Consider the following 72089-nt stretch of genomic DNA (forward strand, 5'->3'; position numbering starts at 1 on the left):
GCTTACACCTATGTGTTCAGCCCACTGGTTCTGGCAGTGGAGACAGGCACTGCAGCTGGGAAGCAGGAAACAGCTATTTACTCCCCCTAGGCACAAAACTGCTCCCCTGTAAGCCCCCAACATCACTCCAGGGGATGAGAAGATCCAGAGAGTAGAGATTCTGGGCACTAAAGGGCACCATACCCAAATATAAAACATCAAAGGAACCTAGTTCAAATCAAAATCATACAAACTCCAGAAAAATAGTCAAATGAGGCCTATCTCATTAATCTTCCTGAAAGAGATTTCAAAATAATAATCATAAACATGCTCATCGAAGTTCAGAAAAATATTCAAGCACTCAGGAACAAATTCTGGTCAGAGATCCAATCATTAAGGAACACAATGGAGGGTTTTAAAAGCAGATTAGATATGGTGAAGGAGATGATAAATGAAATAGAAATTAGAGAAGAGGAATGTAAAGAAGCTGAGGCACAGAGAGAAGAAAGGTTCTCTAAGAATGAAAGAACATTGAGATAACTATGTGACCAATCCAAATGGAACAATATTCATATTATAGGGGTACCAGAAGGAGAAGAGAGAGAAAAAGGGATAGATAGTGTCTTTGAGGAGGTAATTGATGAAAATTTCTCCGGTCTGTGAAAGAAGATAGTCTCTCAGGCCATGGAGGTGCACAGAACTCCCAAAACAAGGGGCCCAAGGAACACAACACCAAGACATATAATAATTAAAATGGCAGAGATCAAGGATAAGAACAGATGATTAAAAGCAGTCAGAGATAGAAATAAGATCACATGCAAAGGAAAACCCATCAGGCTATCATCAGACTTCTCAGGAGAAACCTTACAGGCCAGAAGAAAGTGGAATGATATATTTAATGCAATGAAAAAGAAGGGCCTTGAAACAAGAATACTCTACCCAGAAAGACTATCATTTAAATTTGAAGGAGGGATTAAACAATTTCCAGATAAGCAAAAGCTGAGAAAATTTACATCCCACAAACTGTCTCTACAGTGTATTTTGGAGGGATTTCTATAGACAGAAGTGATACTAAGGTTTAATAGCTGTCACCAGAGCTAACATATTTACAGTAAAGAAAGTAGAATGATTAATTACTAAGCAAATGCAGAATTACATCAACTGTCCCCAAAGTCATCCAAGGGATAGGCAAAGAGTACAGAATATGATATCAAATATATAAAGAATGGCAGAAAAAGGAGAAGAAAAAAAAAGAACCTTTAGATTATGTTTGTAATAGCATACCAAGTGAGTTAAGTTAACCTTGAACCTTTTGTAACCACGAATCTAAAGTTTGCAATGGCAATAAGTACATACATATCAGTAATCACCCTAAATATAAATGGTCTGAATACACCAATCAAAAGATATTGAGTCACTGAATGGATAAAAAAACAAGACCCATCTATATGCTGCCTACAAGAGACTCACTTTAAACCCAAAGACATACAAAGACTAAAGTGAAGGGATAGAAAAAGATATTTCATGCAACTAATAGGGAGAAAAAAACAGGAGTTGCAGTACTTGTATCAGACAAAATAGATTTCAAAACAAAGAAAGTCACAAGAGACAAAGAAGGACATTACATAATGATAAAGGGGTCAATCCAACAAGATACAACCATTATAAATATCTATGCACCCAACACAGGATGACCTACATATGTGAAATAAATACTGACAGAATTAAAAGGGAAAATAGAATGCAATGCATTTATTCTAGGAGACCTCAACACACAACTCACGCCAAAGAACAGATCAACAAGACAGAAAATATGTAAGGACACAGAGGCACTGAAAAGCACATACAACAGATGGACTTAACAGACATCTACAGAACTCTACACCCAAAAGCAGAAGAATACACATTCTTCTCAAGTGCACATGGAACATTTTCAAGAATAGATCCTATACTGGGCCACAAAAAGAGCCTCGGTAAATTCAAAAAGATTGAAATTGTACCACCCAGTTTCTCAGACCACAAAGGTATGAATCTAGAAATAAACTACACATAGAAAATGAATAATCCAACAAACACATGGAGGCTTCACAACATGCTCCTAAATAACCAACTGATCAATGACCAAATAAACAGAGTTCAAGCACTATATAGAGACAGATGACAACAAGAATTCAATACTGCAAAATCTGTGGGATGTAGTGAAGGCTGTGTTAAGAGGAAATTTTATTGAAATACAGGCCTACCTCAGGAAAGAAGAACAATCCCATATGAACAAACTCACAATTAATGAAACTAGAAAAAGAAAAACAAATGAGGCCCAATGTCAATAGAAAGATGGACATAATAAAGATTACAGAAGAGATAAATAAAATCGGGAAGAATAAAACAATAGAAACAATCAATGAAAGTAAGAGCTGGTTCTTTGAGAAAATAAACAAAACTGATAAGCATCTAGCCAGACTTATCAAGAAAAAAAGGAAGTCTATACACATAAACAGAATCAGAAATGAGAAAGGAAAAATCATTACAAACATGACAGAATTACAAAGAATTATGAGAGAATACTATGAAAAATTATATACTAACTGGATAACCTAGAAGAAATGGGCAACTTTCTAGAAAAATACAACTTTACAAGGCTGACCCAGAAAGAAAAAGAAAATGTGAACAGACCAATTACCAGTAAAGAAATTGAATTGGTATTCCAAAAACTACCTAAGAGCAGAAGCCTGGACCAGATGGCTTCACTGCTGAATTTTATCAAACATTTAGTGAAGACCTAATACCCGTCCTCCTTATAGTTTTCCAAAAAGTATAAGAATAGGGAATACTTCCAAGCTCATTCTATGAGGCCAGCATCACTCTAATACCAAAACCAAGCAACAACACCACAAAAAAAGAAAATTACAGACCAATATCCCTGATGAACATAGATGCAAAAATACTCAACAAAATATTAGCAAACCAAATTCAAAAATATATCAAAACAATCATCCACAGTGATCAAGTAGGATTTATTCCAGTGATTCAAGGATGGTACAATATTATAAAATCCATCAACATCATCCACCACATCAACAAAAAGATGGACAAAAACCACATAATCATCTCCATATATGCCAAAAAAAGCATTTGACAAAATTCAACATCCATTCATGAAAAAACTCTCAACAAAATGCATATGGAGGACAAGTACCTCAGCATAATAAAGGCCATATTTGACAAACCCACAGCCAACTTCATACTTAAAAGCATGACATTGAAAGCCTTTCCTTTAAGATTGGAAGGAGGACAAAAATACCAACTCTCTCCATTTTTATTCAACATAGTTCTGGAGGTGCTCACCATATCAATCAGACAATGCAAAGAAATAAAAGGCATCCACATAGGTAAAGAAGAAGATAAACTGTCACTGTTTGTAGATTACATGATATTGTACATAAAAAAACCCTAAAGAATCCACTCCAAAACTACTACATCCAATATCTGAATTCAGCAAAGTTGCTGGATACAAAATTAATACACAGAGATCTGTTGCATTACTATACACTAACAATGTACTAGCAGAAAGAGAAATCAGGAATACAATTCCATTCACAACAGCATCAAAAAGAATAAAAAACCTAGGAATACACCTGACCAAGGAGTGAAAGACCTATACTTGGAAAATGACAAGACACTCATGAAAGAATTAAAGAAGATACCAATAAATAGAAACACATCCCATGCTCATGGACAGGAAGAATTAATATTGTAAAAATGGTCATCCTGCCTAAACCAATCTACAGATTCAATACAATTCCTATCAAAATACCAACAGCATTCTTCAGTGAACTGGAGCAAACCCTTATAAAATTCATATAGAACTACAAAAGACCTCAAATAGCCAAAGCAATCATGAGAAGGAAGAATAAAGATGGGGAGATTATGCTCCCCAACTTCAAGCTCTACTACAAAGCCACAGTAATCAAGACAATTTGGTACTGGCACAAGAACCAATCCATAGACCAATGGAACAGACTAGAGAGCCCAGATATAAATCCAAGCATATATGGTCAATTAATATATGAGAAAGGAGCTGTGGACATACAATGGGGAAATGACAGCCTTTTCAACAACTGGTGTTGGCAAAACCAGACAGCTACATGCAAGAGAATGAAACTGGATTATTGTTTAACCCCATACACAAAAGTAAACTCGAAATGGGTCAAAGACCTGAATGTAAGTCATGAAACCATAAAACTCTTAGAAGGAAACATAGGCAAAAATCTCCTAAATATAAACATGAGCAACTTTTTCCCGAACACATCTCCTCAGGCAAGGGAAATACAAGCAAAAATGAACACATGAGACTACATAAAACTTAAAAGCTTCAGTACAGCAAAGGACACCATCAATAGAACAAAAAGACATCCTACAGCATGGGAGAATATATTTGTAAATGACATATCTGACAAGGGAGTAACATCCAAAATATGTAAAGAACTCACATGCTTCAACACCCAAAAAGCAAATAACCCAATTAAATGGGCAGAGGATATGAACAGACAATTCTCCAAAGAAGAAATTCAGATGGCCAATAGGCACAAGAAAAAGATGCTCCACATCACTAATTATCATGGCAATGCAAATTAAAAGCATAATGAAATATCACCTCACACCAGTTAGGATGGCCAACATTGAAAAGACTAAGAACAACAAATGCTGATGAAGATGCGGAGAAAGGGGAACCCTCCTACACTGCTGATGGGAATGTAAGCTTGTTCAATCATTGTGGAAAGCAATATGGAGCTTCCTCAAAAAACTGTAAATAGAAATACCATTTTACCTGTGAATTCCACTCATAGAAATTTCCCATAGGATACAAGTTCTTAGATTCAAAAAGACATATGTACTCCTTTGTTTACTGCAGCACTATTTACAATAGCCAAGACATGGAAGCAACCTAAGTGTCCATCAGTAGATGAACGGGTAAAGAAGCGGTGGTACATATACACAGTGGAATACTATTCAGCCATAAAAAGGAATCTCTACAATTTACAACAACATGGATGGAGCTGGACGATATTTTGCTCAGTGAAATAAGCCAGATGGAGAAAGACAAGTGCCAAATGATTTCCCTCATTTGTGGAGTATAACGACAAAGCAAAACTGAAGGTACAAAACAGCAGTAGACTCACAGACGCCAAGAAGGGTCTAGTGGTTACCGAAGGGGAGGAGTAGGGGAGGGCGAGTGGGAGGGAGCAAGAAGGGGACTTAGGTTTGTTATGTTAAGTACACATGGGGTGGGCATCATGGGGAAGACAGTGTAGCACAAAGAAGGCAAATAGTGGTTCTGTGGCTTCTTACTATACTGTTGGACAGTGACTACAGTGAGGTTTTGGGGGGTCTTGATACTATGGGTAAATGTAGTAACCACATTGTTTTTTCATTTGAAATCTTTATAAGAGTGTATATCAATAACAGCTTATAAAAAAATCACAGGGACCACACATATTGGCCACTAGGTCTACAGGAATATGATTTACTTTATAGCATGGAGTCCTGAAATCTCTGGTGAACCATGCAGGCATTAGAGAGAATTACATAATTTTTAAGCTATTATGAAAATATCTTAAAATACATTCACTTCATAAGCAAAGGGGAAAAAATTGGAGAGTATAGTTATGTTTGCATTTATATGTAGATATAATATGCATATATACAGATCCAAATACACATTTTTCTTCAAAAAGTAGAACAGAAAGGGAAAATTGAAAACTAGGGCTTACCCTTAAGAGAGAAAAAATAGGGGTCAATGTGCGAGGAGTCATAGTTTTTTAATTTAATTTAATTTTATAATCACTCTACTCCTTAAAACTTTTTACTGTGTGTACTACTTTACTTGTAGGAAAAAAAAAAAGACAATTTCTGTATAAAAATGGCATATATGAATTGCATATATGTTTGAGATCACATGTCATTAAGTAATAATAATGACATACATCCCCTTTTGCTCTAAGTTCATTTTCAAGGCAGCATTGCATAAAGTAACTGCAAATTTAAAAGAAATCAAAATGTTCTCTGCAAATAGGCCCACCTGACTAGTACCCTCACCTCTTTGAGTTTGGGTAGAGCTGCCTCACTGTACTTTCCTCAGCACACTTTGGTGCTGAGTGTGGGTAGATTAATTTCAAGGCAATGAACCATGACTGAGCCCAGGTGAGTCTCCTTGGACAGGGAAGCCTTCTCGGTGTTCATTTATACCCCCAGAACAGCTGTAGCTAAATCAAGATCACCCTAACTATCTTGGTTTAAAGCTTCATATTTCTAATTATGCTAGCAAAAAGCAAAGAAATGATAGGAGAATGTGGGTTTTTTAAGTAGGCAAAGACTTAAATATTTTTCTATAGTGCAAGGAAACTAAAGTACATAAATGAAACTATTTACCATGTTGGCTGATCCTCTCATTGAACTTTAGTTTCTTGCTTTATTATTTCACAAATAATGGCAGCTAATCCAGTACTCCAAAATAACTACAATAAGAAGCTTATGTTTTCCTATTTTACTAAAAAATAACAGTGACGAAAAGATTCATTAGAAATGTGAAAAGCTGTCTTACCTCACAGGTCATACAAAAAGCAAGCGGCTGGTTGGATTTGGTGGCAAAGACTACAGTTTGCCAATAACTGATGTACAGAACAGTCCTTTCTTGATAAAGGAAGGACCAAAGCCTAATTACTATTCTTCTGATACATAGGACAGAGATATGTGTGTGTCTTTTTTCAATAATAAAATGTTTATATGAAATTTTAAAAACAATAAACAAGATTATCTATAATCCTTATCCCTCTTAAGTGATTAGCTTTTTTTCCATCCACCATAGATATAATTTTATGTGGTTATTACCACATAATAGATATACATGTACATTTTGTTTGTTCTTTACTTACATAAAATATTTCCCTCATTGCTGCAGAGTATCATTAAATGCTAGTTAAAAGTTATGTAATGTTTTATTAAATTAATTAAAGCAATTTGCATGACCTAAGCAGAAATACAACCATAGTTAAATGTTAGTTCCAACTCTAAGATAGGTGAATCTCTATTTAACATCTTCAATTTTTGGAGATTTTTGCCTTAGGATCAGCTTTCCAAGAAAAGGTGCTAAGTCAAAGCATGTGAAAAAAATGTATATGTATATACATATATGTAGTTATTGATAAATTTTGTAAAATTGATTTCCAAATTATTATGTGCATATATACATCTCACCAGAAATAATTATTCTATGCACATAAACATTAACATTGATTATGTTTTTGGCAGTTTTTGAATGTACTGCTGATTCAATTTTGTTTTAATTTATGTGTATTTTACCACAAAAAGGTATATTCCATTTTCAGAAATCATGATTACATTTACCACATGCAATTTTTCATGTCCATTGCTGGTGTATCTATTCAATTATTGCTAGGTCTGCTTTCCTTTTTAATTATATTTTTGTTATAGAGAAATTACTGGTAATTTTATTTAGTCAGTTATAATTTCTTTAATTTTCCTTTCACTTTTCTGTCTAGTTATCTTATTTTTCCAAAAGCCTGATACATTTTCTATTTATGTTATAGAACCAACTTTTCTATACTTTAACTGTTTACTTTTACATAAAAGATACAATCATCTGAGATTTAATATTCTTTATGATAGGCAACATGCATAAGCACATTTTTAGGAATTCATTTGTCCAATGGAAAACTGTATATAATCCGATACCATGGCAATGTAGTGAAGGAGAAGTCTGCAATCCCCTCTTTAAAAAAATTAACTTGCAGCAGCTTTTGCTGACCCATTTACTCTCAGAGGGGATCGCATCTCATTGCTGTCACTGAAGCAGGCTATGGTGTATAGTATACCCAAGAGGCTGCCACATACATTTGGGTGTGCAGACAGTAGCAGTTTGAATGGAAGTGGCCTTTCCTTTCTGAAAGTAAAAATGGAGAGAGTGCATTGTGATATCACTAAACATTTGTGGTTTCCAAAATGTGGATCCAGGACCAGCAAGCAGCACCATTATCACATGGGAACTCATAGAAATAGAAATTCTTAGGCCTACCCTAAACATACTGAATTAGAAACTCTGGGAGATGATCCAGCAATCTGTTTTACAAAAGGATTTGAGGAGATTCTGATGAATGCTCAAATTTGAGAAGCTGAGAACCACTGGTACATAAATCAGGACTTGTATTTGGCCTAATAGGTATATAAATCTTTCCTTTGTCATTTTCAGTTTTTACATATTTAAAGATATTATTGCTTACTAATTATTAGTTATGTTTTTGATTTTTTGAGGAAACATCGTACTGTTTTCCATAGTGGCTGTACCAGTTTTTCATTCCCAGCAACATTTATGAGGGTTCCTTTTTCTCTTCATCCTCACCAACACTTTTGTCTTACTGATATTAGCCATTCAAACTGGTGTGAGGTGAGATCTCACTGTGGTTTTGATTTGCATTTCCCTGATGATTAGTGACACTGAGTACTTTTTCATGTACCATTTGTATTTCTTTGAAAAAATGTCCACCCATATCCTTTGGCTGGTTTTTAATTGGTTGGTATAACTCTGGGGGTTGGAGGGAAGGATATGTTCCAAGCTAGGGGCAAATAACCTTTGAAGCTGAAATCAGTCAAATGGAGAAATAAAGTGGGAGAAAACCATTTATTGCTTACAAGCAGTCATCTACCTCTGCTCGCCTGTGTCTCTCAGGACCTGGCTGCATAAAGACCCCACCAAACCTCTCTGGTCCAGGTTGCCCTTGCTCCCTACCTCCCTTGTAATCACATATTGATAAGGAGATGGACTACTTCTCTCCACCCCTTGGAAACACCTACTGATATGGAGATGCACTAAGGCCAGGCGAGAGATTCTGGAAATACTGCAATTTTACCCACAGCTGGTTTACTTTTTGCCTTTGAGCTGTGTGAGTTCTTTATGCAATTTTACCCACAGCTGGTTTGCTTCTTGCCTTTGAGTTGTATGAATTCTTTATGTATTTTGTATATTATCCTTTCATCAGATATATAGTTTGTAAATATTTTCTCCATTCTTTCAGTTGCCTTTGTATGTATCAGTTGTTTCCTTTGCTGTGTAAAAGCTCTTTAGTTTGATGTAGTCCTGCATGTTTCTTTTAGCTTTTGTTTCCTGTTCTCTTATTGCCTTATCCAAGAAATCATTCCCAAGATCAATGTCAAGGAATTTTTCCTCTATGCTTTTTTCTTAATTGAAGTATCATTGATATATAATCTTATATTGGTTTCAAATATACAGCACAGTGGTTCAACAGTTTACTTATATTATTAAGTCCTCCCTCCTCTTGTGTGGTTACTGTCTATCAATGCAGAAATAGGTTATGGAATCATTGACTATATTCTCTATGCTGTAATACCATCCCCTGACCAACTTATTTGTGATTGTGAATTGCTGTGCCCCTTTATCCCTCTCTCTTCCCTTTCCACCCACCCCAACCCCTACCCCTTGGTAGCCAACTAGTCACTTTCTCAGTGTCTATGAGTCTACTGTTGTTTTGTTCCTTCTGTTTTGCTTTGTTTTTATATTCAACAGATAAGTAAAATCATATGGCATCTGTCTTTCTCCACCTGGCTTATTTCACTAAGCATAACACCCTCTAGCTCCATCCATGTTTTTTGCAAATGGCAGGATTTCTTTTCTTTTTATGGCTGAATAACATGCCATTGTGTATATGTACCACATCTTTATCCATTCATCTACTGATGGACACTTAGGTTGCTTCCATATCTTGGCTATTGCAAATAGTGAGGTGATAAACATAGGGGTGCCTGTTTTTATACCAGTACCACACTGTTTTGATTACTGTTGCTTTGTAATACAATTTGAAACAGGAAGTGCAATACCTCCAGCTTTGTTCTTTCTCAAGATTGCTCTGGCCATTTAATATCTTTTGCAGTTCCCTACAGATTTTTATATCTTTGCTCTATTCTGTAAAAACTTCCATTGGAATTGTGATAGGGATTGCTTTGAGCCTGTAGAACTTTTTCTAGTATGGAGATTTTAACAATATTCTTCTAACCAAGAATACAGGATATCTTCCCATTTGTTTGTCTCTTCAATTTATTTTATCAATATCATACATTTTTCAGTATATATGTCTTCCACCTATTTGGTTAAATTTATTCCTAAGTATATTATTGGTTTTGATGCTATTATAAACAATATTATTTCCTGGATATCTCTTTCAGACAGTTGATTGTTAGTATTAGAAACATAAGTGATTTCTATACATTTTGTATTCTGCAACTTTACTGAATTCATCTATCAGTCTGTTTTTTTAATAGTCTTTAGAGTTTTTTTTTATATAAAATCATGTCATCTGCAAACAGAGATAATTTTATTTCTTTTTCTTGGCTAATGCTATTGTGTGGACTTCAGTACTATGTTAACTAGAAGTGGTGAAAGTGAGCATCCTTGTCTTATTCCTGATCTTAGAAGAAAAGACTTAACTTTTCACCTTTGAATATGATGTTAGCTATGGGCTTGAAATATATGGCCTTTATTATGTTGAGCTACATTGTGGCAGTTCTTGTTATATTCTGTTTATTAACCCCTTATCAGATATGTGATTTTCAAATATTTTCTATCATTCCATAAGTCGCTTTTTTACTTTGTTAATTATGTCCTTTGATTTACAGAAGTTTTAAATTTGGATGCAATCCAGTTTATCTACTTTTATTTTTTTGTTACCTGTGCTTTTGATGTCATATTTAAGAAATCTTTGTCAAATCCAATGTCATGAAGGTTTTTCTTTATATTTTCTCTTAGAAGTTTTATGATTGTAGGTCTTATGTTTAGATTTTAGATCCATTTTGAGTTAATTTTTGTATATGATGTAAGGTAATGTTCCAAATTTATTCTTTTGCATGTAAAATCTAGTTTCCTAAAACAATTTGTTGGAAATCATTCTGTCCTTTTCCCATGGAATAACCTTGGTACCCCTGCTGAAAATCATTTGACCATATATGTGTGGTTTTGTTTCAGTATTCAGTATTTTTTCCACTGGTCTGTAAAGCATAATTTCTACAGATATATATGGTCTACATAACAATTTCTGTAGATAGATATGGCATAATTTCTTGATAATTGTAATTAAAACTTTAAGAACCGTTGAGTTTATATGGCTTTGTTGCACATATTTAATTATTTTCTTGGACTAAATACCTAGAAATGGAATTTCTGGGTGAAAACGAGTATGTGTTTATATGTATTTTTGAATATTCTGTAATAATTACAGTATTAGGATATGTTTATTTTTTCTAAACTCTTACTGGATATTAACTACCAAACTTTTTAATCTTAGTCAGGTGGCTGTGTTCTTTCCTTTTTGCCTATTAGTATGTGTATAGCTATAAATATTATAATTTTATTACTTTGTGTTTCTATATGTTTAGGGTATATGGAACATGTGCCTAAATATTCTTTTAAGAAATATTCATGAATAATGGCTATGGGGGAAAAAAATCACACAAGCATCCATGCAGAAAAGACACATCATCTATAAAGGGTAAAAAAAAAATCAAGTTGGACTCGAATTTCTCTGCATGCAGGAAGGCAATAAAAGATAGATGCTACATTTGAGGTTAAAAGATTGTGCCTGACGAAATTTAAATCAGCTCAACCATCATTCTTCCACAAGTGCCTCACAGATTCTCTGACATGCAAAGACTCTTTTAGTATGCCTCCCACACACCACTTCTGGCAATATTGCAAAAGAATGTGAAACTAAGTAATAATAAAAAGGATAAAAAAGAAAAGAGAGTAGCAGTAGTGTTAGTAAGGCAAGGTGTCTAATTATAAGTCAGGTTGCAGAAAAAAATTAAATTAATGATGAGATTACACATTTTATAGAAAGAGTCATCTGAGCTTGAAGTAAATCAGCTCAGTATTTAGATATATCTATGTAAGTATATTTTTAAAAAGTTACCTCATGCCTTCAAGAATAGAAGAAAGAATGTTATAACTTCTAAATGATTTGAGCTGAAGTGCAGAAGATTTGAAATGTGTACTTAAGAAAAATAACAACAAAAAGGGAAATATGGAAAACATAAAAGGAGATAAAGTGTCGAAGTGAGAACTGGCATGAGTTGCCTTTGTCCATCTCAATTGTATGGAATGTTGTATAATTTAAAATAAACTTACAAGTATTATTAACAATATTTTATTAAAACAAAAAATTAGGAAAAATTAAAATAATAGTGAGATACTTAAAATATCACTATCATTTTGACAGCTAAAATAAAAAAATTAAACATACTAATGTTATATTGTGTATGTATGATAAAAGTGCTATAAAATGTTAATGATATACATATACATGCAGTCTTACAGTGTAAATCTTCAACTCCAAAGAGATCTCTAACATCTTTCCTAAAGAAAAAGTGTGAACAATTTTTAACATGACTTAAGAAAACCGTGAAATTATAATTAAGAAAACTTAAATCTTTTAGGGAAAATTAAAATTTCACAAATAATACCTTAGGTTAGAAATATTAAAATTGTATTGGTGTAACAGGAATTTAAAAGTAAAAATAATATATATTACTTAAAATATTTAAGATATTTTAAGACTTTTTTGAGGAAAATTATTCTCTTAAATTTTTATTTTTTAAAAATGGGAAAAGCATTAATCTAAAACACTAATAACAGCAACAATAATAAATATAATGGATAAAATCAGTATAATGACTTTTTAAAACATTGTTTAATAAATCTAAGCATGTTTATTTGAAAAGGTCAGTAAGAACTTTTGCTACATTAAAAAAAATTAATAAATAAGATTATTAAAAAATATTGCAAATGAAAAAATATCTGATAAGCAATAGGCATTATTGACAGGGAGAAAATTTATAAATTTATTTAATCAAAAAATAATTTTTAGAATTAAAAGTTTAAGTTTGTTTAGAGTTTCAAAAATGATGGAAAGTTTCCTAATCCCATTTAAATAAACAAGAACAGCATAGAAAGAAAACCTAACAGAGTGCAAAAGGAGAACTTACAGATAAGAAATCATTAATAATATATGACAAAATTAATTTAATCAGTATGTTAAGAGAATGACCCAACATTCAAATGTAATAGTCACTGTCCTGGTTCAAATTTAGTTCAGTATTTGGTACCATTATCCATAGTTCATGTAAGAAAAAATTATTTGACTGTAACTGTGGAAGTAAACATAATTAAAACATTCAACACCAATTCTTGGAAATGTCTTAGAAATCTATAAATAATGTAGTCATTGAACATCATAAATTAAAGCTATTTTATTCTATAGACCAATATCAAATTTACTATAGAGACATTAAGGCAAATTTTATTGCTCACTCATAATTATTCATCATTGTTCCATAATTTTTGATTAGTAAAATGAAATAAGTCAGAAGTAGAATACAGCTATTGAAAATCAGAACAATTTCCTAAAAAGCACTTAAAAATTTAAAACCAGAGAATCATTTAAGTAGACTTTGGTTGATTCTATTAAGCACTCTTTAAAGAAACACAGCAAAAAAAATCTTTTGACATGAAAAAAATGCGTATGTTTCTTAGTAAAAATATGCCACTCAAAAAGACAAGTTAGCATTTTATAGGTTATGTAGGCACGTATTCTGCATGTATTTAGTCATGATTTTAAGTTTCTACTAAAGACATTAATAGTGGTTATCTCTAGGGAGAGTATTATAAAAATATATATATTTCAAATTTTCAAGTATAGCTAATGAATATATATTAATTGAAGTGAAAAGCTAAATGCTATAAAACTAAAAGCAATATTATTACAAGATACAAAGAAAATGGATAATGGGGAAAAAGGTCTTGTTTAATACATGGTGTTGACAAAAAGTGGTAAATGAGCTTTTAAGCACAGAATTGTGTTTTATTTAGTGGGAACTTTGCCTCAGCAGCTGTGGTTAAAAGAAAAGGTGTCCCAGAACTTTAAATCCTGTAGGTTCCTTTTGCATGTGGAATCCTGGAAGTAACACAGCAGGATTTGCTATTTTACTCAAATTTACAGTCCTGTTATAATCTCTCTGAATTTTGTAACTTTCAGGTCTGTCTCCTTTCTCCTCTCCACTCTGTTTTTTTGTCATTCTCTTGCTTCTCTTCTTTTTTTCAGACCAGGTTTTCCTCTCTGACATATTTAAAAATTTATGGGTATGCCCTATTATCCACCATTGTTCTACAAATTAATAAATCTGTCTTGGTCTCTCTTCCCACCATCATGAGTGGGCTCGACCTTATCCAAAACTCTGCATAGAACTTGCCATAATTTTTAACAGTGATAGTAGAAACCAATCTGTACCTTAGACAAAATATATTGATAGCCTGTGAAAAACAAAAGGAAATTGCATACAATGTGGTTACTCCCTATTGTCCTCTGTTATCTTCTTATTCCGTGGAGCCATCACTGTACTGAGACCAGCTCACCTCAGGAACTGACTGACTTCCACAGCTATCAGTTGGCTCCTCTCCAAGTCCAGTGACCTGCTCCCTAGAGTTCTTTGCTTTGCATTCCCATGTCTGCAAACAGACGTTGATTCCATTGGGATACTGATGGCCTCACACTGTATACTCTCAGTTTCAGATACAATCGGCCAAAATGCATAATCCCTACCGGTCCAGGTCCAAACAGTCAGCTACTCAGGTCTGAAATCATGCATGAGAAGTATCAGCAAAATGATCAACCTTGGTCTTTACTCTCAACCTCTTCCCCTTAAGCTTTTCTTTTGGAAAAGGAAGTATCCTTCCTCCTCACTTCTAGGCTCTGGTTCAGCTGCCCTCTGGTTAACTACCTGAACACAGATCTTCCCAAAACAAAGGAAAGCGTTCAGAAGAAGTACAGTCTAAATCTAATACTGGTGATAAACATTACGTGCATATTTTAGAGCTGTAAGTGCAGCTATGACTTTCACAATGAAGTGCTTGGTACCTCAACAGAATCACCAGTTAGGCACCTTCAAGTTTCCTATTTTTCTAGAGACAACTGGTCTTTAAATTCCTTTTCCTTTTACATAAAAGCCTAGAACAAGGCTTTCAAGAATTTAAAAGCCACTGAGAACAAAAAGTTTTAGCAAGTAACATTTTCCTATAGAAATCTAGCTCACATAATATGTTCATTATTTCCCCATCTGCCAATCTCAGTTTGAATATGTCTTTAGGGTTAGTTTCACATAGTGAACGAATGGTGCCATAAAACATTTGTCAGTGCCCCACACACAGAAAACTCGCTGGCAGTATGTGGGTATTTTGTCTGTGAAATCCCTTGAATTGCTTGATATGGTTGTATTATTCTACTGTTTTTCAAAGCTATTCTATTTGTATAATCAAGGCATCACTATGGGACAGCAGTGTGAAGCTTGCTTGTTAAAGGGTCTGTGATACATTACAGACATGTTTAGTAAATCTTGTCTTCATTTAAGAATTAACACATCTTGGCTTGCAGGGATGCCAGAAGTTTAATTTTCTACTCCTAAGTATAAGTGAGCACATGTTAATGTAATAATTGAATATTCCATATCTCATACATTTCTTTCTTAATACCATGAAGAATAAGGACAAGTGACTTCTTAGTCTGTTGAATTGTTCTGAGGCTGACACAAATTATAGAGTTTAAATTTATTAAGCATTGCCAAGTTTGAATTATTTTTATGGCACTCCAACCACAATTAACTAACTCTAGACTGATCTTTAATATAAATGATAATTTTTACTGTCTAAGGAAAGAATTGGAGCTGGTGCTAGTAAATGCAAGTCTTTTTTAATATCATTTTTATTTAAAGATAATGTTAACAGAAGTTATATTAATAAAACTGTGTTCCTAATTTCTTTGTCATACTGTTGTGTTTCCTGAGTTTCAAAATACAGGCAATTTAGAAAAACCGTTCTAACAGCTAACTTAGTGTCCACCATCTTTTAAAAAATATCCAAACATGTTTTGAGATAGCCAGATATTGTCTCTCTTATTTAAGGTACATTTTTCCTCAATTAGCCTTTAGTTCAAAATGATTAGTATTTGGAGTTTAAAATTTAGTTTAAAATGATTACCAGTGCCATCAGTGATAAGATGGTGTGAGAAATACCTCATTCTGAAAATGCCAGTCTTTTTCAGAAACATAATTATTTTAGACTTCCATTTTGAAAATTCTAGAAAATAAACTTGCAGACCTTAATATTTTCAGACCAAGAGATCCAGTCAAAATAGCAGTGCCTTCAAATATTTTATTTTCTTAATTTGGAAATTCAGATGATCCTAAATTATACAGATAAATAAATTATTTTGGTCTTGAAGCTGACTGACTTTTAGTAATCAGTTCATCTTTAATAATTTTAACATAATGAACCATACTTTAATTATCAACATAGTTTATGCTAAACGTTGATTTCCGTGCCTCAAGTCTTTCCTGGAAGAAATCCTGTGCTTAGATTCTGCCTTCTTTTTGTGATATCTGAATTTCCTTCACCTCCTCCTCTACTTAAGAATTTGTTCTCAATGGGAGAGAAAGTGTGTTTTGGTCCCAGGAACATTTGGTAATACCTGACAACATTTTCGATCATCACAACTAGAGTGTTATTAGCATCTACTGTGTGTAGACTAGAGATGCTGCTATCCTTCAATGCACAGAAGAGCCCCAGAAAAATAATTACCCAGTACAAATTGTTAAGAGTCCTGACCTTGAGAAACTCTACACTAAAGAATTAGTCTCGGCTATAGAACTCTAAAAAGAAAATGTAGGTAAAAATCTCATGAACATCAGTATGAGAAACTTCTTCCTGGATACTTCTCCTCCAGCAAGGGAAACAAAAGCAAAAATAAACAAGTGAGACTACCTCAAACTAAAAAGCTCCTGCACAGCAAAGAAAACCCTCAACAAAACAAAAAGGCTACCTACCATGTGGGAAAATATATTTACAAATAATATATCTGATGATAATATCCAAAATATATAATGAACTCCTACAACTCAACACCAAGAAAGCAAATAATCCAATTAAAAAATGGCAGAGGACCTGAATAGACATTTTTCCAAAAAGACAGACTGATGGCCAACAATCACATGAAAAGATGCTCAATATCATTAATCTTTAGGAAATATAAATCAAAAACACAATGAGGTGCCACCTCACACCAGTCAGAATGGTTATTATCCAAAGGACAAGTAATAACCAGTGTTGATGAAGATGTGGAGAAAAGAGAATCCTCATATACTAGTGGTGGGACTGCAAATTGGTCCAGCCTCTGTGGAAACAGTATGGAGGTTCCTCAAGAAACTAAAAATAGAAATATCATACTACCCAGCAATTCCACAGATAAAGAAGATATATATACACAATGGAATTTTACTCAGCTATGATAGAAAAAGATCTTGTCATTTGTGACAACCCTGGATAGACCTAGAGGGCATCATGCTCAGTGAAATAAGCTAGGCAGAGACAGACAAATACCACATGATATCACTTATCTAAATAAGAATCTAAGAAACAAAGAGGTAGACCCACAAATATAGACAACAGACCATTGATTAACATAGGGAAGGAGATGGAGGGATGGGTGAAGTAAGAAAAGAGGATAAAGAGGTAAAATTGCAAATTGTAAAATAAGTTGGACGTAGAAATGGAAGTACAACATAGATAATTTAATTGATATTGTAATGTCTTAGTATAATAATGGGGTAACTACACCTGTTGTGTCCAATATCTAGCAAGGTCTACAATAATCAAATCACTGTGTTGTACATCTGAAATCAACATAATGTTGTATATCAACTTTATTGTAATTTAAAAAATAATAAAAAGAATTAGTCTCCACATGAAAAACTTACCCTTAACGACTGAACCCAGCATTTCCTTTGAAACTAGCTCCAGCTATGTTAATATCATTGGTGAAGACTATTCGAGAAAGAATATTTAAGTGTTGCATTTAGTCAAGTCACTTACTAAGGTAACAAGTCAATCAACCCCAAGTCACAAATCAATAATAAAATAAACTTCATTAGCTCCAGCATTTTCTCCCAGGAACAGTTTGCTAATTCATGTATGTAGAAATAATGCCATTTGTGTGCAGGTATTAAAAAGCAAAAACGAAATACTAATAATATACAATTTTGTTATGTAATGGAAATACTGAGCACACTGTCTATTACTCAAGAACCCTTTTACTCTAAAGTTTATGTGTGGGTTTTACATAGTGGTTATGTCCACTAAAAACAGCTGTAACATTAAGAAACCAAATGCTGCTTAATTCAGCCATCTTCTCATCAATGTAGATTTTTGAAAATAGCATTCATTGCATGATCTGATTGTTTAAATAATATCTGCTTTTTTATAGTTATATATACACATCTCTAAATACATCAAGCAATATCTAGTCACATAATTATGTGTCTATGTTGATATGAAATGCAGTATAATGCAAAAACCTCATGACTCAAATTAAGAGTTAATATTGGATAAGAATTTAACAAATCGAAGCTCAGATATATTCTCTGTATCATGATTAACTTACAGACAATTTGACCCAAAAGGGTAGTATAAGAAGCATTGGATTGTTGTGCAGCCTAAGAAGACTTGAATTACAATAATTTTGTTGACACTTCTGTTAACAAATGGTTTCCAGCCTTACAAATTTGTTCTCTTTCAAAAGCTTCTAGGGCCACAGGAGTAATTCACCACATTCATATTCTACACTTTCAGCAGCTAATTTTTTCATACTCCTGTGTCATGCATTGTGTTGAAAGATAAACTGAGGCACATTGAAATTTTTTAAGAGTTTATTACATCAATTCAAATTAGGCAGCACCAAACCAAAGCTATTAGGAGCACTCCACCAAAAGGAACTAGGGGAGGGAGTTTTATAGAGAAGACTGGGAACAAAGTAGTTTGACGGGCTGTAGCCTGAGGTTGCTTTATTTGGGAAAGCCTGGTGGGCTGTTTGTGACTGCTTGTTTTTCGAGTTTTGTATTCTTGAATTTAACTGCATTGATTCTGGGTTAGGTTTTGGTTTGCTGGCATAGGCTGCTGAGACATTAATGCCACCCCAGTCTAATGACATCTTGCTTAATTACTTTCTTGTAAGATTTAAGTATTATTTTAATCTCTTTTTAAAAATATATGCATTATTTCTTTAAGAGAGACAGAAAACACCTTGAAATTGGATACGTAATATGTTTATGTGGACTCCCATTTCTAATGTCATGCTTTGCAGATAGTAGTAAAATGGTTCATCATAGAATAACATATTTTTTACCTTTCCTTATCTATCCTGTAGCCAGTGAATTGTACTTGTAAAATATGTGGCTAGAGAGAGAATTATAGAACTTGAAAACAAAAGAGAAATTTCTTCTAAGTGTTCTAATTTTGCCTTTAGGTCAAGTGCTTGCTTAATAAATATATATGATGAAGTCAGGTAGCCCTCAGCCCACCAACCTTTCATCATTCAATTCAGTTTTTGTATGAATGATACTATCTTCCACTGGCATCAGGACCTGACAGTGCGGTTAGTCCTTATAGTACTCTCCACTGTCGCATTGCAGGAGGTCTCAGCCCACACAGTCACATCATCAGAGGGGAAATACCCAGAGGTTAAAGTTCTCACATTTGACTCAGAGTGAATTCATTGCCTAGTTTATCTCTGCAGATTACTCATTGTCCTTACAACATTAGTATAAATGTCAAACCTGGTTGGGACTGAGTCTACCTCCAGGACCATGGGCACTTAGTCCTGCTTGGATTCCCCTACACTCTCAGGAGCAACCAGTCCAGAACAACCTGCAGTGGGCCAGTCTGGAGGCTAAGAGCATGGGCTTTGGGGTCCAACTCCCTGGGTTCTAAACTGACTTTAGCATGTATTAGCTATACAATCTTGAGAAATTTATTCTAAAACCCATGCTTCTGTTTCCTTATCTGGAAAATGAAAATCATAACAGTACCAATAGCAAAGGTTCAAACAATAGCAAAAAGACTGGCATAAATTAAGGTTTAAATAGTTGTTTTCCTTATGATTGCTATTAATTCGGATATGTGATTATGTACCCATCACAGGCAGATGGAGGGCTGACCTTCTATACCCATCCTGTGCCAGCTGCACTTCAGTTGAACCCTAGAGTTGCACATCTGTGTGGATGGAACAGAGCATCTTAGAGGGCTTCTGTTTTGAGAGCTATAGAGCATACATCTCCCCAGCCCATTTGCCTTCTAAAACAAGCTCTCATGTCCCTATTGCCGAAGTGAGGTGCTTGCCTACTCAGCAGACAGTGTTTTGCTTCACCTCTGACTGGGGAATACCACCCCTGAAGTAAAGCCTGTCCTCTAAATTTAAATTCGATTATGATCCCCTAGAAATACGATTTAGATTTCCAGGTCTACCTGTTTTAAGTATTAATACCTATTCATTTTTGCCATTACCCTTATTAAATATATTAAATTTATTAAGACTAAAGATGTCAAAATCAAGGTCCCAAATTTATAAAACTATGCCAAAGTCACAATCCCAACTGATACCTAGATAGCTCTAGAACCTTAGGATCCTGACAAACTGCAAAACACTTTCAATTTCCTCTATTCATTTATAGTGACATTGAGATTTCTTTGGAGTTTTTTCATTACTGCCATGGGCAATTATAAATAAGACATGAGAATTTTCTCTTGGAAAAATGTTTTAAATACATGTAAATTTTCATGAGTAGTAATATAGGGCAAGTAAAAAATTCACTGACCGTCAAATGTACATGTGTTGAACGGTGTTTGTGTGATACACACAAATAAGAAATCTGTGTTTCTAGTATGGAAGTATTTTATAGCGGGACTTGTGTTTCAGGGTCACATCTATATAGTTCTTATTTACATGACAATTACGAGTCAATCATTAAATTCAGAGGGTGTAGAAATTGCAGTTTTAAGCATTTAAGTTGATGTTGTCTTGTTACTAAGTTCCCCAAGAATGAAGGGAAATCTCCTCTGCTGCTGAAGCATGTTATTTTGTTCGTTTGCTATTTCCACTCACTATTAACTTCATGCTGTCTGCTTGAGATGAGAGTGACTCAGGGTCATTTGGGGACCCTGTAACATAAACATATACCTCACTTCCTTGAACAAATGTAAAAGTAACTCTGAAGTTGCTACCAATTGATACATTTAAACTCAAGTTTCTGGTTTTTGTTTTTTTCTCATTTGGACTCTATGTAGCTTTAAAGGAGTTTACATTTGGGATATACTTAATATGTTTTCAGTTGAAGAGCTTTCTTTCTTTAGAAGTAAAGTGCTAATTTGTGAAGCCATGAATGGAGTTATAAAAGACTTTAATCTGGGCAGGTGGTAGTTTAATATCTTTTCATCTAATTCATTAAAAAGCTATTCTCAAACATTTTCTTTTTTATATTATATAATATCTGAGATGGATGGAGGAATTTTTAGTAGCTGGTAGAAAAATCCACAGTGGATCTAATTTTGTCAGAGTTTGTAAGGAAGCAAGATGCCCAAATACCCCCTTTATTTTCCTGATATTCATAAACTGTTATTTGTTTGCTATAATTCTGTTAGTATGCAATTAATCAGAGACTGTTAGAACTTAAAGCAATCTGATTCCGTCATTTAAAGATGATGAGAAAAAGTGTGTACCAAAAACATGATATGACTAAGGTCATTTTGCTAACTTGCAGTTGAGTCGACCTTGACTCCGGTCCCCTTTGGTGATAATACTAATGCAATAAGTAATGTAAGTTATTTTTGAGCATGTGCATGTATGGTGTAGGTTTCCAGTATGTTTGTATGTGCACATGGAAGAGAATATGCACAAAATACTAATTTTGCTTTTTTGCCATTTAAGAGCATTTTAGTAATATTTGGAACATTAGAGTAGGAGGAGCTTTACATAGTGAAGATAAAGAAAGCATAGGTACCATGATGTCCTTAAGCAACAGCAAAAGAAGGTTCCTGGGATGTTATATTTTTTGTTTTGACCTTTTAATTGTTATTTTTGTTTCTGTGTTTGGTTGGTTTCTGTATTTATTTGCATGGTGTATATTTTTTGCTCCCAATATCCATCATTACCTCTTATCTGATTTATACTGCTAGCATAAATAATCCCCTGTAATCCAGTAGTTCAACATGGCTTTGGAGTCCTGGGTTCAAGCCAGAGGAAGAAGAAGGAGATCCTCTTCTTGACCACCTTTACCTGAGAGGGATACACATCAATTCTGCTCATAGTCCATGGTGAGGATAAATTACATGGTCTCAAACTAAATTCAAGGTGTGCCCTGACAGGGCAGCCAATTTTTAGTGATGGCTTTATGCTTTGGAAGAGAAGCACACATTATTTTTCCTCCCACTTTTAGTACATGTTTTTTTAAGAAGCTGTTCCCAGCTGACTCCAGGGTGAGAATATATGACCTTTTTGTAAACCACCCAGTGAGTCTCAGTCCTCTGGACACAGAAGGTTACTCAGGAGTGAGAAAAAAAAGCCTCCACCAGAATCATGGCATGCAGTGAGACATGTATTGGTTTTTGCATCTTAATATGCATAAGGCTGGAGACACTATGCTGTCTTGACACCAGAATAAGAAATGAAAATAAAACATTAGGCTTGAGAAATAGACTAAAGGAAACTGCATACAAGCAATACTTTTTTTTTGTAAATAATTATTTTTTATTGAAGGGTAGTTGACACACAGTATTACATTAGCTTCAGGTGTACAACACAGTGATTCAACATTTATATACATGATAATTCTAGGTACTAGCTATCACCATACCAAGTTGTTACAATATTTTGACTATATTCCTTATGCTATACATTACATCCCGGTTACTTATTTATTTTACAATTGGAAGTGTGTATATATTTCTTTTTTTTTGTGAGGGCAGCTCTCATATTTATTGATCAAATGGTTGTTAACAAAAATAAAATTCTGTATAGGGGGGTCAATGCTCAATGCACAATCATCAATCCACCCCAAGCCTAATTTTCGTCAGTCTCCAATCTTCTGAAGCATAACGAACAAGTTCTTACATGGAGAACAAATTCTCATAGTGAATAAGTTACATGGTGAACAGTACAAGGGCAGTCATCACAGAAACTTTCGGTTTTGCTCATGCATTATGAACTATAAACAGTCAGTTCAAATATGAATACTCATTTGATTTTTATACTTGATTTACATGTGGATACCACATTTCTCTCTTTATTATTATTATTTTTAATAAAATGCTGAAGTGGTAGGTAGATACAAGATAAAGGTAGAAAACATAGTTTAGTGTTGTAAGAGAGCAAATGTAGATGATCAGGTGTGTGCCTGTAGACTATGTGTGAATCCAAGCTAGACAAGGGCCGTAAAACATCCACGTATGCAGAAGATTTCTCTCAGAACAGCGGGGGTGGGGGTGGGGGAGGTTCTAAGCCTCACCTCTGTTGATCCCCCTTTTTCTCATCTGATGGCCCCCTTGCCACTGTGCCTGTCATAGGTTGTTCCTCCCTTGAGGAATCTTACCCGTCTCTAGCTAACCAGTCATCTTCCAGGGCCATAAAGGGAAATGTTAAGTTGGTAAGTGAGAGAGAAGCCTTATTGTTTGAAAAGTTTAGCTTTTTAATTCTTTGCGTATTTATGCCCTGTGGCTTCTATGCCCAGCATTTGTCTTGAGGTGTCTTTACCACTTGGAAGAATTATGATACTTGGTAAATTCGATATGAGGCAGGAATTCTATTTAAGGGTTGTAGTTAGGAAGGAAAAAGAAAAGCTATAGAAGTAGCAGGCGGGAAAAAAAATGAGAAGATTGATTATTTCTTTGACATATCTTCTTGTAGAGTAACTTCAGCATGTATAGGCTTTAAACTACTAATTAAATTGCGCACACACATTAACACAATAGGAGTACAGTTACATAACCAAAGCATACCTGTAATTACCATCCATCTCCAGTGAAACCAAGAAAACCAGTTAGGCACCTTAGGCATTTGTGAAAAGTTATCTATGATATGGTAGATATTGTCCAACTGAACTTGAACACTCTGAGAGAAATCAGACAAATTATAACAACCCATTCCTGGGAACTGTTCACATCCCATATGTTCGTTTAACAGTAAATAGTCTGTAGTTGTAAGATTTTGGAGTGCTACAATTTGCACTTCTCCTAATTCTTGGTTGAGTTCCAACAGTATAGATCCAGTCAAATTTGTTGTTTTACTGTATTCACAGGCCAGCTTAGATATCTCCTTCTTCATTCCCATGGCAAGTCCAGGAACTGGTTGGATGAGTGCATCTATACCTGTAGCAGTGGGTGGATCTTTGTTGGGGTTTTTTGATGATCATCTTCTGGCATGAGTCTTCCAGAGCGTGCTGATGTTGAAAGTTCTTTTTCATATCGTATCTTAATTGATTTTCGGGGTAGCCAAATTAGGTTTTGATCCTCTGTATAAACACAAACAGGCCCTTTGACTACACTTTTATATGCCCTTTGTACCCTTGTGTAGAACTCATTGGAGGTCACCACACAGGAACTGCTTCTTTTTTTTTTTTGGTATCATTAATCTACACTTACATGATGAATATTATGTTTACTAGGCTCTCCCCTATACCAGGTCCCCCCTATAAACCCCTTTATAGTCACTGTCCATCAGCATAGCAAAATGTTGTAGAATCACTACTTGCCTTCTCTGTGTTATACAGCCCTCCCCTTTCTCCCACCCCCCCATGCATGCTAATCTTAATACCCCCCTTCTTCTTCCCTCCCCTTATCCCTCCCTTCCCACCCATCCTCCCCAGTCCCTTTCCCTTTGGTACCTGTTAGTCCATTCTTGAGTTCTGTGATTCTGCTGCTGTTTTGTTCCTTCAGTTTTTCCTTTGTAGTTATATTCCACAGATGAGTGAAATGATTTGGTATTTCTCTTTCTCCACTGCGATAAACATAGGGGTGCATTGGTCTTTCTCAAACTTGATTGCTGCATTCTTAGGGTAAATTCCTAGGAGTGCAATTCCTGGGTCAAATGGTAAGTCTGTTTTGAGCATTTTGATGTACCTCCATACTGCTTTCCACAATGGTTGAACTAATTTACATTCCCACCAGCAGTGTAGGAGGGTTCCCCTTTCTCCACAGCCTCGCCAACATTTGTTGTTGTTTGTCTTTTGGATGGCAGCCATCCTTACTGGTGTGAGGTGATACCTCATTGTAGTTTTAATTTGCATTTGTCTGATAATTAGCGATGTGGAGCATCTTTTCATGTGTCTGTTGGCCATCTGTATTTCTTTTTTGGAAAACCGTCTGTTAAGTTCCTCTGCCCATTTTTTAATTGGGTTATTTGTTTTTTGTTTGTTGAGGCATGTGAGCTCTTTATATATTCTGGACGTCAAGCCTTTATCGGATGTGTCATTTTCAAATATATTCTCCCATGCTGTAGGGTTCCTTTTTGTTCTATTGATTGTATCTTTTGCTGTACAGAAGCTTTTCAGCTTAATATAGTCCCACTTATTCACTTTTGCTGTTGTTTTCCTTGCCCGGGGAGATATGTTCAAGAAGAAGTCACTCATGTTTATGTCTAAGAGGTTTTTGCCTATATTCTCTTCCAAGAGTTTAATGGTTTCATGACTTACATTCAGGTCTTTGATCCATTTTGAGTTTACTTTTGTATATGGGGTTAGACAATGGTCCAGTTTCATTCTCCTACATGTAGCTGTCCAGTTTTGCCAGCACCATCTGTTGAAGAGACTGTCATTTCGCCATTGTATGTCCATGGCTCCTTTATCAAATATTAATTGACCATATATGTCTGGGTTAATGTCTGGAGTCTCTATTCTATTCCACTGGTCTGTGGCTCTGTTCTTGTGCCAGTATCAAATTGTCTTGATTACTGTGGCTTTATAGTAGAGCTTGAAGTTGGGGAGTGAGATCCCCCCTACTTTATTCTTCTTTCTCAGGATTGCTTTGGCTATTCGGGGTCTTTGGTGTTTCCATATGAATTTTTGAATTATTTGTTTCAGTTCATTGAAGAATGTTGCTGGTAGTTTCATAGGGATTGCATCAAATCTGTATATTGCTTTGGACAGGATGGCCATTTTGACGATATTAATTCTTCCTAGCCACGAGCATGGGATGAGTTTCCATCTGTTAGTGTCCCCTTTAATTTCTCTTAAGAGTGACTAGTAGTTTTCAGAGTAGAAGTCTTTCACTTCTTTGGTTAGGTTTATTCCTAGGTGTTTTATTTTTTTTGATGCAATTGTGAATGGAGTTGTTTTCCTGATTTCTCTTTCTGTTGGTTCATTGTTAGTGTATAGGAAAGCCACAGATTTCTGTGTGTTGATTTTGTATCCTGCAACTTTGCTGTATTCCGATATCAGTTCTAGTAGTTTTGGGGTGAAGTCTTTAGGGCTTTTTATGTACAGTATCATGTCATCTGCAAGTAGTGACAGTTTAACTTCTTCTTTACCCATCTGGATTACTTGAATTTTTTTGTTTTGTCTGATTGCCGTGGCTAGGACCTCCAGTACTATGTTAAATAACAGTGGTGATAGTGGGCATCCCTGTCTAGTTCCCGATCTAAGAGGAAATGCTTTCAGCTTCTCGCTGTTCAATATAATGTTGGCTGTGGGTTTATCATAGATGGCCTTATTATGTTGAGGTACTTGCCCTCTATTCCCATTTTGCTGAGAGTTTTTATCATGAATGGATGTTGAATTTTGTCAAATGCTTTTTCAGCATCTATGGAGATGATCATGTGGTTTTTGTCTTCTTTTTTTTGTTGATGTGGTGGATGGTGTTGATGGACTTTCGAATGTTGTACCATCCTTGCATCCCTGGGATGAATCCCACTTGGTCATGGTGTATGATCCTTTTGATGTATTTTTGAATTCGGTTTGCTAATATTTTGTTGAGTATTTTTGCTTCTACGTTCATCAGGGATATTGGTCTGTAGTTTTAATTTTTGGTGGGGTCTTTGCCTGGTTTTGGTGTTAGGGTGATGTTAGCTTCATAGAATGAGTTTGGAAGTATCTCCTCGTCTTCTATTTTTTGGAAAACTTTAAGGAGAATTGGTACTATGTCTTCCCTGTATGTCTGATAAAATTCCGAGGTAAATCTATATGGCCCAGGGGTTTTGTTCTTGGGTAGTTTTTTGATTACCGCTTCAATTTCGTTGCTGGTGATTGGTCTGTTTAGATTTTCTGTTTCTTTCTGGGTCAGTCTTGGAAGGTTGTATTTTTCTAGGAAGTTGTCCATTTCTCCTAGGTTTCCCAGCTTGTTAGCATATAGGTTTTCATAGTAGTCTCTAATAATTCTTTGTATTTCTGTGGGGTCTGTCGTGATTTTTCCTTTCTCATTTCTGATACTGTTGATTTGTGCTGACTCTCTTTTCCTCTTAACAAGTCTGGCTAGAGGCTTATCTATTTTTATTTATTTTCTCAAAGAACCAGCTATTGGTTTCATTCATTTTTGCTATTGTTTTATTCTTCTCAATTTTATTTATTTCTTCTCTGATCTTTTTTATGTCCCTCCTTCTGCTGACCTTAGGCCTCAATTGTTCTTCTTTTTCCAATTTCGATAATTGTGACATTAGACCATTCATTTGGGATTGTTCTTCCTTGTTTAAATATGCTTGGATTGCTATATACTTTCCTCTTAAGACTGCTTTTGCTGTGTCCCACAGAAGTTGGGGCTTAGTGGTGTTGTTGTCATTTGTTTCCATATATTGCTGGATCTCCATTTTGATTTGGTCATTGATCCATTGATTATTTAGGAGCGTGTTGTTAAGCCTCCATGTGTTTGTGAGCCTTTATGAGCCTTTTTGCTTTCTTTGTACAGTTTATTTCTTGTTTTATGCCTTTGTGGTCTGAAAAGTTGGTTGGTCGGATTTCAATCTTTTGGAATTTACTGAGGCTCTTTTTGTGGCCTAGTATGTGGTCTATTCTGGAGAATGTTCCATGTGCACTTGAGAAGAATATGTATCCTGTTGCTTTTGGATGTAGAGTTCTATAGATGTCTATTAGGTCCATCTGCTCTACTGTGTTGTTCAGTGCTTCCGTGTCCTTACTTATTTTCTGCCCGGTGGATCTATCCTTTGGGGTGAGTGGTGTGTTGAAGTCTCCTAGAATGAATGCATTGCAGTCTATTTCCCCCTTTAGTTCTGTTAGCATTTGTTTCACATATGCTGGTGCTCCTGTGTTGGGTGCATATATATTTAGAATGGTTATATCCTCTTGTTGGAGTGAGCCCTTTATCATTATGTAGTGTCCTTCTTTATCTCTTGTTACTTTCTTTGTTTTGAAGTCTATTTTGTCTGATATTAGTACTGCAACCCCTCCTTTCTTCTCACTGTTGTTTGCCTGAAATATGTTTTTCCATCCCTTGACTGTTAGTCTTTACATGTCTTTGGGTTTGAGGTGAGTTTCTTGTAAGCAGCATATAGATTGGTCTTGCTTTTTTATCCATCCTATTACTCTGTGTCTTTTGATTGGTGCATTCAGTCCATTAACATTTAGGGTGACTATTGAATGATATGTACTTATTGCCATTCCAGGCTTTAAATTCATGGTTACCAAAGGTTCAAGGTTAGCCTCTTTAGTATCTTTCTGCCTAACTCAGCTCGCTATTGAGCTGTTATATTCACTGTCTGGAGATTCTTTTCTTCTCCCCCTTCTTATTCCTCCTCCTCCATTCTTCATATGTTGGGTGTTTTGTTCTGTGCTCTTTCTAGGAGTGCTCCCATCTAGAACAGTCCCTGTAAGATGTCCTGTAGAGGTGGTTTGTGGGAAGCAAATTCCCTCAGCTTTTGTTTGTCTGGGAATTGTTTAATCCCACCGTCATATTTAAATGATAGTCATGCTGGATACAGTATCCTTGGTTCAAGTTCCTTCTGTTTCATTGCATTAAATATATCATGCCATTCTCTTCTGGCCTGTAGGGTTTCTGTCGAAAAGTCTGATGTTAGCCTGATGGGTTTTCCTTTATAGGTGACCTTTTTCTCTCTAGCTGCCTTTAAAACTCCTTCCTTGTCCTTGATCTTTGCCATTTTATTTATTATGTGTCTTGGTGTTGTCCTCCTTGGATCCTTTCTTTTGGGGGTTCTGTGTATTTCTATGGTCTGTTCGATTATTTCCTCCCCCAGTTTGGGGAAGTTTTCAGCAATTATTTCTTCCAAGATACTTTCCATCCCTTTTCCTCTCTCTTCTTCTTCTGGTACCCCTTTAATACGGATATTGTTCCTTTTTGATTAGTCACACAGTTCTCTTAATATTGTTTCATTCCTGGAGATCCTTTTATCTCTCTCTATGTCAGCTTCAATGCATTCCTGTTCTCTGGTTTCTATTCCATCAATGGCCTCTTGCATCCTATCCATTCTGCTTATAAACCCTTCCAGAGTTTGTTTCATTTCTGTAATCTCCTTTCTGGCATCTGTGATCTCCCTCCGGACTTCATCCCATTTCTCTTACGTATTTCTCTGCATCTCTGTCAGCATGTTTATGATTTTTATTTTGAATTCTTTATCAGGAAGACTGGTTAGGTCTATCTTCTTCTCTGGTGTTGTCTCTGTGATTTTTGTCTGCCTGTAATTTTGCCTTTTCATGGTGATAGGAATAGTTTGCAGAGCTGGGACAAGTGACGGCTGGAAGACCTTTCCTTCTTGTTGGTTTGTGGCCTTCCTCTCCTGGGAGAACAGCGACCTCTAGTGGCTTGTTCTGGGCAGCTGCGCGCAGACAGGGCTTCTGCTTCCTGCCCGGCTGCTATGGAGTTAATCTCCGCTGTTGCTGTGGGCGTGGCCTGGTTCGGGCGGCTGCTCCAAAGTGGTGGAGTCGCGTTGGAGGGGGAGCCGCAGGGAGGCTATTTATCTCATAAGGGGCCTCCCTGCTCCCTGCAGCCCAGGGGATTAGGGTGCCCAGAGATCCCCGGATTCCCTACCTCTGAATTAAGTGTCCCACCCTGCCCCTTTAAGACTTCCAAAAAGCACCTGCCAAAACAAAATGACCACAAAAAAAAAAAAAAAAAATTTAAAAATTAAAAAAAATAATAATAATAATAAAAAAATGGTCGTTCGTTTGTCTTTATTCTCCAGAGCCAGCCTCAGGTATCTGCTCACTGGTCTTGCTGCCCTGTTTGCCTATTTTTGGGGTCCCTATCCCTTTAAGACTTCCAAAAAGTGCTCGGCAGAACAAAACAGAAAAAAAAAAAATGGCCTCTCACTTTTCTTATGTCCTCCGGCGCCAGGCCTCCGGTGCCCACTCACCATTCTTGCTGCCCTGTTTCCCTAGTATCCAGGGCCCCGCGCACGCACTGTGTCTGTGCTCTGGCCCGGATGGCTGGGGCTGGGTGTGCGGCAGTCCTGGGCTCCGTCTCCCTCCCGCTCTGCCTATTCTTCTCCCGCCGGGAGCTGGGGGGAGGGGCGCTCGGTTCCCTCCGGGCCGGGGCTTGTATCTTACCCCCTTCGCGAGGCGCTGGGTTCTCTCAGGTGCGGATGTGGTCTGGATGTTGTCGTGTGTCCTCTGGTCTTTATTCTAGGAAGAGTTGTCTTTGTTATATTTTCATAGATATATGTGGTTTTGGGAGGAGATTTCCACTGCTCTGCTCACGCCGCCATCTTGGCTCCCAGAGTTCCAAGCAATACTTTTAACTTCTGATTCAAGCTGTATTGGATTGTGGAATTTTCATGTGCATAAACTAAAATAAGTTTCTATTTTATTTTCATTCAATTTGAGCCGAGATTTCTTTCATTTGTAACTTTTAATATCTTAACTTACACAGCTTTTTCATTTATAATTGAAGAGAGCAAATAGTGTTTTAGGAAAGAAAGAAGGTATTAATGGTATTGAAAGTGACATTGATTGTGATCATAGCAATTGACTGATTACTTGATTTATTGATTAAAACCAGGACTTAACAAGCACTTAGTGTTCAAATTAATTCATTCTTGGAGCTATAGATATGTAGATCCCTAGGCACAGTACTGTGCTGGCTCTCCAAGTATTAATACAACATGAATACTGTCTCATATTTTTGTTTAATTAAGAGTAAGACAAAAGTGAAACAAAAAAGACCTCTGTTGGAATTTTGCTTGTTTGTCAATGATACAAAATGACTTCTTTGCTTACTCAGACAGTATTTTTCAAATACTGGAAGGATTTTTCTCATTATTTGTGCTACTTATAATTAAATGGCTACAGACACATTACACCTCTAAGTTTAATCTGTATTGGTAATATTTTCTCTGTCACTTTCTTAAGTCTAAACACTCAACGAAACAGTAAGTCACACTTTAAATTTTAGCTTTTGCTGATTTCCTTGGTGTAAATACTCCTACCATGATCAGTTTCAAATTATCAAAGTGAGTTTACCAAATATGGTAACAAAAAGTCCTATTATATTGTTAGTTCATAAAGTCTCAAATTGGTATATGAAAGTATTAAGTCCACGACATTAATCAGTACCTCACGTGTCCTATAAAGATTAAGGATTTTCCCCCTCTTCCAGTGTGAGACCAGTTGCAGGTGGGCCATCTGCTACCTAGAAGAAAAGAGGAAGTGCAGTCAGATTCTCTTTCTTACCCCCACCCACATTTATGCCTCCCTGTTTCTGGCCTTCCCATTGAAACTTCTTGGTTGAGTGGTACAACTGTAAAAATGTTTTTGATGTCTGGCCTAGCAAATGTCAAAAGGTATTTCTCTTTCTCACAGACACACTGATGGATCCTTAATAGCCCCCAGTAGGAATGAGGGACCCAAGTTCCCATGACGAGGATGGCACTTTCTGTTTCATATGGTACCTGTCTCAACTTGATGGGTTTCTAGTTGTTTTTGTTTATCCATCTGTCTGTTTGGGCAATGCACTTACACAGACTCTTTCTGTTGGGGCTATCACCAGGATTTAAAATGGCTTTGAGCAGATGCTCTCCCTCACACAGCTCCTCTCTCTTCCATGGAGAACACTTGCACAAATTTTTATCCGGACAAACTCTGAAAGTGAAAGGCAATCCTAATGCTACTTGAACTCTTCTTTGCTCTGGAAAACCCATCTCCTATCTTCAGGATTTCTTAGACAGGACTTGGCTACCATTCATTAGTGCTGTGCTTGCTGCTGGAAACACCGGTCAAGCTCTTCAGCTAGCCTGGAGAAGTCCCTTTTGCTTGTTAAAGAAACAGAAAAATAAAATACAACTGAGTAAATTTTAAAGATCTTACAACTTTACTCAACAATACGGATTGGGCAGCATCCCTTCTAGCAGATGGAAAGGAGCTCCGAGGAGCTGTACAAATTGACAGACTTTTATAGGCAGAAGGGGTTGCGAACAAGGAACTCACATTAGCAAGAAGTGGGCTGGTTGTGGGGGGCCGCTTTCCTTTAGAGAACGGCTGGGGTGTGTCAAGGAGTTCACGTCATGAGTGCTGACCACGTGATTCCTGATGGGATGGTTTGTTTCCAGTTCTGGGTGAGACTGAAACTGTAATTAAGTCTTGGTTTGCTGATGTGGGACTTGGCATAAGTGACTCAGTTTTGGGTCTGTTGTCTTGTTTTTAACAATTCTCCCCTTTGTTTCAGACACAGCCTAACTGAGAAATGTAATCACAGTGTTAGGCATTAGCATGACTCCCAACTACTGCTGTGAGGTTCTCGCAGTTTCTGCTGATCCTCTATGTGGTTTTCACAGGTTATTGATGTCTGTCTGTTGACTCTCTATGGTATTCATAGATTACAGCTTCTGGTTCACAGTCTTTAAGTCTGTCATTCTCTTTGTTCCTTTCCTAATGTTCCAGTCTTAGAGTGATCATTTACATGGTGATTAGTGGCTACAGACATGCATTTAAAACTTTTAATAGAATACAGAACACTAGGAAGACTATTATGATTATAACAAACAGGATAATTCCCAGTCCTGGCATGCACGTTGGAGCTGCAGTCCCCAAGACCCAAACCAATCAGAATCAAGTAAGTCAGAAGGAAGACCCCACTGGGAGAATCATTTTCTTAAGCCGAGTCAGTTATCTTATGTAGCTGAGTTCCAACTCTCCCATCAATGTTAATCCAGGTGCAGGAAGTGGTATTAACTACAGCCACAGATGTCTTGCTCAGCTAAAACATAATCAAAGGCTGTTCTAGTATCAAGAACAACTTTGGCCGGAGAGTCCAGAGATTTTTGTTGGGCAGCTATTGCTTAGGGGCAGATTCTCCCATATCTTCAAAGTTAAGGAGAGGTTCCTGATTGTAGCTCATTTGTACTTACTCCTAGACAGGGGAGCAGATATACCAAGGGAAGCTGACTTTGAATCATGAACACCTCCTGGTAATTTCCGTTTGTATCTGTGGCTCAGGACTGGAAAGGTTACAGCCATGGAGGCCAGTAAAATTTAAAGGTCTTTAGACCACACAGTTGGTTTTATTCTGGTCACCCTTGCCCTGTGTTCCTTTTTTTTTTTTTTTTAAGTACAGTGCCTGGACACAAATTTCCCAGGGCTTGGGGTAGTTAATCAAACATAGGGTAAGAGACCTCCAGGGTTAGAGAGTCTGACACAATAGACAGGGGACTGAGTTTGTTCCAGAGAAACTGAGGCATTGGAATGAAGGGAGAAATATGTGATGGGCAGAACTATAAAAGATCACCAGCATCACAGCAAATCCAACACGCATTTGCAAGTTGGATTACCCCCTTTGCAATGGCCTGATATATGTAAAAAAAAAAATGGCGTTGTCTTTCCAGGCCAGAGCAAGGCAGATGGTGGACAAAAGATTCATAGACGGCTTTCATGGTGTGAGAATTAAGTAAGGATGGTCAGAAAGTGAAGGAGGAATGGAGAGAAACATTCTTGATCTGGCACATTGGGAGTATGCAGCCTACCTTAATGTCAGCTCCTTCTCTTCCCAGTCCCTTTGGTTTTGCAGTCTCCAGTGTTCATAGAGAACCAGATGTCATTTGGAGCCTTCTGCAGTTGTGAAAAATGCAGCAAGTTTTGAGCTCTTGTAATTTACCAGTATTAGTAGACAAGCGTGCTTGTCAGGATCTTTTCCATGGAACTCACTTTTGCAAAAGCATCAGAGCAAAACAATAACTCTCTGTAAACGACAAAAGACTTAAAAATGGCTGTGTGTGGTTCAGTGTCTGATGAGAGTTTATTATAAAGAAATTAACAAGGAAGTTTGGTTATTTCTGTGTCATACATTTTAAGGTGAAAATTAGAAGTAATAACTAATAATATACTAAGACATCAGATTTCTAGGAATTTCATGCAATTTGTGGAACACTTATATTAATAATATATATTTCTACAACTATAACCTAAAAGTTTAGTATTCACTTCTTATTTGACATGCTTATATAATTTGGCATATCAAATAATCCTTATTAGTTAAAAAAGTCTCTTTGTAGGGAGAGAGAACAAATCTTTTGACATGTTCTAGGGACCCTCTTGAAAATCCAAAAGTTAGTTTACAGTCAAAGATTCATTTGGAATTTAATTTGAGGAAGTTGTCAAAAATATCCATTTAACCAGACTGGTAGTAAAAGATGTTAATGGCAAATAAAGAAAGCTACATAGTTGTGAGGAAAACTTAGTTCTCTTAATACTGAGAATATTGGGTTTTCTTAAGTAATCTCAAAAGGTTGAGAAACCTTCATAGTCTATTATCAAAAGCAGACCAACTAAGAAAACTTTGTCTTTTTAACAGAGAGAAAAACAAATTCTAATTTTTCACCGGAGTGAGCTTGATATTAAAACTTAAAAGAAAAAACTTTAATAAATTAATTCCAATCTTAGCCAGCTTGGTGACAGATATAATTCCTTTCCCAAGATTCCTTTTCCACACACCTTCTACAATTTTGTCCTATTTTTTTCCCTCTTTCTCATTCTGGAACAATTAATCATTCCATGTTCCTTACCTACTTCTCATACACAGTTGTTTTCTTATACCCTTATTGTTTCTAAGTAGTTTTAGTTGCATATGTTGATTAGGCTTCTTAACCTTTAAAATACTTTATTTCTATTGAAAACTAAGAAGTAAGCAATTGTGTATGCTCTGTTACACTAGCATTCTCTGGATTAAATTTCACTATTTCTAGAAACATGATTCCCCTTAGCACAATTTTTCAATGTGGCACAAAATATGTTTACCAATAGACCAAAATATCTTAAGTTTCTTGGTACTATGAAGCCAAAAGTAGATAAACCTGTGTTCAAAAAATTAATGTTTCATTATTTTATTTCTTTTGGAAATGATCTAGATATTCAGTGACTATCCATCATTTAATTTGACTTAGCAAAACTCTAAGGTTTCAAGTTAAGATTTCAAGTTAAGGTTTCAAAAATATTTTTGGAAACTATTAAGTGGAAATAGCATAGCACATAATTATTGCTGAAAAGTTCATCTAAAAACTCTTATCCCACAATATCTGTATAATTTATTTGCTCCTAACAATGATTTTTAGACCCCACAAAAACTTAATGAGACATTACACAAAATCAACCATCATCCCAAGCTGCTTTTCTTGCTGACAAATTTTGTAACAGACATAACATGAACTTATTTGACTATAAACCCAGGTAGAATAAAAGTTGTACGCCTGCATTATTTTCAGTGTTGATGACTCTGAAGACGTGTCTATTTTACTTAAACCAACAAACTTAAATCAGCTTTTATTTACTGAAGATTATCTTAGATAATGTGAACTTGAAAAAGACTTTGGATTATGTTTTGTATTTCTGAGACAATACTTAATTTATATAGTGCTTGTTTGTTTTTAAACCAATTAATTAGAGCTCTTTACAGATTAATTTTAGCAATACCATCCAGAGTTAGAAAAATATCATACATTCATCGTACAAGCAGAAACAAACAGAGATCTTATAGCTTTTGTTTAAAAATTTTAGCCATATGAGTGTGATAGGGCAAATATCACTCATTTATAAAAGAGCAATTGGATCCAAATAGTGTTTGTGACAAATGGAATAAGTTCAGGTTACCTGCTCTGATGGTTAAAGATTTTTAATAATATTTTGGTGAAGACATTTAATTATTTTTCATTTCCCTATGTTCCAAATAGCCTTTCCTTTTTTTTTTTTCCCCTACTGATAAGAATTACCTTCTTGAAGTGTGTATTTCAAAGAGATGGTCTAGATAAAAGTTCCTGAAGACTGGTAGAATATTTTTATCTCAAAGGCCCAGTGAAAGAATACAAGTTCTTCCAAGGAGCACATTTGTTTCCAAAGGCCAGAATTTGTACAATACTTTCAGGCCTTTTAAGATGAATAGGTGAGGATTTTGGATTGGTGAAATGGAAAGTTGGACTTTGAATTGTTTCTAGAGCTGCATTTCTGGTTTTGCAAAGATTTGTAAGATGAGGACAGTTGCTTATTTAATTCCTCAAAGGACTGGGTTGCAGCCTAAATAACATCAAGAAGCTGAACCACTCTTCCAGTTATATTACCCTCAGTTTGCTCCTTTATTATCAGTGAGAAGATCTTCAGCTAAGATGGAAATCAAAATATTTCTGTGTTCTAGATTTAGAGGTTTGTCTTCGTATTATGTTTCTTTCATTCTGGGTATGGTTAGCTCAGGGGAGAAGGCATAGAAAAAAAGTTTCTATCAGGCTCTGATTATCAGCTCCCAAATTTGGCAAATATCTGACCAGAGAGCTGCTTCCAAGTATCTTGTCATCTTCAGTGTGGTCCAGTAGCAAATATTCCTGGCACTACTGAATGACCCTATGGACCCAAGAGGTATCTCCAAAGAGGGTGCAGAAAATATCCTTCTATGATCCAGAGCCATTCCCAGAGGTATCCATAAGAAAGAAGACTTAGACAATTCCCCTTTGCTGTTTAAGCCAATAACATAGCAGTTTACCAGAAAATCTGAGTCCCATTAACCTGGGAGGGGCCCACACAGGGTACCTCCTTCAAGAGGTAGCCAGGGAAGTGTCTGTAAGGCCACTGACTTGGCGAACTTTTGCTTACTGTCATGCAGTCTCTTCAGAGTGGAAAGACAATTGAGACAGAAGACTAATAGGATGAGGTGTCAAGTAAAGGAGGATGGAGAGGAGCAGTAGGAGTTGCGTCAGTCTTAAACTCTTTTGTTTTAGGTACTTTTTATATATTTAACTTTTCATTAGCCTTTTGCAATGAATCTTTCAATGAAGATATTTTAGAATTTTGAGGCCCTTTGGAGGCTTTGGTATGCCAGGTAACATCGGTTTCCCATTCACTTTGTCTGATTTGGAAACCCTTGCCTTCTAATACTACTTAAATGAACAATTTTGTCTAATTGGAATATTTGCCATAATAGCTATTGTAATTCTAGGTTGTCTTTAGTAAAATTTTGCCCTTTCTGAAGATATCTATAGCTTCTGAGACCACAGTTCTTAGACAAAATAAGCAGGTACACTGGAAGGGGGCATGCTCAACTCTTTGGAACTTTAGGATCCCATTTCTTTAGTTAAGCCTTGGGTCTCTCATGACCAAATTAATATGTAAGAGGGCTGTGCTGCTGGGCTGGGGATTGTGTGGTGTATTACAGTGTACCATGTTGCAGAGAAATTTTCTTGAGGTTGGAGGGTAACCTATGTCGATCTAACCTGTTCTGTGACCAGGTTATCCTACCATGGGAATATTGAAGTTAGGTGGTAAGTGCTCTCACGACTTTGAAGGTACTTGACCCATGCCCACTAATTTTGTGGCTTTAGCTTCTGAGATTCCCTTTAGCAATAGCCTTTACCTCATGTACACATTAACAAAAACCAACAGTAACCTGGAAAGAGAAGGCCTTGTTTATATCACCAACAATTCCCAACGTGGAGCTGTGCCTGGGGAAAGGAGTGAACCAGCAGAAACCAGCATATGGGTACTATAGACTGGGATTCCAATCTAATGGTAAACTGTGGACCAAACTACCAGCAGTTCCCAAGATGGAATCTGGGGACTGAATCAAGGGGCAAGGAGCTTACATTCCTTTTGGAACCATCTGCTAGCTCCTGGGTGGAACCACGCTGACCTATGCTGGACTGGAAAGCCAATTAGATCAGGAGCTGGACATAAGGAGAGTGGACCTTAGAATTTAGAGGAACTGATGCATGGCCCTTGGAAACAGTGATAAAGAGAACTCAGAGTTAATGGGTTCCGGTCCTGTGCTTCTCATTGTCCGCAAACCTGTCAGAAGTCTCCTTTGGATGCCATCAGTGCCACTAAAACTGTTAAAAGAACACAATTCAACTGAGTGAATTTTTAAGATCATATTGGCTTTATTCAGCCATTCATGAATCAGGCAACATCCCATCTCTCAGAAAGAAAGGAGCTCTGAAGAACTGTACAAAATGAAAGACCTTCATAGGCAGAAGGGAGGTGACAAGGAGGACACACTAACAAAAAGGGAATTGGTTGTGGCGAGGCCTCTTTCCTTCAGAGGGTGGCTGGGGTCTGTCATGGAGGTTAGCTCACAAGTGCTGACCAGGTGATTCCTGATCGAATGGTTTAAGATTTCATTTCTGGAGGGACTGAAATTATAATTAAGTCTTAGTGTGGTGACATGGGGCTTAGCATAAGTGCCGTCATTCTGGGGCTGTGGTCTATTTTTTTTTTAACATGTTAAGCTGAAGAGCTGACATACTCCCTGCCCACTGGCCCCCTTGGGTGAAGGGTGTGTGCGTGTGTGTGTGTGTGTGTGTGTGTGTGTGTTTGTGTGTGTGTGTGTGCGCTCACATGAAGATAATACCAGAGCAGCTCTTTGCAAAGAAACCTTCTACCCAACGACTTTCAACTCTCTTGACCCCTTTAGGTCCTCACAGTGTGTTTAAGAGACCAGTTACCTGTTTTTTTATAATATTCTTTGTAAACCTACAAATGACTTAGTATCTACTTTGAAATACAGTATCTGTTAGATCTTAGTACTTCAAAAAAAACTTGCATTTTAGCTGTCATTACACCACAAATGTGGTTAATATCATAAGATTCTCCAAGCAACTATCAAAAGCTGTTCTGGTATATATTCAAAGGTGTTTATACATTCATACATGTATCACATGTACAATGTATTCATCATATTTAAAAATATTAAAAATCATTAAAGATGGAATGAAATACATCTAAAATTCATCTCTAGGAAAATCTGTTCTTTATATTTATTTTGCCTACATGTAAATAAAAATATATACAGAAATAGACTCTTTTTCATCAGCCTGTAATACCTATGTTGTCTGCCCCTACCCTTTGTACTTTATATATTGGGGTCATCATTTCCTGTTAGCAATTTTAATTTTAATGTCAGCATGTGCTCTATTTCATGAATAATTTTTCTTGAAATCCTCTATCATTGACTATTTAGGTGGCATTTTTATTTCTATGTAAACTACACTATTGTGAATAAATTATATGTGTATCATTTATGTTTATTTCTTTAGATATTTTTATACCTCTCATTAACCAAATAATATTGCCTCTTTTGGTGTTCATTTGCATTTTAATAAGTATCAAGCCTTAAGCCAGAGGTATACATTTCTCAAATAGAAATTCAGATATCAGTTAATGAGAAATGGATATATTGGGGGACATATCATCCCTTTCTGTTCCTTGAGAAGTCCTAGTAATTAGGCAGTTGCCTGTGATTGCCTGCTCATAGATCTTTCTCAAATTATATTTGGTATTCATATGAAAAGCCCTCCTTATTTATTAATATTTTGTCAGATAATCTAAAATCAAGAAATATTTCTGAAAATATCAATTTCCAATGATTCACAGAAATTCTTGATAGTTATGTAAAATTTATTTAAAGTTCTCACAACTGCTAAATTAGGTGAGCAATCTTATTTAGCAGTCTTTTTCTGTAGTACATTGGTTTGTTCTTCTGGATTGTTCCAAAAATTGTTATCAGCCAGAGGATTATGAAATAAACAAGTAGAGAAGAGAAATGAAATGGAAGTGGTGCGTTATACATTTTTTCAAACTTTAGTAACGAGTTTAAGGGAAGTTTGTAGGTTTTAAAAGTATGTGTCTTAGGTATTTATTTCATCATGTCATTCCTTATAATTCTGAGGACATTCTGCAAATTTTAGAGAAATACAGTGATGTAGAACTCATATGCTTCCATATTTCTAGGATTGTATGTTATAAGTGATTTGCATAAGAAAATATCTGCATTATAAATATGTAAGAGTATTTTTAAAAGGTGGCTTCACCAAGAATGTCAAGCAAAAATTCTACTCTTATCTAACTAACATTTAGTCTCTCAGTTACCTGCACATTTGGTAATATTGTCCTAAACTGCTTTAAGACTAAAAAAGTACACTTTCAGTAAGTGATCTAGACTATTTAATAAAATGTGCAAAGTGGCAGAATGTATTTATTATCAAGGTTCAGGAGTTTTAAAATTAGCCCTAAATTTTTTAAATGTAACTATCTTTAAAAGTGATCTAATTACATTTTTCCCTTGGGTAACATTGCTTCTCTATGTGGCGTGCTTAAGAAAATGTAAGTAAACCAACAGCAACACAAATAAAATTCAAACTATCTCTGTTGTTGAAAAAATGATTAATAAATACCCTGTGATATATGCAAAAATAAAAGGTCAAGGCAACTTTTAAAAATTACCAATTGTGTAATATATATAAAAGCAATATTTAACTTAATATTGGATATCACTGGATATGGAACTCCTTGGCATAAACCTTTCATAATACATATTATTGGAGAGAAAAAAGTGATGCTGTGCCTTTAATTTCCCTTTCTGAGAGAGAGAAGGCTGCACACCACTGACAGGCTCACTTGTTCCCGTCTTTAATGTGCAATCTGTTTTCTCCAGCGGAGGGCACTCAGTGTATCACAAACTCAAGCATTAGCACCAACAAGCTCTGAGCATCATCAGTCTCTGGAAAGCCTTCTGAATTAGACAAGGACTGCCTCTCAGCACAGCTACAAAACACTTTAAACCTGACCAGCTAAATGGATAAACCTAGCTTGCATAGCTTTTAAACTGGGGTCTCATACAGCACAGGAGGCCTACTTGCTTCAAGAACTGAAAATCCAGAGGATGAATTGCTTTATCTGGGAATGGCAAAAGCCAGCACAATAAGGAATGCCAGGTATTCTGAAGATTTTCTCTTTTTTTCCTGTCTTTTTACAGAGAAGTTGGTTACCTTCGAGATGGGCTGTAGCTCTTTTGCACAGATTGCCAATTAGTGCTGATGGGTCTCTGGTGAATTACACAATGGTCCTCAGAGCCTAGAGGCCCTCTTCCCCCCAACAGCTTCCTTCTCCCTGCCCCCACCTCCCACCCCATGCTGATATTTTTTATATATGTATACATATTTTTTGCCTGTCCTCTCCGGGGAAGTTTGTATGGAGCTACTGGCTCACATGCGGGATCGGAATGGTGTGAATGACAGCCGCACTGTGTCATGAAGGTGGTGGCGGTTTCAGCCCCAGAGACCAAATAAGAAGAAAGCTGAGAGAGGGGGGAACTGTTTTTGGATGACAAAGGATGGGTAAGTGAACTTTTGTTGTTTCCTCCTTAGCAAAGCTGATCCTCTTGGCTCCCTATCCTCAGTCGTGGCATTAGCTGATAAAAGACGGGGAAACAGTCAAAAAGCAGCAGCCTCTGAGTTTGCCAGCCGACTCAGTATAGTTGCTATTATATTTTTAGATAATTTTCCTTTTTGTAGTTTTTCTTTTTTTAATCTGCAAATGCATAAGACGGACTTAAACAGACTCTAGAGAAATCTCTTTAAGACTGTCTCTTCCGTATGCGTATCCACAGCTTGGGAATTGAGCATGAGATAAATACTGTGTTTGCTTCTATTTCGTGATAATATTAACCACGCTGGTATTTCTGCTTGCTGTCAGAAGATTGTTAACACTTCACTGCGTGTGACTAGGGGTGGGGTCCTTACTTTATCAGAGGTCGCACAAGGGCTTGTTTTATCTTTGAAGCTGTATCCTGAACACAGCTTCCAAATTTCCAGCAGTCATTTGCCAGTCTTATTTTTTCAAGTGTGACTGGCTTCCCCCCCGCCCCCCCTCCCCTTCCTCCTGTCTGGGAGAGCTGGAATGTATTTCAATGAGTCTGGAGCTGGCAAGAGGACAGAGAGCAAGATCAGGTTTCAAAATAAAACTTAAACTGATTGAGCAAAAGGAGGAGAGTTTTTTTTTAAATTATTATTATGGGTTTGGCTGATAGCCTCTTGGTTAAAAATATGCACGTTTATGATAAATAAGGAAACCGCAGCACACAGTTTTATTTTCCCCCACCGCTAAGAATTCAGAAATCTGTTGACAGAGGAAAGAAGTCCTTTAACATGGTAAGGCTTGGAAATGCAGCACAAGTGCCAACAGATTGCAAGTTTGCAGGTGTTCTGAAGTTGATAGAGGTGGGGGAGAAACAGAAGTCAGGGACGTGTGAGCAGGTTGGGATGGGGAAGGAGGGCAGCAGGGTGCTGCTTCTCTCTCTCAAATTTCCAAGAGAACTCCTATGTTAAAAATAACAGCAAAACTCACACTATACAAGGTTAGTTTGTGTTTAATTTATATTAATTAACAAGAATTTGACAGTCTTTTCTTTGGAGTGTTCTGTGTTATTAGTTAGGGCTGTGAGCTGGTGTATATCTGGGCAGGAAAGCTCGAGTAGGCATCTCTTCCTGAATGTGGAGGGCATAGATTGCTTATTAACACATTGAGAGTACCTAGCACTGTTATTAGCCTTCATACCATGCTTCATTGGCTGCCTCTACGAGTCCCAATACCATTTTTTCAGAGCTCATATATTGTTATTCTATTATATAATAAGGATGCAATTTCCGGCAGGGCAAACTTGGGTTACTTTGACAGCTTACTGAAGCTCCTCTGCCAAATCACAGCCTGTTTGCTCAACTAGGGAAGATGTGCACGTACAAGATTGACTAAGTCAAGTTTTTGCCATTACCAGAAGACCTAGTACTCTTCCTTTCGGTACTGGTGTTCAGAGCTACTAACCAAATACTAATGTTATTACAATGTTGGCATTGACAAGACGGACTCCGTGCTTTTCAGTGTTGACGTACATATGAACTCCTGAAACTCGGGGAGGCTTTGCTTGTTTAGTTCTACAGCACCGTGGTGATTTGAAAATCAAGGAAGAAAGAATGAAACCTAAATAGCAAGCATGCAACCCTGAAGAAACTAAGGCTTTGAATGTTACATGCATTGTTCTTAAGTTAACTGTCCCATTCCTACACCAGATGAAATGCTCCCGATAGCGGTAAGCGAGGGTGATTTGTATTAATAGCTTTACAAATGTGCATTTGTCTTCTTTTTTAATATTGTAGGTTTCCGTTTAATTACGCAGCTGAGAGGCATGCGTGTGGTGCTAGTGCTATTCCCTACGCTGCTGCTCGTTATGCTCACGGGGGCTCAGAGAGCTTGCCCAAAGAACTGCAGATGTGATGGCAAAATTGTGTACTGTGAGTCTCATGCTTTCGCAGATATCCCTGAGAACATTTCTGGAGGGTCCCAAGGCTTATCATTAAGGTTCAACAGCATTCAGAAACTCAAATCCAATCAGTTTGCCGGCCTTAACCAGCTTATATGGCTTTATCTTGACCATAATTACATTAGCTCAGTGGATGAAGATGCATTTCAAGGGATCCGTAGACTGAAAGAATTAATTCTAAGCTCCAACAAAATTACCTATCTGCACAATAAAACATTTCACCCGGTTCCCAATCTCCGCAACCTGGACCTCTCCTACAACAAACTTCAGATGTTGCAGTCGGAACAATTTAAAGGCCTTCGGAAACTCATCATTTTGCACTTGAGGTCAAACTCATTAAAGACTGTGCCGATAAGAGTTTTTCAAGACTGTCGAAATCTTGACTTTCTGGATTTGGGTTACAATCGTCTTCGAAGCCTGTCCCGAAATGCTTTTGCTGGCCTCTTGAAATTAAAGGAGCTTCACTTGGAGCACAATCAGTTTTCCAAGATCAACTTTGCTCATTTTCCACGTCTCTTCAACCTGCGCTCAATCTACTTACAGTGGAACAGGATTCGCTCCATTAGCCAAGGCTTGACATGGACTTGGAGTTCCTTGCACAACTTGGATTTATCAGGGAATGACATCCAAGGAATTGAGCCGGGCACATTTAAATGTCTGCCCAATTTGCAGAAATTGAATTTGGATTCAAACAAGCTTACCAACATCTCCCAGGAAACTGTCAATGCATGGATATCATTAATATCCATCACTTTGTCTGGAAATATGTGGGAATGCAGTCGGAGCATTTGTCCTCTATTTTACTGGCTTAAGAATTTCAAAGGAAATAAGGAAAGCACCATGATATGTGCAGGACCTAAGCATATCCAGGGTGAAAAGGTTAGTGATGCAGTGGAAACATATAATATCTGCTCTGAAGTCCAGGTGGTCAACACAGAAAAATCACACCTGGTGCCCCAAACTCCCCAGAAGCCTCTGATTATCCCTAAACCTACAGTCTCCAAATCTGACCCCACACAGCCCACCCTTGCCACACCAAGCCCTTCCCCAGGGTTTCAGATTCCTGGCACAGAGCAAGAGTATGAGCATGTGTCATTTCACAAAATTATTGCAGGGAGTGTGGCTCTCTTTCTGTCTGTGGCCATGATCCTCTTGGTGATCTATGTGTCTTGGAAACGCTACCCAGCCAGCATGAAACAACTTCAGCAACACTCTCTTATGAAGAGACGGCGGAAAAAGACCAGAGAGTCTGAAAGACAAATGAATTCCCCTTTACAGGAGTATTATGTGGACTACAAGCCTACAAACTCTGAGACCGTGGATATATCCGTTAATGGATCTGGGCCCTGCACATATACCATCTCTGGCTCCAGGGAATGTGAGGTATGAACCATGATCCTCCTAAAAGCATTTCTACTGCGGGGAAGGAGAGGTAAATGTTTGAAGCTCTAGAGGTGTCTCTAATCACTAGAGAGATTAATGACCCTTTTGCTTTTGGGTTTTGCTCAGTGTGAAAGGTTACTTAATTAAATTACAACCACCAGGAAATTGACTGTTTTTTCTTTTTTTTTAATGGTTGAAACTTGAAGGAAGTTCATTCAAGGATGAGATTAAGTTGGAATAAAGCACTATGTTAAAACACCTGTTTTTTTTTTTTTTTAACAGTTTGTATACAGGGGTTGGACTTACAAATACACATAACCTAAAGAAAACTCTTCCTTCTAAAATTTAAAATTTATGTCTGGTTCTTGTTTGACTTTTGTAATGGAGTAAAGAATGAGGGGCCAATTGAATTGAAAAACAGTGATTTTACCAAAATTACAGGAGGTAACGAAGATTTAAACCAAAGAGCAATTTACCCAAGGGTTGATTTTGTTGTAAATTTTTAGTTTTAATTAAAGCATGCAACAGGGATCTCAGAGGGATAACTGTTTCTGTGTTATTTGCCACTTAGTTGTTATACCAGCATAGAGAATGTCAAAGGCCTAATGTGTATTTGTATTAGGCTTCTAAAAATGTCTTTCTTTCTTACTTTCTCCCTCTCTCCTTCTTTCCCTTCATCCTTTTTTCTTTTTTTTTAAATTACTGGACAGAGATCACTTTTCAGAGATTTTCTTAAGTGCTGGCTATTTGTAATCAGAATGAAACAAATATATTTTGGCTTTGTCTCTGCAAACTAAAATCAGGTTATGCTGTTGTGGGATGATTTAGCAGTAACATACTGCCAGGACTGTTTGTCAGTGTTGCTGTTATTCCCAAGAGAAATGATGTGTATTCCTGTTAAACATACACAAAAAACTAATTGATGCAAATATTGATAAATAAACCGAGATTTTAGTTCCGGATATTTTCCCTTTTGTAACATTAGCCTCAAAGGAAGACATTTAATGTAACACCATTTTCATTGTCATGAGAATAAATTTGGACCCAGTTTCAGATTATTTAATTTTAAAGAGCACTTACAAGAACTTGTTTATGAGTAGAAAAATAGTTGCAGAGCTCCAAGTTGCCAATAGGTAATACTGGATGCAAATCATTCTTTTCTTGGTAAAGTTAATCAAAAAGTGCAATGACTGTGACTGTCAAGGATCTGTTGTTGGAACAAACTAGTGAAGAGAAGTTCAGTTCTGGTCCGATGGCATCGTAGTTTCTTATTTTAGATGATTACTTTTTCAAAAGAAAATTTCAGTGAGTATTTAAAGACTGCCCTTTTAAAATTACTAGTTATAACAGTGGGAAAATATAATTTGCTCTCTGTTAATATCTACCTGAAGTTTCCCATAGTCCTAAATGCATATGCTAATGAAGATGTTTACAGACACATCACTGAGTTTGAAATAATCTCCAACTCAGTATAATATGGAATATTGAGCTAGTCCTCACAAAGTTCTTTTTTTTTTTCCTTTTTGTATATGGTTGAAAATCAGAAAAGTAATCCCTTAAAAATTAAAGAGAATAAAAGATTTTGTATAAAAGCCTGCCAAGGTTTGATGTTTCTTTTTTGCAGGCTGACATTTTATATGATATACATGAGTATTAGTAAAACAAGTTCATCCTGTTTTATTCTAGATTATCCTTATATTTTGAGATCCTCTTAATAGGCTAGTCCTATAAAAATAATAGGAAAATCCTGGTCCATTCACTCATTCATTCTTGACTTTTGTAGTGGAATGGTAATTTTTATTTATAATAATCACCAAGAAAGAAGATTCTTAAAATATTAGGACTTGAGAACAATGGTTCTAAAACTTTGCCAGCGATCTTAAATTCCAGATATTATTCCTTTAGACTATAAGCATTACTATGATAAGAACAAAATAAAAAGATGTCTTATTCCGTAAAAACATGAGTGTTTCAAACCACATTTTGATACTGTATGTGTTATGTTGAGTGTAGTTTATGGTCATGAAACTGCAGTGCCACTGTTGGGGATGAAGGAAGTGTTAGGCATTAAATAATGGAGAGCTTAATTAAATATTACAGTGAAGTTGGTGAATAGAAATGGCAGCCCTATTCAAGTAGATCAAACTGTCCATGCCCTGAAAAGTGGAAAATTGTAGTCTATGCATTTAAGACCATTAACTCCACTTTCAAGTGTGAGGGTCCAATAAACTACATGTAAATGTATACTAACTTGTTTTGAAACACAAACACACAAAAATAAACATTGCAGCTGCCACTCCCCTTTGTTGACAAGATGTTCAGTGTATTACAGTTAGAGATGGATTTAAGAAATGAAAAAAAGTAAATTCGTAGGAATTGTTAAGAAAACTGTAATTTTCCCTTATTTCTTTTCATCTTCGAGTAAAATTTCTCCTGTTGAGAAAACTCCATAAAATGAAGCCAGAAGAAAGGTATGGATTGCTCGTTTATAAATTTTTAGATCAGTAAAGATATGCTGAGCTTTAGTCTGGTGTTTTCATAAACCTCACAAATCAGTAACTTAGAGAAATAGAGAACCATTAGTATATTTATAACACAATTTTGTGAGGTAGGTCTTTTTTCGTTCAAAGCTCTAAACTCTATCTAATAAAGCCATAAATATTTCACTAGAAAACTTAGCACCAAATGCTAATTTTCTAAGTAGTGCCTTGAAAAAAATTGCATTAATTTGAAAATTTCAGTTTTACAACTAACATTATATTCAGTTATCATGATCTAAATGTAGTCAAAATGTTTATTTGTCCATTTATTTTAAGAACAAAATAAAAATGTTAAGGTCACTGGTTAGAATGGTGTCTGAGAGCCACCACACAAATACAGCATGCAATTTACCAAATAAATAGCTGATTTTATTATTTACAAGTTTTAATTTTGAAAAATCCATGTGCATATCCTATGCTTATAAATTGAAAGAAAATGTTATTACTTAAGCAGTAAAAATCTCTTATCAATAAAGGAAAAATAGTTATGAATAATTAATATGATACGGCACAACTCTAATAGATACATACATCTCAATAGCTATACTTTGGATCATTTTGCTTGCTTTGAACTGAGTTATTTAATTTATCTTCAATATGTGCTCAGAAAAGAGATTTGAAAGCTAAAAGATACAGCTTTGCCTAAAATTTAGTACGGTGTCATTTAAAAGATAAAATTACAAATACTTAACTTTTGAAAATAGTTGTGAAACTTTTCATAGCTTTATCTCATTAAAATATTACAGGAATTATGAAGTTACTTCATTCTGCTTACCAAAATTTTACTTAAAGGTTATATAGAACAAAGTTTTGGATACCAATTTGTCTAAGATATGTTTTATCAAGTGAAATAGAAAGGGCCTTTATAAAATTAATCATTATGAGTATAGGACAAAAGAGAACATTTCAGGTTTGTCTTTTGAATTATATAAATGAAATAGAAAGAATCTTAATATGAGCATAAATAGACTCAAAGGAGATTTTCCACTCAAACTGTTTCAGAAGTTAGGTAATAGAAATATAAAGTTTAATGGTCCCATAATGCTAACAGTACTGCTATTAGTATTAGGAAAATGGGAATATAGATAACATTAGGTATGTATTTCCCAAATATTTGTTATTTTGGTCACACTTTTTAAAATCAAATGAAATAGATCTATATTGGTTGTCAGTTTGGGCTTATACTATTTATTTCACTGTTGTGCAGTGGGCGATATAGACCATTTCCAACAGTTTATATTTATACTTATTTAATGTATTAGGTCAGTCCCAAATTAATGATTTATGGGAGATGATTAACATTTTTCTATACTTTAGAAGTTGACATTTTGAGGTACATTGAATGAATTTCTGAGAACTAAAAAGCATAATACATTCAAAGAGGGTTCTAAGTGAAGGAAGACCAGTATCATTGAGTTTAATTTATACTTTACCAATATAAAGAAAATAAACTTTATTTTGGTGGCTGACTCTGTCATGTTAAAATGTAATTGAAATTACACTTTGTATATTCATATAAGGTATATTTATGTGTGTGTTTGTATCTATGTAAATATGTGTATGCATTCATATACAAAGAGAGAGAATATAAATATATTTCCATTAAAATGTTTGTCCTATTTGAATATTTGAGGTATTAGTGAAAGAAACTTGGGTTATAATTATCAGAATTTGTTATTCAGGAACATAATTAAGGTAAATGTTTAATCCTCTCTAAAATTTTAAGTATGTCTGGGTAATCTAGTGTTATTTTTTTAAAAAGCAGAATTAATCTACACATTGCCAATTTTGATGTGACTTTGGCTGAGTCACTTCATTTCTCTGTGACCCATCACTAAAAGAAAAGTATTCAACTAGTGCAATATGTCCCAACTTAAAGTATTCCTCAGATTAGTAAACTTTGTAAGATCTCTGTGGTCTTTCCCAGTTCTACAGAAGTAAGATGGGCTATGGAGGAAATCTGAGGCATTTATATTCATTTCAATGAGAAAAGAAAGAGTTACTTGAGTTAATAAAAATTGCCTGTCATGCTCAGGTAGCAGCCATACCATTTCTTTATGCTTGAGGAGAAAATAATCTACCCGACATGCACACATGCAAACACTCACACACAAATTTATGAATCTTTTAAATTCTTCTAAGTAACTAGTTATCTTGAAAACATTTTAAATATTACTACTTTTCAAGAATCTATTGTCTGAATTTGCTTCAATTAAAATCTATTCGTGAATAGTTTTCATTAACATCTGTAAATGGTAGTGGTGAAAAGTGACAGCTGCCAAGAAGGCCTGACATGGTTAATTTAGGAAAGATTTTAAACTGACAGGTAAACGTTCAATACCTTTTTCTAGAGTTGACTCATATTAGCATCTCGTGGACAAGGTTTTAATAATTGGTTGCTCTCTAAAGGTCCCAAACTGAGACACCTGACTGTGATCTTAAAAATATATAACTCTTGACATATCCTAGGAGTTTTCACATGATTGAAGAATTTTTCTTTTTGAGACTTTTCTATATTGAAGAAGATATAGTTATCCTAGTTCTCAAGAATTAGTTTATAGATAGCTTTATGCTTTGTAAAATGCTTGGTAATATTAGCATTGGGGACTTGGTGACTCATCATAATTTTCCATTCCCTAGAGTTTCATGAATCACTGAATCAAAGTGGAACAGTGGCAGCCTGTGTATCACCAGACACTGGAAATTTTGAACATTAGCATGTCTTTTTATCAGTGAAAATCATGACAGTGATAGTGAATATGTTTTAAAAATTAAAATTGATTTTTATAGTACCAAAAGAATGATCATTTATCGGGTCATTTTAATAAAAATCTCAATATTATGAAAATGAAAAAGAAATGATAAGTTATTGTTCTCATGAACTCCATAGACTATTAAAATTTTAAGTGTAAGTTAGGGAAGGTTAACAAAAAGCACAGTATTTCCTATGATATCAAATCACCGGCTCTTTAATAAGCTGCTTTAATATGACTTACACTCCTGCTAAATAGTTTAAAAAATAATGCTTTCATTTTCAAGAAAAATTAAGGTCTAAACAAAATGTAGCTATGGGAAATTTGTCCTTTAAAAGTAAGACTTTGACTTTAAGTCAAATCTTATGTAATACTTGTAAACATAGGTTTGGGAATGAATGACAACATAGCTGATACACATTAATAAAAGGTTAAAGTAATGGTGAGAATATAAAAAAAAATTCAGAAAAAAATCTTATCTAAAAATTATGAATAAATTTGAGGAAAGCATTGAACAAAAGCTAATGCGTTGGTATTGGATAAATAATAAGTGTGCATAACTAAATAAGATCGTGATAGTATTTTTTGTACATGGAAAGGAGATCTTTATATTCTAATATTATACAAATGGTATTCTTAAACATAAATATCAAAATATCTTAAATGCTGAAAGGAATATTTCATAGAGTGTGCAATTTATTTTAGAATAATATATATTGTACTTTTGGATAAACCATGTTCTTGACTAATTTGTCCAGTTCTCGAGAACTGCCTTAGCAGTGAATATTTAGATACAACATTACAAATTTTCATAGACATCAGAATAATTTTATCTTTCTTGTTTCATTGTCTCAATTTATCATGATTGTTTTTTGATGTTTGTATATCACCATCTTTTGGAAAGTTCTGTTCCCTACTACGGTCTTTTGTATATTTACTGAATTCTCAGACCTCAGAGTTAGGGGGTGAAGATGTAATCATTAAACCTAGCAAGAAGGTCTTTTTCTTTTTTTAAAAAAAATTTTAAAAATGTGAATTCTTCTAGTAGAAGAAAGTAAGTGCAGTGAATATTTTTGTTACTTTGGTTTTAGAAGAAAATTGTATGGTAAAGGAAGAACAACTACAATATGAAAACAAAATTTCCTGCAAAAATTTATAATTAGCATTTCACATATTATTTCAATGGGTGGAATCATCAAATATTGAATTTAAAAACTCACAAATGTATTAATTTTTACAGTATATTTGAATATTCAAAGTAGACATGCTAAAATGAATATAGATGGGTTTGCTTAGAAAAAGTTGCCTTTTTAGGCTCTCAGCAAGCAAATGTATACTAACAAATGTGAATATAGAGTTATGAATTAATTCCACTCTGGGGTCATATTTAAGGTTACAGCAAAACAGTATAGTCACTAATTTTGGAAGAGCAAATGATATAGACAAAGAGGGAAAATGCCTGGAATTTTTTTATTTTGGAAAATCAAAGATACTTAATTCATATTCACTGTAAATTTTCATTTCAAAGGATAACAGCCTTTTAAAATTAAGTTTCATTAGATAAAACATTGAAATTACACAGATTCAGTAAAAAGAAAAAACAGTCTTCGGGTTTCTATGCTTGCTTTTCAATTCCTCCCTCCCGACTCAAGTCACACTTACTGAAACATTCGTTCTTTCATTTTCCCCTGAAGATCTGATTACTGGCAGTGCTGAGAATTATTGAAAGTTAACTTCTTGTTTCCTTTAACTGACTCCTATTAAATCCATTTATGTTCAAATGAAGCCCTGAAAATAGTGCTTGTTTGTTTCAGCATAAGTTTGATGATGAAGCATTTCACTATTATTTGATATTTACATTTTAAATTGATACCAACTGTTGTTAAATGTTTCTAATAAGACTTTAAAAAAGAAAAATAAATTAATTATTATGTCATAGTCTTTACTAATTTGGTCTCCACAAATGAAAAATTGTTATTTTCTTCTGTTTGTAGGTCTGTAAAAGTAATAGCAGAAAAGGTCAGCCTTAAAGTACTTCAGGTTTATGATCAAACCACAATATAGATCAAAATTGCATTGGGCCAGTGGTTGATCAAGGGGTGAACAGAGGTCTCAGATTTGAAACTGATTCACTTTACTTCTGTAAGTTTGGACAAGTAAATATATATATGACCTTTCTGTAATATGATTTTTCCATCTTTTGAACTGGTATAATAACTTTCCAAGTAACTTGTTGAAATGATTAATGAGCTACTATTTGAAAACCACCTGAATTCCTCCATCAAAAGCTTCAGTGTAAATATAAATGATTATTAGCCGTAAGCCCTACTGTCTACTGCAAACTGCAATGTGGCTGTATTATTTTCATTGTTATTATTAGTTATGATGATGGTTATAATACTCCCTGATGTAGAAACAAGTGTTGTGGTTACATTTTTACAAAAGTGAATAATAAACCTGACCTTTCAGTCCCTTGTCTGAGCTGTAATTTAGTTTGGGTACTAGACACACTAATATTTAAATAATACCCTAGGATTTGTGAAATACTCCCTTGGCTGAACATTTTATTCACATTTCAAAGAAAGCAGCATTTACAATTATTTTATTGATATTAACTCTAGGGAAAAAAGGGTTATAGAAGCAACTTACATATTTCCAGTCTGATCAAGTATTGCCCTTTACTTCATTTTCTTAACAAGTGAAGGCAGTTTTAATTTTCCCGAAGTGTTTATGCATGACAAATGGGAATTTTCAAAACAGTTTATAGGATAGTTTTTACTAATGAGAAGTTAATATGCGACATTAAGAAGACCTGAAATTTCTCTAGCATAAAAAATATGTATATATTATATATGTGACATATATACATATGTTTAATGCTTTGATGTATATAATAAATATTTAGTTGAATATACTATGAGCCCTTATTTTTACATAAATATAGTATAAAATTTTTATTTTTGTCACCATACCTGTTATGTATTTTAAAGCGAAATACATTTCTTTTTAATTTTCCCTACAGACAAAAGAAACATTTTTATCTTTGCTACAGAAGACAATAAGTTGTTTTCATTGTGATTGGGAAGGTTGAATTATTCCAAATTGGGGATCCTGCCAGTTGTTGAATATGTCTCTTCCAACCCTGTGTTCTGGAACTAGGGAAATAAGCACAGGATGGGGGCTTGGAGCGGAGCCCTGGACCCACTATGACATGTACCTGACCTAAAACCCCAATGATCACAGTGACCCCTGGCTCTGACTGAGGGAACTGCAGTGATGTTTCCAATCTCCAGGAGTTAGTGTCACTTCAAAGTCAGTGTCCTTTAATTCCCCAAAGTCTGATTACTTACTTCCCCCAATGCACTGTCACCTTAGCAAACAGCTGTATGTCCCTTTGGGAAAGGCCAGGATAAAGATGAAAAGTATGCATTTTGATAGTATAGCAGGGTCTTTTCTCAAGGGGATCTATCTGCCTTTCATTCAATGGCTTAAGTCTGGGAATTGATTATGGGGCTGTGATTCTTTGGTGATCCAAGTTAGACTTCTCTTCACTCAACCTAGTACTCCTCTTTGTTTATACAGATCAAGTGGGAATTTAATAGGGTGCTCATGTTCTTTTTTTTCTAGGGACACCATGATCATATAGCCATCATAGGTCTCTTTTGAGTCAAACCACCTTAGTTACTGCCTTGACACTGCTTTCCCATAAATTTTAAATTTAACTCATACTGCCAAATTGTTCTCCAAGGTATATGCTATTTATACCTACCATATCCATTGTTTAAGATTTATCATTTTCCCACATATACACCAACATTATTTATTATCATTTTTTTAACAAGTTGATAAATCATTTTTTTTAGTTTTAATATTTACATCTTTGGCTTTAGTGCAGTAAAATTTTTTTGTATGCCTGTCTGATCTTGGGCAAATAACTGCTGAAACTAGGCCCGTGCCACACAGGGATCTCATTTTGCCCATTGCATTTAGGGATACCAGTCCAGTGGTAGCTGCTCCCACTTTAATTTCTGACCTGCAGCAACCTGTGGCAAAGAGGATCCAAAGATCCATGATCCCTGACCTTACTTTTCTTAATCTCGTTCCCCTCCCCAGTTGCCAAGTAGTCAATCAACTTCATCTTCTTGAGATGTGGTCTACAGTATTCTAACCAGAATTCTGTTTTCTGATTTTTGAGAATCACTACTTAGATTCCAGTCTTGAAAATTGAAAGATAAGAACATGTTGTTTGTAAATAGAACTTTTAACATTTTGCAAATCATAATCCTTTTGGCTTTCTATGCACTAATGGTCTATCTGTTCTCAACCACATGAGAAGAGAAGATTTTAAATTGGTATTTCAACTTTTTGCCCCTTTAGGTTTAGTATAACGTCTTCCTTGAGACTGTATATACAATTCTCCACTAAAATATGAAGATTGGCAAGGATCGTTAGCCTAGACAGACAATAGCATCTATTTTATTTCTCACTGCATTTCTTACTGAGAATTTATTGGAACATGCTAATTAATTACATAGCAAATATTTTATCAGTGTTGTCAGACTATTTCTATTCTATTGATACTAAAAGTTAGATAAATATTCTGAAAATGAGTAAGTATAATTTTGTGGATTAACCTGATATATTTTATTTTCCATTATTTTCTAATTATAAATAAATACTTATTTAGAAAATATTGAAAACATGAGGTTATTTATAAAAATAAAATAATTATCAAAAATTCTAATATGCATAGATAGTACTTTGAAAATTATACATTTGCTACTATTATATGCACAAGTGTATGTATATGGGTGTTTATAAAATGAATTTGGCATTGAAGCTATGTATAGATTTATGTACTGTTGAAGTTCACATTTTGTGATGAATGGAATCACTTTTTAAAATACATTTTGAAACTGCATCCCTAAAATGTACCATATTTTACTTCTGCCTAGCTTTTTATTGGGTATTTATGGTGCTCTATTTCAGTTACAAATATTTCTTCAGTGACATCTCATTTAGAAAGATACCTAGAAGAGAAAATAGATAGCCAAAAGAACGAAAATTTTAAATTTAACTCATACTGCCAAATTGTTCTAAAAAATATATGCTATTTGTACTACCATATCCATTGTTTAAGATGTATCATTTCCGCACATATACACCAACATTATTTATTATCATTTTTTTTTACAAGTTGATAAATTATTTTTTTAGTTTTAATATTTACATCTTTTGCTTTAGTGCAGTAAAATTTTTTGTGTACTTTGTATTATTAGATTTATTATTTTGAAATAGTGTATAGAGCAGTTCATGAGGTCAACAATAATAATAATAGTTTCACTATGTTCTCTTAGTTGTTTTATTTTTAGAAAGGCCTTTGCCATGCTCTGTGTAAGTAAACCTCATCCACATATTTTGACCATTTCCTCTATAGGTTTATTTTTATGTTTAACTATCTAATTTACCTAAACTATTCTTTAGTATATCACGTGAAATATAGACCTAACTTGTTTTTTTCTCACTAAAGAATTATGATTTTTCCAGCATTTTTTAACTAACATTAATGTAAAACTTTTGTGTATCCACATCACTTTTGTTCATAATCTTCCCATGGATTCATTCTCTAGTCTTGTATCACAACCATATTTTTACATTACTATATTTTGAAAGCATTTTAATTTTTATAATTGTGTTGTAACTTCTAAATTACACATTTTTTAACTGTCTTGGTTACTGTTTTCTATTTTTATTTGAAATAAAATTTTGTATCACTCTCTTCTTCTCTCTTTTTTCCCTGAACACACACACACACACATACACACAATATTCTGACTGGAATTATGTGATCTATGAAGCACCTTAGAAATAATTAAAATCTCTGCAATTGTCAGAAGGAAATGTTTGCTTGGCATAAAAATGGCACAGAGCTCCATTTGTATTATCCATTTCTTATGTCGCCAATAAAGATGAGTTGATTTACTTCATTTTAAAATTCTAATACATGTATAAGAACATATATATATATGTGCATATGTAATCATTACCAATATTTTGACTAAATCTACTAATTTCAGGAGATTAATTTTTTGAAATTTCTAGTTTAAAAATATTTTTTTAGAACAAAGTACTTTAACTTTCTAATAGCTGCATTTCTTGTTTACTTATCTTTCTGTATTGTGTTGATTAATTTTCTAGAATAATATTAAAGAATAATGGTGATTTGGAGCAACAATCTTTATCCTGATTTTTATGGGACTGACTCCTGTATTTTTCTCCATTTTCTCATTCCATTTATTCATTCACTTATTTTTTCAACAAAAATGTGTGTGTACCTATATTAGTAGGTAATAACACTGGGCTTAATGGTTATGCTTACAATAGTGAACAAAATACTTTGTTTTAGGTAAACCTTTATCACTTTATCATACCTAATGATACTATATCATTTTATAGTCATTTATAAAATACGGATGGATGTATCAGGATGGACATTAAATTTGACAAGATGGTTTTTTGGCATTTTGTTTCTTTTTGTGAGGCATATCTTTTCCCCTAACCTTTTAGTTATCAACATCATGAATTATGTATTTTTATTTGCTATTTAAATTTTACTTGCATTTCTGGAATAATTTTGGCTGTCCTTTCAGGATATTCTTTCCTAAATAAGCTCTCCTTGAGTTTGCTTTTATTTTATTAAGATTTCTCTTTTAATAAGGGAGGGAGTTCACTATTATGGTGTCAGTTAGTTGAGTTATAGTTAATAATACATCTGTTTTCTAACTGAATGTGGACATTATCTTTTCCTTGAAATTTGTAAAATATCTACCAAAAACTGCATTTGTAGTGCCTCTTTGCAGAAATAGTACTGAGAAAACATAAATTTTGTCCAGATTTTTTTGCCTTTTTAGTCTTTGAATCAGAATATTGAATTTCAGTTTCCTAGAAAAATACCTATTCATTGAAACTTTAGTATATAATGATTTAGTTTATGTAATAATTGCTTATTCTTAAACATCTTCTCCAGTCATATATTTTTATATTCAATCATTATAACTGCTCTATCAGATACCGTAAATGAGACAGCTGAGTTTCTTGGAGCTATATTCTTATAATCCAGTATAGAATAGTTAGGTCATTAGATGTACTTTTCCCTTAAGAATGTAAATTCATTGAAAACATAAAATTCCTCTAGTCATTTTTAAAATTTTTAGTTTTTTTTAACTTATTCTTGTTCATAATTACTAATTCATTTTTATTGATTTTTTAAAAAAGGATTTGAGGATAATTATTTTTGAATGGTAGGGAATTACTATTCTCCTTCCCAAGATATAGCACTACATAGGTCTGAATTAATCCCTTTACTAATACTCTGGCATTATTTTATTATACTGTATTTCCATTATTTTATACCCTTCTGACAAGTGATTTTACTTTATCATCCTTATCTTGCCTTTTACTTTCTTAGTCAAATACTCCTTGATCAAACCTGGAGTCAGCAAAATATTTCTGTAAATGACCAGAAAGTAAGTATTTTAGACTTTTGTGGGTCATATGGTCTGTGTTACAACTACTTAACTCTGCCATTGTGGCATGAAAGCAGCCAGAGGACATACATTTGTAAAGGAAGAGCACATCTGTGTCCCCCAAACCCTTATTTATAAAAACAGGCAGCAGGCTGGATTTGGTTCATGTTTTATACTTTGCTGACTCCTAGATCATGTCCAGAGGCTTTTAAACATGCTGGAGTCTTACCTCTCAAAAATAAACATCATAGATTTTCTCCTAATCTGATATATTCCTCTACTACTATTTACCCATCTTTCCTCCCCTTCATGGAAAATCTTTCCAAAAGACTCTACCCAATTTTTCCTTCCCCCATCAATCACTCAATTCTTCAACCCACTACAATCTGTCATCAGAGCCTATCAAAGACATCAAAAGAGCTCTTGCTAAGTTTGCAACTGACTTCATTAGTATTAAATTTTATGGCTTTTAAAAAATTCTTTGCTCTACTTTGAGATGTAACATTTAACATTTGGTCCTTTCTTCTTCGAATGTTCTCCTCCGTGGAATTGTGTACATGGGCCATTCCTTTTCCCTTTCAACATGTTCCTTTACCATATCCTGTGTAAGATTAAATTCCTCTACCTGAATATTATGTTTTTCTTATAGCTCCGTCCTTGAATTTCCTCTTATACCATTATAGTCACTCATTCATTCATTCATTCATTCTCTCTCTGTGTGATCACGTTTACATATACAGTATACATTACCATATTTTTACTAACAATACTTATTTTTTTATTCCTTAACCTCCTTTCTGAGTTCCCCACATATTTGCCAATTCTGAATTCAAATATTTAAAAGAGATCTTCAACCTGTTTCCAAACCAACTATGGTCTTTCTTTCCAAGCCTGTTTTTCTTTCAGTGGTGCTTTTCTTTTGAATGAAGCTACTCATTTCTACAAGTCAGAATCAAAGGAATCATCCCTGACCCTATCCTTACCTTCATACTCCCTAAGTAATCCGTTGGGAAGTCCTGCTGACTTTACCTCTTCCGTATCTCTTTTAAGCCCACCCAATTCTGTCTTCATAGTGCCAGCTTTTTGTCCCATTTTGTCTCTGACTCAGCTTTTGCTGTATTTAATCTCTACACTGCCCACAAGGTGCATCTTTCAAAATTAAAGGTGATCATGTCACCATTGTCTTGCATTTATAGCAATTTAGTGGAGTCTTATTCTTAGAATGAAAATGAAAACCTTTAACATGAGCTTAAAAATCCTGAATAACCTGGCTTTGCCTTTGTAGAGTCTCCTTATATCACACCTAATTTCTCTTGAATCTCCATCCGCAAAGGCCTCCACTGGCCTGCTTTCCTTCCCCTCTTACTTATCATGCACTCTCCTTTGGCAATATCACTGAACAAACCCAGCCTTTAATACTACTCAATATTCACTAAATCTAGTGAATTTCCATTCATCACCTCCTCAGAAAGTTATTGCTGAAATCCTTGTATTGTCAAGTCACAGTATTTTATTCTAGTTTACCACCACTTCCTTTTTTTTTATAATGATTTGGTTAATATTTTCCAGTTCTACTGGAATCTAATCCACCCAAAGGGAGACACTACATGACTATTTTTGTTTGAATTTATGTCTGCCCTGCCTCACTCATATATTTACTGAATGAATACTTATGGAAGACTAAATGATTGCATTCCCATATTTTACTTCTCATTTTATATTCTACCTTTTAAAAATAATTAAACTCTCTTTGAAAAGTTTCTTCATAAATTTTTGTCTTGAATAATTAGAAAGCTCATTTCATTATTTAAAGCCCAAAATTATAGGTTAACTTTAGGGTACAGATTTTGGTATAGCTCTTCTTTTTATTCATGTTCAAGATCAAAAAATACATAAGGGCAAAAAAAGGACAAAATATCTTTACATAACTTCTGTTACCATTTTCTTAGAATATCTGTGTATTTTTGTTAACACAAATTTAATAGAAGAAAATTGTTTATAGTACACCATTTCCAGCTTATTGCAAGCATATTTCTAAACAGTAAGCATTCATCTACAACATAATTTTAATGGATATATTACTTTACTGCACATGGGTTCCAGTTTCGTTTTGGTGGTTATTTCAACATTTTTGGAGTAAACAAACTTAAAACGTCCTCTCTTGCACTTACATCTTTGTAAAATCTCTTAATGATTAAAAATTTATATTGACATTTCAATTTATCTTTTCCACTACATCATTTTAAATTATGGCAGCGATCTGTTTCAATTTAGATCAAAAGTTATGTTTTTTTAAAAATATTTTCCACTTTAATTACTAATAAAATATAAAATTTTTATATTTGTTTGACCATTATATATTTTAGTTTCTGTATTTTATGTTCATGTTCTTTGCCAATACATAAGTTTATTGACTTAAAATAGGTTTAGTTAATTAATATTTTAACTTCTGTAAATATCACAGATGCTTTCCTCAGAGCTTGTCATTTGTCTTTTAATTATTTCAGGTGGGATTTTGGTTGTATAATCAGAAAAATTAATTTCACATATTTAAGTTATTCTATATTTTATTGTTTCTGCCTTTTTTGTATAATACAAAGGTTATCTCTAGAAAAAATTAAATATTCATTTTATTTTTCTCTAATAGTCACATGGTTTAATTTTTTACATGCATATCATTAATCTAACTAACTTTTTGTTGCCAAAAACCTTACCTAATTCCCAAAACTCATTTGTCATTTATTCACAGTTATGAAATGTTACATTTGTTAATTTACAAAGCATTAAATACTTACATATACATATATTAGAGTTTTATGCATATATATTACATATTATGTATATGGATAATGTATTCACATGTCTGTTTTCATATATATGTACAAATATGTATGAATATACTTTCTACCCTATTAAATTTTTATTTTCCTAATGTTTTTTCACACTGCTTAATAAACATAACAGGTTAAATTACATTTCATTATTCATGTTTAAAGTAGCTTTGGCTATCATTTTCATTCAATTTATGTATTTGATTATAAAAGTCATTATATATATCTGGATCTATAGATAGATAGATAGATAGATAGAGATAGAGATATGTGGTTCTTTTCCAGTATCTTGTTTTCTACTGCCTTCTATCTTCTCCAGAGACATATTTTGGAATAAACCATTGTAAACACTCTGTATTCCTTTGGATATTTTCTACACATAAGTAAATGAATATGTTTTTCTTCTAAAATAATATACTAGCTGTACTGATCTAAATTCAGTTTGTATGCTTTTGGATTTGCTTCATGTAATATATCTTGAACATGTCCCCATGAAAGCAAATAAAGATCTACCTCTTTGTTTTTAATATGTTAAAATGGTTCTCTAGTAGCAGACAAGTGAGATGTTTGAGGATATGCAATGAACTTTAGAATTATTATGTCAGTCCTCTAATAAAATCTCTTTGATACATTTATCGGAATTGTGTTATTTTTGAAGAATAATCTGGAGTGAATTAGTATCTTTTAAATTTTAAACCTTTCATCTTTGGATGTGATAAAACTCTACTTATGTTAATTCCTATTTGTAAGTTAAGTGTATAGTAAAGTACTAAATACTCTGCATATAGGAGAAAATTTATATATATACCACAATTACTTTTTGTTAACATGAATATAATGAACTTTCCTTTTTCAGTATTTTCTACCTGCTATTTGCCATCATCACTCTAATGCAGATTTATGTGTGTATGTTTGAGGGGTGGGTGTTGTATTTTTAAATATGCCTTTTACATCTAGAAACAGTAATAATCCAAATGTTAATGCCAGTTGTTTTTCGGTATATTTTCTTTGGTTTAGTAAATAGGATATTATTTATTGACCCATATCTCTCGACCCTCCCAATTGTTAAAATTCACATTATTCAAACTTCTGAAATTATGTTGACCAATTAGGAAACTCTGAGGGTGTTCAGCACCTTTCCCCTCTTTCACCTCCACAGTAGTTTCGAGGACGAAAAACATTACTGTGGATGATTTGGACCAAGAACAATAAATGTCCAAAATTATGATAGAGAAGTGTTCACAGATGATAATAAGACTTCTTCAGGAAGAGGATGCAATACGATGGTCTGGCAACAATCCTCAAATGAGAGTGTTTCTACTTTGGGGAAGTAGACTTAAGTGAGTTATATGACTTTCTTTTTCAGTATCTTATTAACTACCTCTAGCATTATACATTTTGAGTGGAGAAGCCAAGAAAGCCAAACAAAGCATGTGAGTTTGACACAACATGTTAGGAAGGTGCTCTGTTTAAATCTGCCCATGGGTTGCATTTAATGAAGCCTAGGCAGACTCATATGAGGTAAGTAACATAGGTGATATATGAAGCAACATAAATGAGTAAGGATTAGAAATTAGTGAGACTATGGAAACTCACATAGTATCTATGAAGGTATCCAAAATTTTAATTCTTCTGGACAAATAGATTTGGTCCTAAGTTCTTTTTTGGTTATCTGGTTAGACAGACGGACTCTTGGCGGTGTTGAAGTAAGTCATTGTGATTTACATGTCCACTCCAGTTTACCAAAGCCAGGATTGAGAACTAAAACCATGGTCAAGCTAGGCAGCCGAGGAAGCCTTTTGTTGAATTCTATTCTCAACTCAACTTTATCTCTTTGCATCCCAGAAACACAATTTCTGGCATAGCTGGGCAGGCTCAGGTAAGTATGTACAGAAATAGAACCAGGAAAAATTCCTCAGAAACTCATAAATGTTGAGGCAGCTCTACTTCCCATGGGCACATTTTCATACAAAAATTGAAACTCCTAAAGTAGGATTTTAGATCTAGGACAGGGTTTCTCATCCTCAGCACTAGTGATATTTGGGACCAGATAACCTGAGCATTATAAGAACATGACATGGCTTGTATCCACTAGAGAAAAGCAGCAACCATCCTCACTCTAGTTGTGATAACTGACAGTGTCTCCAGGCATTGCCAATTGACCCCCTCAGTGAACAAGAACAAAACTAACCATGGAGGAGAACCACTGATGTAGTACATGGAATCTGGTTTTAAAGAGGTAAGGATACATTTCTGGAGCCTAGGACTTCCAAGAGTTCAATGTCATATGTAGGAAGCATGGTGTAATTTACCCAGAAGTTGGTAGGTATCTCTAAAGGAGAGTCGGGCTCACTTCCACATTGAGAGGATATCTGTGTGCACAGTTTTAATAAAGTGGTATCAGGATTTTGTTGATGATGTGAATGATATGTTTTGCTTTATTGTGACTCTTAGCCTAGATTACCATACTGACAAGTTTCTATAGATAATGTTCCAGGAAAGAATGAGGAGAAAAACATGAGTGGTTTGGTTGCCACCAGAGTAGTCCTGTAGGCTTAGAGAATTTTAGAGGAGAGGCAGTCTAAGTACATTGTGGAGAAATGTATCTTCCTACAAGTTTCCTAAATAATTGGGTTTTATTTAGGAAAGAACACAAAGAACACCCATCAGGCCTAAGAATATTTTGTATTAGATAGGCATCAGTGAATTTAAGGCTGTGACTTTGTGTGCTTGCCTATTACATGTACAGAAAGAGGAGAAAACCTAGTAAGAGAAAACTCAGTTCAATGTTGGAAGACCTGCAAAGCAAGAGCCATGGGAGAACTGAAAAGCAAATAAAAGGTTTTAAACACAGCAAATGAAAATGTGCAGGAGGGTGCTAGCCCCAGGAGAAACTTGGGGACTGGTAGAGACATTTCTGTAATTTTTACAATCTCTAAGAAGATAGTTTTTCAGATGATCTGCTCTATTGGAGGAAGCAATTTTCACGGATGGTAGAATTTTCTCCTATTATATGGGAGAGATATGGTTATACTCTTGATGAAAGATTTCTTCCAATTGAGTTTGAAGCTCACAAGTAATGAAATCTGAACAAATGCCATAGACTGACTGATACCATGGAGAGGCTAGAATTAAAAAGAAAATGATACATTTTTTCTTCTTCTCTATTTAAAAACATTTTGGAGTCAAAAAGACCTTGGCTAAACACTAGTCTTGCCATGTTTCGCTCTGGAAGCATGGGCAGATTATGTAGCCAATGTCAGCTTATTTTCATATCTATGAAATATTATTACTGTTTGTACCTTACAGGGCTTAATGAAGCCATCATATACTAACAGATATAGCATTATCTCTGGCACACAGTGAGTGCTCTTAACAAATGGTAGCTATTATTGTGATATTGTTATTATGCTTGTAATATCCTACCTCTTTACACAGATATCACTAATTTTTGGTGACATTTATTACTGTTACCAGCAATTTAAACATGGGACATAATATGTTATGTTAATTTGACATACAGCATTGTTTAAAATAAGATTATAACTCGTTCTTTCTCTATTACATATATAAAATTTCCTATAAATCCACATTTATATATATACATCTTTCTATATATGTATATGTGTGTGTGTGTGTGTGTGTATCTATGTGTGTGTTTGTGTATGAATGTGGATGTAGACCTGGATTAAAATATTTGTCATCTTCTTGAAGCTATAGAAAAGTATGACATAAGGGAGAGGGAATATCCTAACTATAGGCTCTGAAAAAGTAATTCAAAAGTTCAGCCAGTACTTACAAAGAAATTTGTAGTATTAAATGCTCTATTAGAAAAGAAGAAAGGTCTCAAATCAATGACCTTAGCTTCTCCTTTAGTGAACTAGAAAAAAGATGAGCAAGTCAAAGCCAAATCAGAAGAACATAATCAACAAAGATAGATAGTAAAATCATTCAAATAAACAGATCATAAAATTAATGAAAATAAAAGCTTATTCTTTGATAAAAGCAATATAATTGGGTATACTCTAGTCAGACTGACCTGCAAAACAAACTAAAAAAACCCTACAAAAGCACAAATACCAAATTAAAAACTAGAGAAGCGAGACCACTCCAAGTTCTGAAGATATTAAAAGCATACTAATGTTATAAACATCTTTTTGACAACACATCATTTACAAATTCATTAAAAGACCTACTCAAGGAGGAAGATAAAACCTGAATTTCCCTAAGTCTATTAAAGAAACTCTGTCCTTAAATACCTTCCCACAAGTGAAACTGCAGGTGTAGGCGGCATCACTGGTAAATTCTACCATATGTCAAAAAAGGATATAATACAGATTCTACACAAATTGAAGAAGATTGAAGAGAAAGTCAGAGGAAGAAATATCTTTCAACTCATTCAACCAAGCTATCTCTATACTAACACCAGACAAATACATTACAGGCAAAGAAAAGTATAGGCAAATAAGCCAAATAAACATTTGTGTAAAATTTTTATGCGCATTTTGACAAATTGTATCCAAAAATATATAATTGTGACCCAGGAATTCATGGTTGATATAAGCATTGAATATCATCAGTCAATGTAATTTATTATTTGATATAATTAACATATAATTGTCTCAGTACCTGCCAATCAGGTATTGACAAAATACAACATATATTTCCAGTAAGAACTCAGCAAATGAGGCATGGAAGGGAACTTTTCAACCTGATAAACAACATGTATGGAAAACTAGTTACTAATTTCATATGAAATAGTGACGAATGCTTTTATCCTACAACCAGAAAGAAGACAAAGGTGTCTGTTTTCACCGTCTATTCAATGTAAGGGGAAGGTGCAATTAGGCACAAATAAGAAGTAAAAGACAATCAGATTCAAAATAAGCATATAAAACTACTCTTATTTGTAGATGACATCTATGTAGAAAGTCTAATGACATCTACCTAATAAAGTCTCCTGGAATAAGTGAATTTAGCAGAGTTACAAGGTACAATAATATTACACAAGAAATCAATTGTATTTCTATGTTAACAACAATAAAAAACTAAGTAATGCTGTTGATGATAACATGAAAAAATATCAATTGTTTAGAAACATCTAACAAAAATGCTTGAGACCTATTTTCTGAAAACTATAAAATATTGCTGAGAAAAAATTAAATAAGACAGGTGTAATGAGTGAAGCACACTTTGTTCATGGATTGGAAGACTCAGCATTGTTATGACTGTTACGTTTATGTTTTTTATGAAAAATTAAACATTGACACTGAAATACTAAAATTCATACTGAAACTCAAAAGATTTAGAATAGCCAAAACAAATTTGTAACAGGAGGAAAATATGGAGGTAAAATTACCTTATTTCAAGATTTATAAAGCTTTAATATTCAGTACAGTGGGAAATGACATGAAAACAAACAAATAGATCAATGAAACAATACAATCAAGAAATAAACCCATACATACATGGACAATTGATCTTTAACAAAGGTGCAAAGGCAATTAGGGGAGAAAACATAGTCATTTCAACAAAGGGCTCATCGATATACATATACAAAATAATATAAAAAATCTCATACAAATTGAATTCTATGGATCATAGACCTAAATGTGAAACCTAATAGTATAAAAATTCTAGAATGAAATACAGGAGAAAATCGTGTGATTTCTTACATATGATACAGTAGCCTGACCCATAATAGAACAAAATGACAAATTATACTTAAAACTTCTGCTCTTGGAAAGGCACTTTTTAAAAAATTTATTAAGGTATCATTGATATACAATCTTATGCTCAGGTTTCACATGAGCAACATTGTGGTTACTACATTCCCCCATATTATCAAGTCCCCACCACATACCCCATTACAGTCACTGTCTATCTGCATAGTAAGATGCTATAGAGTCATTACTTGTCTTCTCTGTGCTGTACTTCCTTCCCTGTGTCCCCCAACCCCATATTATGTGCACTAATCATAATACCTCTTAATTCCCTTATCCCTTCCTCCCCCCCCCCTCCCTGGTCCCTTTCCCTTTGGTAACTGTTAGTCCATTCTTGGGTTCTGTGAGTCTGCTGCTGTTTTGTTCCTTCAGTTTTTGCTTTGTTGTTATACTCCACAGATTAGTGAAATCACTTGGTACTTGTCTTTCTCTGCTTCACTTATTTAACTGAGCATAATACCCTCTAGCTCAATGCATGTTGTTTCAAATGGTAGGGTTTGTTTTCTTCTTATGGCTGAATAGTATTCCATTGTGTATATGTACCATACCTTCTTTATCCATTCATCTTCATATGGACAATCTAAGTGTCTTGGCTATTGTAAAGAGTGCTGCAATAAACATAGGGGTGCATATGTCTTTTTGAATCTGTGATCCTGTTTTCTTAGGGTAAATTCCTAGGAGTGGAATTCTGGGTCAAATGGTATTTCTGTTGGAAAAGCACTTTTAAGGGAGTTGAAAATATAAGCCATAGATGGAAAAAAATAGTTAAAAGGAAAGATGGATCATACCAAGTGTTGGCAAAGATGTAGAACTAGAACTTTCATACAGTTCTGGTGGGAATGTAAAATAGTAAAGTCATTCTGGAAAACCATTTGGCAGTTTCTTAACAAGTTAAACCTTATCTACCCTTGTGATCTAGCCATTCTAATTCTAATTTTTTAACCAAGAGATGTGAAAACATATGCTCATACAAAGACTTATAGATGAATGAACATAGCAGCTTTATTTGTAATATCTAACAACTAGAAACAACCCAAATGTCCATGAACAGAGTAATGGACAAATGGTGGTTTATCCATACAGTGAGACACAACTCAGAAATAAAAAGGAATGCACTATGTTACAACAGCAGAGATGCATCTCCTAATATTTATGCTGAGTTGAAGAAGCAAAGCCAAAAGAGCACATTCAATATGAACCCAGTTGTTTAATACTCCAGAAAATGCAAACTGAACAATAATAGGGAAAAGATCAATGCTTTCCTAAAGATGGACTGGGTTATCATTAGAACACTAAAATGGGGCACGAAGAAAATTGTGGGAGTGGTGAATATGTTCACTTGACTGTGTTAATGATTTCACCAGTGTATACGCATGCCCAAACTTACCAGATTGTGTATTTTAAATATGTGCAGTGGAACATTGTAGGTCAACCATATCTACATACACCTGTCACACACACAAAAAAAATACAGCCACAGTCTTGAAGGAGAATCTCTAGCCAGGACCATGCAAAATAAAAAGAAAGGTGAGAAAGACAGTGCACAGATTTGGGGATTTTTCTGTGACAAGTTCTAAGAGTAGAAGAAGCAATAATGCCAAAAGCAGCCTCCTTTTAGTCCTCTGTTAAACTCCTGTGAGCATCCTGGCAGTCCACAGGTCTCTGCCTATATGAAAACTAGAAGTATCTAAATGTTGGGGAACTGTAGATCTAGGAATCACCAACACAAGCCATTACGCATCCTCCAGCGCTGTGAAGAACTACTGACAGCCATGAGCGAGATCGAGGATGATTTGGTTATAGAGATCTAGGAAGTGGATTGGAGTAAAAACAAACAAATGAGATTGTTAAAGTCACTTCTATATCAAAATTTTTGAAATTTAGTTGCATTTTCCTCTTTTCCTTTTGTATTTCAATTTTTTAAATTAAAGTGTGATTGACATACTAATAGTTTCAGGTGGGCCACACAGTGATTAGACATTTATATACATCACAAAATGTTCACCACAGTAAGTGTTACTATCCGTGACCATACAAAGCTATTACAGTATTTTTGACTATATTCCCAATGCTGTGCCTTTCAACCCCTGGCTTATTTTTTTTTATAGCCGAAAGTTTGTACCACTTGATCTTCTTCACCTATTTTGATAACCCCCTCAGCCCCTCCCCTCTGGCAACCACCAGTTTTTTTCTCTATATTTATGAGTATGTTTCTGGGTTTTTGTTTGTTTGTTTATACTCATAGGCAAAAGCTTGGCAGGTCTTCTATAGTTCATCATTACTGACAAGAACAGCAATACTTTTAGTTGTAAAGTTGTTAACATGTTAAAGGGATACTCTACTTCTCCCAGCTTTTGATGGGTTTATAGGAAATGCATTTGAAATTTATTATGTAGAAATACCATAACTGTAGAGATGATTTCCATTAACTCATTAATAAAGTAGTCTTATGTCATGAGATTTTGTAATTTTCAACTATTAGTGCTTTACTACTAGAAATTATTTTATCATAGAATATCATGGTACTATAGAGCTGAAGTGAATTGGCTACAAAATATTAAAGCATTTTGTATCTATATCTGTAAAGATAATTAATTAGTACATTTTTTCTCCTTTGTCATTTTTATTACCAGAATTAAGCTAGTTTTGTTAAATGAATTGTGAAGCTTTCCATAAATTCTACATTCTGCAATAGTTTAAAGTATGTACATAAAAATGGATTATTTATGTCATCCCTAAAATTCTTAGGGTCGTGTGTCTTTTGGGGAGCATATATTTCTTTACACATTTTTATATGACATCTATGGTCAAGGATTTATATTTTCCTCCTCATGAAACAGTTTTATAAGTTTTTGGTTTTTAGAAATTAATTTTAAGAGATTCTCAACTTTATTTGCAGAATGATATAAATAGAAAATTTAAATTTCAAACTAAAGTATAAAGGCAGTCTTTTTATTTACAGTATTATAAATCATTTGTTTTTCTGTTATCTTACCATTTTCTTAAATGCCGATATCTAGAGTACCTATAACCTACTTTTTTCTTGATTTTGCTTTGAAGAAGTCTGCATATACTTATTGTTTAAAAAATGACTTTAAGAAGTATTTATTGAAAATACCACTTTGTCTCCTGATTTATTACTATTTCATTTATATTTGTTTCAGAGTTATTCATTTATATCTCCCCTTAACTGTATATTCTGAAACTATTTATATTACTAAGTGTGCAGGTTAGTTTTTAAAATTTGCTTTCTCATTTCGTAGTGAGAGAAGTTAAGTCCACAGTATTTCTTCAGTGTGTAGTTTTGGCTATATTCCTTGAATTCTGATGGGTACAGTTCTGATTGCTGACAATTTCTAAATAGGTTCTGATTATTGTCTTGTTTTCTCTTTTAGCCTTAGATTTATTAGGGAGAATTCTATACTTTGTTTTGTTTTGGTGTTGTTGGTTTATAAGACTTTTAAAAACAATTCTAATTAATTTCTAATTTCATTGCATTAATTTTTTTTCTTTGTGAGACAAGTTGAGATTTTTCCATGTTGACCAATGCAGAAACATTTTTGAGTATTACATTTATTGGATATGAAGATGTATTATTTCTTTCTATGGTCTACCTGTCAATATAGTAACCCTCTTAATGATATCATTTAAATGGTATAATTTGCTTGCCATTAGCTTATTGTCTCTCACAACTGAGAGCTGTATATTAATTCCATAGAGCTTTCTATACCTTGATCCTTAATTTCATAATGTATCTTTACGTCTTGATCCTTTCCATTTTTAGTATGACTAGGTCTGTGTGTATGCGTCAGTATTCTAGATTATCCCACACATAAAATGTCAAGAATTTTTATGTCCCTTGAGAATAGTACCAGTTAGAAATATATATTGATACCTTTTGTCCAGAAAAGTGCTTTTCACGTAAGTTCTATAAAATTTATATTAATTCTGTGATCTTGCATAACATGTTTGAGAGCTATAAGTGAAAGGTGGCTTTCTTTGTGGTGCAGGTTCTGAGTCTTTGAAACAGTGGTGGAGAGTAAGTGATTAAATATTGGCTTATTTTCAGGAACACTATTTTATGACACTAAGCATGTTTATTCCATGTGGGACTATCTCAGCTGGGCTGTATATGTCTATAAAAATATTCTCTCTCTTAGTTTTTAATCTATTTTACATTTTCACCTTTTTATTTGTATATGATTTAATGATAAGTTGGGAGAATAAGTGTCTGAGTTGACTTGCTATATATGCCATTTTATATTTACAAAAACTCCAGGCATATGAATTTTATATCTATAAATATCACTGTCAACTGTTCTTGCTTCCCTTAAATTAAGCAGGCCTGACTTACCTAATTGTAAAATAAATTGATTAAATTGATTAAACAGATTCTACTATAATAAATATAACATCTTTAAGTATGCAGTTGAATAATTTCTATTGCGTTTGCAAAGTATGAGTACATCTAAACTCCAGATAGACATCACATCACATACTCTAGCAAGGGACTTATGCCCACTGTACCCAATAATATGTCTTATCACACATTAAATCTTTAAATATCACACAAAGAATATTAAAGATGATGAAGTATGGGAAGAATGCATGAAGGTTGCTAGAACTTAGAAATCCAGGAGTATAGATTTTGTCATTTTAGTCCATCTGGTGCAATTTTTGTATGTTATAGGACATAATTTTTTTTTAAATACTAAATTACTTAGCTATGCTCCAAGGCTAACTGTAATAATTATTCCTCAGACACTGCAGTCCATGTCATTGAAATTTTTTAAAATGTCCTAAAGATGCTATTCTCAATGTTGACTATATTTCCTTTAGCAGGACTATTTAGAATAAAGTACTTTATTTTTATGAACAAGTTATTCTAGGTCATTTGCTTTGTTGATTTGTGCAGCCATAAATCAGAGTCTATGTTAGACACAGTTGTTTAAATATTTTGAATATCAGTCCTTACTACTCCAAATCACAGTCAAAGCACACTTCTATGAAAGACGAATAAGTGGTAGGTAAATTGCAGTTTTGTGTAAATGAAAACCTGAAGGACCACCTGTGGATATAACTCATGTCCTGTCTGCCACCAAAGGGTAATATTTGCACAGGTTCAGACAGATTATAGTCTTCTGGACAAAAGGCAATTTAAAGCGATCCGAAGTAAATGTCATAGAATAGTATTGAAAAAACAAGATAGATTGAGAACATTTGGCCATCATTGTATGTATAACTAATACATACACCTGTTAGATAGAATAGTTGACTTTGGGTAATGAGGTCACAGTAGATATAGATTGTTAACACCCCTTACTAAATTGTTCAATGCCTTGTGTAAGACTCGTTCTATACCAGGTTCAAACATGGCAAAGACTACAGGTAAGTGGATAAAAAGAAGATGTACATAATTTTTTTAAATTTTGCAATTGATTAAATCATAGTATTGGAAATTATTGCATATTGTTTGTACTTGTACTAAAGAACAGCTTGTTATTTTGCAATATAGATCTGCAAATATGATACTTAGAAATTCCATTAGAGTTTCAACATCTTGCTCTTTCCTTTTAACTTTTAAATTTTCATTATTTAACTGTTATTTAAGTAAAAGTAAAACACAATCCTGCAGTGTTCTGTAAATTATTTGTGCTACTAGAAATGTTTATTTACTTTTGTCTTCTTTCTGCATGCTATGTTATCTCTGTGGTCTTCCTTTCAAGTGATAGCAGGACGTTCCTGACATAGATCTGTCATTTTTAGATGTTTATCACAAGGGTTGGAAATGAATATTACCATTCATGTGCAACACCAAATGGCATATCTCTTTTGCATTAATTCATTTCTTTATTTCTGTGCAATTATTTAAAAGTATACACAGGCCAG

At 34.6% G+C, this 72089-nt stretch overlaps 1 protein-coding gene across 1 annotated transcript; it reads left to right on the forward strand.

Annotated features, from left to right (window-relative positions):
- The first annotated feature begins 40808 nt into the window (after positions 1-40808).
- LRRTM4 (leucine rich repeat transmembrane neuronal 4) lies at positions 40809-47165 on the forward strand. Its single transcript, XM_036931143.2, has 2 exons — positions 40809-41465; positions 43281-47165. Exons 1-2 carry the CDS (start codon positions 41462-41464, stop codon positions 44831-44833), a joined length of 1557 nt encoding a protein of 518 aa, XP_036787038.2. The 5' UTR covers positions 40809-41461; the 3' UTR covers positions 44834-47165.
- Positions 47166-72089: the final 24924 nt, after the last annotated feature.

The sequence above is a fragment of the Manis pentadactyla genome, chromosome 2 (assembly GCF_030020395.1).
Source record: "Manis pentadactyla isolate mManPen7 chromosome 2, mManPen7.hap1, whole genome shotgun sequence".
In the NCBI taxonomy this organism is placed as follows: Eukaryota; Metazoa; Chordata; class Mammalia; order Pholidota; family Manidae; genus Manis; species Manis pentadactyla.